We start from the raw sequence: 60,948 nt of genomic DNA on the forward strand, positions 1-60,948 counted from the left end.
CACAACAAAAACGTATACCCTCTTTTTTTATAATAAAAAATTATAAAAAAATTGGAACAACTCTAAACAACATTGAAAGATGATAAAATAGTGTGTAAGTTTACAATAGCAATTGTACTGTTTCACACGTGGAATATTTTAAATGCCAAGAATGCTGAAAGAGTTCAGGGTTCTGATTGGCTATATAATGAAATGATTTGTTCACATAATTGTTTCCACCAATCTGAAGACCTCCATAAATGCAAAGCATAATAAAGGCTGTCAAGCACAAGTTTCACAGGTGTAGCTTGGCTTCTGAGGTTTTATTTGTTCTGTTACATACTTTGTGGTCTGTTTGATCCATTTGAAACAAACTCATATACATACACACAAGTGTATTAATTGTAATGGAAAGCTGTTAATATTGTGCCAGTCAGAGCTGCCTTATCCTACAATCCTAAACACCCCACTTGCTCCATCTTTTATACTTCATCCTTTATTTTCTCCTGTGTGATTTTAAACATGGATTATGAATAATGGAACAAGAATTACACATAACTTGCATAATTCTACATCTACTGTTAAACTCAAACTATGGGACATTCTCGAGTGGAATGTTCTTCAACTCAGTACATTTTAAAATGACTGGAAATATTCTTTCTATTAGGAGTATATTAGACAACCAATTACTCATAGCCCCTGAGATATAAAACTGTCAATGCAAGACAATCTCTTTAAGTACAAACAATAGATCACATAACTAACTCACAGTTTCCATAGAATGGAATGCTTTCCAATTACAGAGAACTGTTTTACAGAATTACTGTACTGTTGAGTGCAGACTGACAGAAATTCAATTCACAAATCAGTCATGGAATTTAAAATTCACTAAACCAAAATCTCATTTCAGTCACTTCAGTCATTTCAGTAACTGTTTTCTTAGATTACAGCATTACATATACTCATATGCAACAGATGCAATGCTTTATTCTTCATCCGAAATAAATCCAATCATATAAAATAATAACACATTACACTTCTTGAAGCTTATTGCTGCATTTTATTGTTACAGACCTGGCTGAAATACTGTACTTTTTGAAAAAACAATTAGGGCCGTATCAACCGGAAATTCTTTAATTCATATAAATTATTCTGTGTTTTCACATTTTATGCGTGCTAATGCAATCATTACAAAATTAAAAACACAAACCAAACAATTTTTAAAACTTGAAACACCAGTCAAACTCTGCTGACGATGCTGTTGAAAAGCCTGTAACAAAAAAAACCTCCAGAGCCCTTGTTTAATTTCAGCCGCAAATTCAGCACCTTTTAGACATTCGTAAATGGAAAGCTTGGAGGTTTGGCTGAATAGCATATTTTTCTTGGAATAACTGAGCCCAAACCTCGTGATTATAAAGTCAGGTGTTCACTGTTTGATATTATAGTTATGTTTGATATTACTGTTTGATATTAAGAGTTATGACCATACCATGTTTGACTAATAAAGATTGCCTGGTTACTATTTTCTAGGGTGGTTTGTCAGGGAGAGAACATACTTAGAGAAAGATTTTGTGCTTCGACAATCAGCACACTGGTCCATAGAAAAAACAGTTTGTGAGAGATAATCCACATCCTGAAAGGCAGAGGGTCACCACACATGCCCAGGACTATGTCGCATTCATCTGAGCCTTATGAGTAATTGTTTTCTCACAGAACTGGCTACAGCACAAGAAATTCCAGAATTAACCTGCGAGTCAGCAATCAGAGAATGTTATGGAGTATCACACTGACAATTAAAGGCACAACAGCCATTTTCTGTGTGCCAGACAACATATGAGCAACACTATAAATTCCAGGAGGAGGTTACCTGTGCACCTTCACAATGAGTGGAGCTTGTCGTCTGTGTGTGTGAAAACAATCTGCACGCTCAGAGGCACTGCAGACGTAACTCTGACAGCCGAGAGCCAACATCGCCATCTTAAATGAGCAAAAATCGAGTGAGGTGGAAGCACAGATTGGTGGACGTTGAGTCACCAATGGATCCTGTTTCGCCTTTGATAGACTTGATGAAAAACAATAAATGTGAAGACTGTCATGATAAAACAGTTGCTGACTTGCACTGTTGAAGGTAACTGGTGGCATGATGGAAGCATAATGACGTGGGAAGGTATCCCTTAACAGATGAATGCCCCAAACTAAGGTCAACCTTACTGCTACTACTACCTTATATGGATGAAGTCCTTGGACCAACAACTGCTCTGTTCCTGCAAGCCAGTTTGCCAGCTGATTATCCAACAGGACAATGCAAGATCATACATTTCTAGGATTACAATGGAATAGCTTTAAAAGAACGGTGAGGTCAGTTTTGAGTCCAACGGAACATATATGGGACAAACTTGCCAATACCACCAAGGATACACAATCTCAGCTTGCTAACTTTCACAGACTGCCTATAGTTACACAGAAAGAGTGCTGGAAAATCTCACTACAGTCTATAAAGAGCCTGATTTGGCCTATGCATCAATGCTGTTAGGATTGTGTTAATTCTAAGGGACGTCATATTAATTTATAATATTTTCATATTGAGACTATCAAATTTGAAACACAAAACTTAATATTATTCATTGACCTATGCTTTCTTTACATCTGGTTTGATATCTCTGTTTATAATCTATATCTAACATTCCCTTTGTGCATCAGTTAGGCAGGTCATAGTCCTGCAATAGCTGAACTTTGGTTGGAACCAAAAGGTGGCCTAACTCTATTTTGGCCTGGAGCATTCTCATTTGAGAGAAAACAGCCCTGAATGGTCTTAATTGTCAATTAGCAGTTTACAAAAATACAAAAGAAACTTAATTTACTAATTATACCACAGTGTTGGACCATACATGGAATAGGGACAAATAGGGAATATTACATCACATACAGTTACATTTCTAAGTTTACAGATGCAAAGTTACCACATTTACAGTCAGACCCATTTAGCTGGAAGATGTCTGAAAACAGAAGCTACACTAGCTAAAGACCTTAGTGAAAATTAAAGCTTGGCATTTGAAAGAACTGGGAACTTTTTTTAAAGATAATAAAAAAAATAATAAGGGAAAGATAATAAACATGACTTTCCAAGAGAAAGCAATCCATTTTCTTTTTTGTCTTTGTTACATAATACTGCACCAAAACTCAAGAAACAAGATTTTTAGTGTACACAGAGGAATGGCTAAGGCAAAGATTGTTACTGAGCCTTAGGAGAATTTATTGAGGTCTAACAATGCAAAAAATTATCAAGGAAACAGTTATTTAGTCCCTAACTACAAATGCTCAGGATTAACTTTCCTTCAAATTAAATATTTAAGGAATTTTCTGCATCAGCCTAGAATGTCACATAGACTGCCCTTTGCTAACAGCCCTGACTGGAAGATTGGCCAGACCTACAACATGGGCAAGATATCAAAATCTTCTATTTCTCTGCTAAGTTGGCATAATTACATTACACTGTATAGCACAATCATTTTTCAATTCAGATGTGCAAGACATTTGAAGGTCTTATCGTCAAAAAACATTCTTAATTCCAACCCTGCTATTAGACTAGGAACAGTGGTGTTTTATCATCAGCTAATAAAAACACTTTTTAAAGAGGTTAATTTTAAAGGAAATCACATGTTTTACAAATTCCAGAAATTAAAAGTTTAAGAAGTCAGTAATTGTGAATGAGCTTTTTTGTTTATGGGCAAGCCCAACAGACACTTCAGTCTTATATTTTAATCCATTATAGTATATTTGCTTGATTCAAATCAGTATAAAGCAATGATTCTCCTAAGATCTGAAACCAGTAACACAGGCAGTTGTAATAACAAGGGAATTTTTAATTTAAAATAGTATTTAAAAAAATATTTACAAGGTTGCTCTGATGTAGTTAGTGCCATTTAAGTGACATAATTTGGTGAAAGTGAACATTAAATCTTAAACCCCCCAAAAACGACAGCTTTTCAGTTCTGTTCGTGAGGTAAATCTGAAAATCATACCAAAAATACAAATCCTTCAAAGCAGAAAATGTTAGTGTAGGCACCATAATCTCCACACAGGCTAGGTTGCATTCTTTTTCTTGTTACTTTGCTACATGGAAACAACCTCAAATTGTTCATTTGTAGCTCGCGAGCTAATACACCTCCCAGCTCGATAGTTATTACATTACTGTTATAATACCCCGAGTTCAGGTTTAAAATGTAATTTATAGTCACGGGCTGTTAAAAACCACGTTTACTCAACCGATTTTTACACTAGAATGAGCAACAGAATAATGCCTAAACCTTACACTATGTAAACGTGTCCAAATGACGTGTAAATGTGAACACGAGAAAGCTGAAGTCGTAAATACGTAAACGAGATATCAGGACCGAATTTCTCAACATTCGTTAACTATAATGTAAGAAAACATTAAGTGACAATATAGGGGGAGTGTAGCCATAGCACTTTCAAAACAGTTGTCGTGGCTATTCAACACAACAGAACTTCGCCCTATACCTCGCCCTTAAAGCTCAGCTGGTTAAATATTTGAATCTTAATCAAATGCGAACCAAACATTTCTTAGAGCTTAAGACCAGGGGGAAAACGTAAACTGCAGTCAAATGTATAATAGACGAACATATATATCCACTGTGCGTCCAACTGTTAATAATAACACCATGTGGTACTGTTGTATTAACACAGCAAATCCTGTGACTACCATACAATCAATGGAAACAAGCCAGCAAAGGAGTGACTTCCTCTTGCATTTCAAGTTTCGATTGAGAAATTAAGGTTTACTGCTCACAAGAGTATCGTTTCTGTACGCAGTTACGCATTGTCCTACTAATTACAGCATTATATTAAGGTATTTTCTGGTGCTTTGATTCGGTACTTTTGATTAAAGAGCTGAAAGGTTCCGGGCCTAAGGCAGAGTACAATACGTTAAAAGCATGCAACTAGCAATCACCACTGCGAAAAAGCCTGAACCCAGAACGGCTATATAGAAACTGAGCGAAGTCTATGGCCTCACCATGATCCTGGTTAAATCCAGCGTACAAAAGCCCGTTCCCATGTGGGTTGGACGGTAAAAGGTTCATGATGGTACCTCGATATCAGAATTATCGTGTTTTCAATTTCAGCTTAACGGAACCATCCCTCCTCTTTCGTCCGTCAAGACACAGAAAACAACACCAGCACCGTTTTTCCTCCCTTGCAAGGACGCAGAGTGGCACGCCGAGCCACCGAGCAGGGAGAAAATTGCTGCATCGACTGCGAGCAATCGAACCGACCGACTGCAATTTGGATTTTGATTGTTTTTTATCTGATGTTACAACACACACATTTCCATTAATTATACTCATGTTTAGGTTGCATGACAATGCATTGTTTTTGCTTTATAAGGATTGACTGATATGAGGCTTTTTTCTCTATGACTTCACTATCAAAACATGGGTAAAATTTGGAAAGACCATTTTCTGTTTTTACTACTGAAGATCTTTCTAGCTCGTGCATTTTGTGATTCTTGAATTATTCATTTTGCTCTAAACTGTCATTAAAAAAGTATTTTACACAACTGAAAAATACACTTGCATACTTGTCTAAGAGAAATCGGAGTTGTTTGCGTTGTCTATATTTTACTTCCATGTGCAGTTTGGATGGTGCGTTATTTTCACATGGCAACAGCGAAATTTTCGCTAAGGTTGTTGTTAAACATTACGGCATGGTGAAGCGGAAAAGTAGTCCCTAAGGGAAAATATGATACATTTGTGTGAAGCTTAATTTATTTAAAAGCCACATTCATTTATATATTTTCTCTTTCATAAGCTTCAGACACGCTTAAATTTTAAGCTCTTGACGTGAATATGACCTACTGCCTGCAGAAGTAGAACGATAAATCTGTTCTGAATTGACACTACAAAGCTTGTTTCTTCTCCTGGCAAGCTGGAATTTAGCAAGTAAACTGCTGCGAACAAATTCTATAATAGGTTTCTCGTCAGTGAAATTAAAATCCACTTTTACATAACATTCGAGTTTTAAGTCCCTCATATAAAATAATATTAAATGGAGTTGTGTTATTGTAGCTTATCAATTGGATAGAAAAGCTTTAGAAATTCCAAAAATACTCATATATTCCATTCATTTTCCAGTTGAGGGTTACAACGCACTATAGTATTATTACTAGAAATTATTATTATTATTATTATTATTATTATTATTATTATTATTATTATTAATTAGTGCTCTTATCTCAATTGTGAATAATGTGCCAGTTATCTCTAGAGCCACATCTTGAATGAGTCACACATTAGCTTAGATGTGAAACCTTGAGAGCATATACTGTACCTACTGTTAAACAAAATATCATAGTAGTCATATGCTACAGTTACAGTGCCTAATCAACTCCTGGATTGTGAATCAGTAAACAAGATTCTTTCTCTCACAGAACATTCCCAGTTGTAATGGCAGTGCTCAGAAAATCCCACTATTGGATTGATTCTTCCATTACAAAGCTGTTACTGCCAAATCACTTGCCTAGGGGACAGACTCTTGCTAAAGTGCACTGAGGCATGTGAAGCTGTGATGTCTGATACTGCCAAAATAAAATCAGTATCATCAATCCTGTTAGCCAGAAGAGCAAACTGATTTTTCCTGCCTGATAGTTACAGGTCGACTGTGTTTCTTCCTCCTGTTAGTGATCGGCCATGATAATTATGTAAGATTTAATCAGAAAAGGCAAAGTTGAAGGTCTCTGAAATATTCTTCAGAACGAATCTGTATTTCTGTGGCTTTATAACCCTCTATTTACTCTCTGTACAACTTACAAGAGCAATGAACCTCCTAATATAAAACAAAAATGAGGAACTTGCAGTTTAAAAATACTACACATAGCCCTTGAGTCATTCACTCTATGAAATCATATCAAACAGATGTGTTATCATCACATAGTTACTAATATATTTAATTTTATCCCAACATTACATATCTAGAGGCCATTTCATTCACCATTGAAGTGCAGCACCAACATGATCACTATTACGCACCATCAGCCAGATTACACAGTGTATCAACTACAGAAGCGTGAAACTGCTTCACTAATTCAATTATAGGGGAACTTTAGATAAGAAGATTTTGAAATCCTACAGTGTAATTTAGGACATGGGTTTAACACGTATGCTTCGATAGGATATTTAATGACCATATAGTGAGGACCTCTTAACACCTCCAGCAAATGAGAGTTCTCCATACCACCATGCTGGGGCACTGGACTGTTAGTTCTGATCCAGAGGAAGGAGTACCACCTACTGGTCCAATATCAATTGTTTTTTAAAGATCTGACAAAATCACTCCTGTAGAAAGCTTTTTATGTTCCTAAAATAATGAACTTGTATTAAATGAAACAAATGACCATATGTTTTATTTTTTACCACAAAATATTTAGCTTCCATGTTTCCATAACGCTTTACTTGAGTGTCTTATTTATAATTGGTGGGTTGGATGGATGGATGAATCCACAGATGGATGAAACCACCAAAAACAGAAGTAATTACGCTTGGAACAATATTGAATAATCAATATCTTGTAGTTTAAGAGTGGAAAATACATTCAGAAGTGTGAATGGAAACTGTTCGTGGGACAATTGGTAATAACACCATCCATAGAAGAGTCAAGCATCTTTCAGAAAACAAAGGATCAAGGTAAGTGTAATAAAAAAGCACTGGTTTTCCCACAATAAAATCAGAAAATTATTAAAAGTTGATGTACTGCAACAGGGAGAAACAAGAAAGATAACGTTTTTAGTGACAGCTTTTTAACCTTGAGATGTGTGGGAAATAAGATTGTTATTGTTATATTAATATTATATGTATGATATTTGTGAGTTCCTAAATTCACAAATATCATACAAGACCTTTGGCCTTAATTTATCTATTTGACACACTTTTGTGTCACTAAAATACACTATGTCATTAAATGCTATGCTATTTCTGTAATAAAATCTTACAGACTACATTTAATGACATGGTAAAATAAAAAAAAATGGTTAAACATTTCTTAAAACCTAAAGTGGTTTATATGGTTTCCCTGGCAATAATCCATTCATTCATTGCATTTTTCATTGCACCACACTCTAAAAAATATCTTGGTGTAAATGTGTTGTGTTTGGCAAGCTCTCGGATGAAGTACTACATAATTTTGCTTATAATAGAAATGTTTTCTGGGGAAGAAAATGCTAGAAAAGAAGAATTGTGGCTAACATCCTCTAGATGAAAATCCTAACAGCTTTGCAGCTTTCAACTTTCTCCAGCTCTCTTTTAGCTCACATTTAACTGCTTAGGAACACTTTTTTTACCTGTTTTACAAAAGCATGTTACTGCTGAGCTAAACCACAATTGAAGAAACAGCAGTATACTGTATTATCCCTAAATGGTTAATAATATTTATATTTTATCATAAATCAGATATGAATTGCTCATTTTGCTTTGACACAGTATACCTGATTTAATGCATTCAGTAGTGCTGCAGGTTTTTATGAGGTATGAGCATAGTTTCCACTTTCCAATATTAGCATACCTACATTTCCACAATAAAATAAGTAATCTGAAAACAAGTTACTGTACATGTTATATTGAACTCTTAACAACAACTACATGTATTAGACCAAATAGTATGAAGATCATTAATGAAATGACACTAAGACAAGAATCAAGTCCATTCATTAATGTCAAAGATGGTCCTATGTGGTCTTGGTAATGGATTACTACTATATACAGTACTACTCATTCAGTGTTAATTTCAAAATGGTTTAATGCACACAAGTTTTATCAGATTTAATAGATTATAGGTTTTAAAATAAGCAACTAATTTAAAATTTCAGATTTAATTTTAATAAATTATTATAACACTCATTGCATTTTTAAAATTGAGTCCAGGATTGTGCAATTAAAAGGAAAGCACAGCAAGGAGATATTTTCTTGTTCGAAACATTTATTGGAAATCTTAGTGTTCTTAGTTACAAAACATTGTGCAGGACATCTTCATTAATTCTTGCAGAGATACCTTCTAGACCCATCAAAAATGTCTTTGGCATCTTCCTGTGTTTTAACAACCCCCTGTCACTTTACACTGTTAAAAAAGGGAATTAATTTGTGATACAAACCAAACAATAAAACCACAATAGTATCAAACAACATAATTATATATATATATTAAATACACATTAAAAGAGCTGCCTGTTCAGTTATTAATTTTCAGAGCAGATCCTCTCTTCATTAGTGCTTAGAAGAATTGCAAGGCAATATGTTAAAGAAAATCCATATTATGGGCATCAGCAAGCTTTTGCATTTCCCACATCATGCAGCAATTTTGCAGATTCCGGATTGTATGGCATCAAAAAAATTCATGATGACAAACTTCCATGATACATCCCCTTACCTCGCTTGCAAAACTGAGCCAAAACTGATCACAATCTCACATTTTAAGTGTATATCTCAACAAACAAAAAAAACACTGGCTCAGACCCAATTTAAAATCCCTTGATTTTTATCTTATCCCCATCTTATCCTTACATCTGTACACTAAAGCAATTCTGTCTTTGGCAACACTGGTCCAGCAGTGACGCGGATGGCAATAAAACCCAAGAAGGCTGCTCCTATGCTCAGTCCACAGCTCCTAATGAAGGAGTCCACAGCACACAGCCTCTCCAGGATCATACGGAAACAACAAAACATGGCTTCAGATGAGTCAAAATCCCTGTAGTTGTTGTCAGAGAACCTCTGCTAGGAAATCTTACAGCTGTTCCTGGTGCAGCTCTGCGAGGGGCTCTGGGGGGGACGGATAATTTTGGTTTTCTTCAGGCTAGTCCTCTTGTTGCTGCTGTGGCTGGTGGTGAGGGAGTAGGAGCGTCCATGCATCATCCGGGCATTCAAACCGTTAGCCATGGAGAAGGACTTGAGGTGGCTCTTTAAGGCAACAGGGAGGGGGAGCTTGTCCACCAGGTGGACTGGAGTGCAGGAGACAATGGCACGGCAGCAAAGGTCTTGCAGGCTCAACACTGAAAGAGACAGAGAGGGCAAACAGGGTCAGGAAGAGGTATGAATTATTGCTTGCAGCTGTTGATCCACATTTCAAGACTTGCACATAGAACAGCATGAAGTGGCCACCCAATTTCAGCACAAACCTGGCTTATTTCAATAGCTCCTGTCTGGCAGATGCCCCTTGGAAGAAAATGTTGGGATTTATATGTTTTACATTATAGGCTATTTTTCAATAAATTTCTCATTATACCCGTTTTATCTGCCGATATCTTTGATGCCACTCTCTGCATTAAAAAATGAAAACGCATTAATAAAATTAAATGTAATGAACATTAAAAAGTGGTATGACTATAAGAGCAACATCAAACTTATATCCTAGGGTGTGCCAAACAAAAATACCCTAAGTTACAGAGTCAGTGTAGGCTTTGCAAGGCTAGAGTAATATCTGTTAATATTAAACTTTAAAAAAAGCACTACAAAACAGTTTGTCATAAGAATGAGACCCCATTAAACAACAATGCAAAAAATACTTATCAATTCTAATAACTGTATGTGAAAAGCTTATTCATCACAACTTAACATATAATCCTCTGTTGTTTCTATTTATTACAACTCTAGTGGATACTAGATGAAGTTTGTAACACACCACTATACAAATCAGACAACTATTACATATAAACTTGAACATTAAAGAATAGATAAAAGGACATGTACAATATTTGTGGAAAATATAACCCATATATAACTAATAACTTATGGTAAAAAAATACAATTGGTTATTTTATTACAAACAATACGGGTGGCTGCATGCTGGACACAAAATCTCTCATTTCAAATTTTCCACAAAAAAAAGAGTATTCTGCAGGCAGTCAAAGCAAAGCATAGTAAATTAAACCAATTGAAATAAAACAGTAAAATCAAAGGAATTATCCTAGTTACTTTATGCTGTTTTGTACTTAACCACTGGGTGGCAGCATTTGTATAACAGTGAAAGCCAGCACACTCCTCTTTGAATTTCTCCTTCCATGTGTCTATGTTATTGTTACTCCACTTTAAGAAGAATAGATAGTTCATACAGTCACACAGGTAGAAAATATGTAAAACAGAATCCCATAAAAAGCCACAAACATGCTTAAACATTTCAACTTGTGGGGCTTAGGAGGGTCATCAAAATGCTACAGGAAAATAACCATTTGGAAAATGTTTTAAATTTACTCTGTGGTGCATGCTGAACTGTACATCACTCAGAATGAAAGCCCCTGTGGGACAGTAAGAACATAAGAACAGTTACAAATGGGAAGTACAACTAATCTATTTGGATGTTAATAACCTATTGATCCAAGGATTTCATCCAGCTGTTTCTTGAAATAAGCCAGGGCACTGGCTTCAATGGTAGTTGTGGGTGGTTTGTTCCACACTCCCACAACCCTTTGGTTAAAGAAGTGCCTCCTGTTCTCTGTTTGAAATAAAACTCCACGTAATTTCTGCTTGTATCTTGTGCTTCATTTTTCACTGTTCATTCCATTGTCTAGAAATGTAAATTATGTCAGCATACATGTGAGTCTTTTTCACATTGTAAGTGCTCTAGCTTTATGTTTTCCATTTATAATTTGTTTTCGCTGTCTACATATAAAAACCTTGTACTTGTCTACATTAAATAAAACCTGTAGGATGTTTGCCAGTTTTGAATTTGTATCTATATCTTCTTGAATATTGTGCTGCTTTTGTATTGAATTTCAGCAGCTACTGCTGTTAACTAATCAGCCAAATTTAGTAAAATCTGCAAATTTGGCTAGTTTACTAACTATACTAGAATCTAGGTCATTGACATAAATTCAAATTCAAGGAGCAGTGGGCATAGTACAGATGGTACTTGGTGGTACTCTACTAATTACATCACCCCACTTTGATTCCTACCATCTATTATTTCTGAATTAAGCTATCAAAGCCTTCTGAAAGTCTAAATAGATCTATGATGTATTATGTGTGCATCCACTAGTACTGTTGCTTGTTTAAAGAACTCTAACAAGTAGATTAGGCAAGTCTTTCCTTGTCTTAATCTATATTAACTATTCCCTAGTATCTGATTTCTATACTGCTGGTCTCTAATTTAATTCTAATAACAGTTTTCATAACCTTACATATAATAAAAGTCCAACTTGTAATCAGTCTGTAATTACCTGGTTCAGTTTTGTCACCCTTCTAATGGATGGGCACTATATTAGCAATTCTCCAGTGCACAGGTGCTAACTCTGTCTTGAGCAACTGTTTGAAGAGTTGCAGAAATGGCTTCTGAATAAAATCTGTTGTTCAACTGAGTACAGTTTGTGAAATACCATCTAAAGGTAATAACCTGGGGGTTATCAATATTTAGTGTTTTTAGTACCTGAATCATTTCTGCCTCGTCTATGCTAATAATCTAAAATACAGAACTCTGTCCTTCCTCTGCCTGAGGCGTGACTTCTTCATTAGTGAATAACCCACGTGAAAAACTCATCTAGTAAATCAGCCATTCATCTGTCATTGTACATACGTTTCCCAGTATTGTTCCAGATGCATTTAACTTTTTTCTTTAAATTTCCCTCTTGGCCTTTCTAATTTATATATATTTACCGGTGCATGGAATTCACTATACTTCTTTTAACTGGATTGTACTGTTTTTTGTTTTTTTTTAAATCATTTTATAAAATGCCTCTTTTTCCCTTATATTTTCCTACCTGATTTGTTGATCCATTTCAGATACCCTTTTTAACCTCTGACTTGCTCACTCTTAGGACAAAATAGTGTGCCCATATGACATGTAAACTCATTACCTTTGTTTGGCTTCCAGAGGCGCTCCATGCCATGCCTCATGAGCACAATCCGTGCAAGCTCAGTGAAGGACTCGGTGATGTTGAAGTTACACAGAGGACTGACTTCGAAGAAAGTGATACCCAAGCGCTCTGCGTACACCTGGGCCTGCTCCGTCGTCACCTGTCTCTTGTAGGCCAGGTGGAGCCTATTTCCCACTAGGATCTTGGGCACGCCTGGGGCATGCTGGGAAAAAATGTAAAGAAAATGTCAAAGCCAAGCAAGGCCTGATGATCATGACAAAACAGATAAAGATTGCTTGGAACAGGGCTGTGTAAACCTTAATTGCTACTATGATCTTTAAAAAGTCCAAAGCCAGGGCTTATATCATTCTGTATATGAAAATCGTAATTACATGTTTAAAAGCAAAAATATAACGTACAAAGTATGCTGGATCAAATCAGGAAAAAATACTTTAGCCACGGGCTTTTGTTAAAAACAATAAAGAAAATCTAACCTCATACAGCCAAAACAACAATCAGGTAGAGCCTTAAAGACAGTGAATGCTGGATTAGTTTCTACATCAAAGTTAAAAAATATCATCCTTCAAATTTCAGTTAATGCATTTAAATGACTATCAAATCTGAGAGATATCCAATGGTGGTTAACAAGGGACAGTACTTCTCAAATGCCTCAATCAATCAACACAGTCATCCAAGCAGTGAAAGAAGATGGCAGATGGGAGTTCTGAAATGGAACAGCTATGATACTGAAGTGCCTGAAGAGCATGAAGTGAGGAGGGTGCATTGACTTATTGATACACAAGGTCAGTCAAAAATGCAATGATGCAGCAAATCAGTATTTTATATGAAACGTGATTGTGAAGCCTACCACAATGTGCTGTTGTTGTGGGGGGAGTGTATTTAGCACATACAATGTCATTTACAAAGAGTCATTTAAAAAAACTGTTTTTTAAAAATTTACAAAGATTTTACTTTAAATTAACAGTTATAAAATTGTTTAATAATCGGAATAATGGGATATAAAAGCTATTTGACATTTCATGTCTATATTGGTGCATTTGGGTAAGACCTTACCTGTAATAATCAGCTTTCTGGCAAAAGAAACTTACTTAGCTGTTTAGGAACTCTTTTTAACAATATCTTAACATTACTACGTTTTTCACTTAGTTTAGAATTTCTTACACTTTGCAAAATGTGAGGTTAGGAAAAGTATTATCATAGCACAGGACTTGTTAGCTAGTTAGTTTCATAACTAATTAAAAAACATAAACTGGTAGAAAATAGATGTTTTATCATGCTATCAGAAAAGGGCTGAAATTACTTAGTGCTGAATCAAACTGAATCTACATAACTGCTGTAGCTGGACATACTACACAGAAGCACATTATCACCACACAGTCTGCAGCGCAGTTATACAGCCTCTTCATTTTAACCTGATCATCCAAACTATAGTCTTACCATAAAGAAATAAAAGAGCACATGTGCTGATTTGAGAACACAGTAGTCTAAGAGCATTCAACCAAATCAATGAAAATGGAAGTAAGTATGCATTCAGATCCAGTTTCATGGATACAACCCAAACACAGATGATTGTCTGGTATCAGATGAATGTATTACTTGATAATTATTCTTACTCTCTCATATGAAACATGAATATAGTCCTGTACATATAATATATATTTCTTCCCCTATTTTACCAGGTAAATCAATTAAGAGCAAGTTCTCTTTTACAACGATGACCACTGCCCCACATTTGAGCAATCTGACCTTGCTCAAGAGCACAGCAGGAGCACAGCAGCTGTGATTTGAGCCCATGACCCTCCACATCCTATAATAATGCATTATGAAGGCTAAATCAAGATGCAACGATTCAATTTGTAGCTTTGATAAATACAGGACAGAATATCATCAATAGGAACAACACTGAAGCAATTATGAGTTACTGTATAATTTGTAAAGCAGTACATTCATCTTAACATTTTTAGAAAACCTACTGTGTATTTACATGATTTTACTTACGTGATTTAAATAAGCATCAGAAATAGGTAGAATTATGCTTGAAATGTCTTCATAAAAATACATTTTCCTCTTCTATCGCATGTTGTGATGTTGCTGACAGACTCATAAAATACTTTAATGTTGTACAGAATTCAAATAGTTTAGATGTGAATTCTATAATTCTGATCTTATTTTAAAACATACAGTTCCCTTTTGGGATATATAATCTCAAATTACTGTAAAACAAGACTCTGAACTCCTTTTCAGATCTCAAACAAAATAAACACAAAAAGTAAAATCAGGATGCTTTAATTCACCAACTTTGTTTGATCTAAACTACCTCTAAATTTAATGGTAATTGAAACCAAATCACCAATGTCTTATTCCAGACGTCCATGAGCTTTTGTGTAAAAGAGGTGTCTCTTGCTCTCAGTTTTGAAGGCAAGCACTTCTCCATAGTTAGTCTGCATTAAATGTTATCTTCCAGTTGACAGTTTTCACAACCTTAAATTCTAAATCTTTTTTTAATTCCCTTTGAAGTTGCTGCAGTGTTTGCTCATCTGGCTACTTTTGGTATCTACAAACTTAAGGTCAGTTCAGTTTAGTAAATTTCTCCATTAATTTTTGAATATGTAATATATTTTATATAGTCTTTATTAATACTCCTGAAAAAACAGGAGAGCCATGCTTTATTTCATCTGTAGTCTTTTAGCTCACTGAAGGTTTTTAGAGTCTATGGATGCTTTTGTCTTTCTGTACATGGCAATATCTACAGAAAATAAATGGTTTAATTTTCTTAAAGGCACTGCTGAGACAAATACTGTTCTGAATTTTTTCACGATTTGCTAAGACACAGGTCAGGCCTGTTTTTCCAGCACTACCAAGAGCAGTTGACAAGCTAAATAGTAAAGTGGTATTTGAAAAAGCCAGCACTCATCATGTTATAGTCATTAAAAAGCTACAGATAACTGCAGGTCAGGCAAAAAAAGTACTACATGTCTGATGTTAAAGTTATATGATCCCAGGAAGATGCACAGCACAGTGCTTGTATTTTTTTTTCCCTGTGATTTGCCATTGTTAGAATATGCATACCTCATCAATTTCTTTGATCCACCTGTCAATTCCATCAAAGGACCAGCGATTGGTGATGTCATATACAAGGATTACCCCCTGTGAAAACACAGACATGGTCTGTTTTTAAACAGTAAAGGAGCAGTGATACTTGAAAAGCTGAGGCAAATGCAGGTTATTTAAAAAAATAAGGAGCTGACTTATATCATAAAAACATTCCATGGAAGAACCTGCTATCAAATGTACATGAAATGTGTAATTCCTTCGTTACTGAGAAGAACTTTCAGCTATTCCACATCAACAAAACCATATCCAAACATGTCCAATATAACAGCATACATTGTTTTAGAAAACACTAATAAGCATATTCAGTATACAATGCCTTGCAAAAGTATTCAGACACTTCTTGTACTGTCCCATTTTGTAAAGTTACAAAATGATAAATACACATTTTTAAACCGAATGTTTTATTCAAAGCCTGAATGGTCAAACTAAAGATTCCGAAGGGTAAGTTAGGTTACAGTAAATATCACCAGAAACTAAAGAGAAAAGCCTGAAATATGTTGACTTGCATATGTAATCAAACAAACAATTATAAAATGTTTTAAAACCGTTAAATAGAATACTACAAATCTACAAACAACCTGATTTTAAAGAAAAGTGGCCATGTTAAGAAACCTGATATAAGCCATTAGAGTTCTTAAGATTTAATATTATACAGCAGTCTGGCACTTTGCAGTGGTTCAATATTTGCTGCTAAAGGGAAAGGGATTATTGAGCTGTCTTAGAATTCTGCCAGAAGTAACCAATACCATTAAATGCTAATACAGTTTACATTTTGCTACTGAGGATGTAAAATCAAATGTGTTTGTACTTCAGAAACATGGACACAGTAAAAGCACTGAAATTCAGTGGAAAACAACTCCAAGCATTTGTCTACATTTACAGAAGATAAATCATGGAATATTGCAATGCTGCTCTGCAAAGAAAATTCCACTGTTCATCATTCATTCTTGTTGAATTGCACTAAATTTAACAGTGATAGTTCCCAAACTGACAGCTATGGAAACTTAAATCTTTCAGCTAGCTATCAACCAGGAACGAGCCAAAAAAAATAGGTTTTTGTAGTAACACAGCAGTGTTGTGGAGGGCCATTCAGTTTTTCCAAATGAAAAAATGAGAAGACAGTTGTCTCTCTTCATATATTTCTGAAATGTAAAGGCCAATTCTCAAAGCTTCAGCCTTTATTCGTTGGTAATTTGAAACAGTAAAAGTTAGGTCCCTAGAATGTAAAAAATTTAGGTTTAGGTCATCACCCTTTCCTCAAGTCACTACTGCCTGAGTGCAGAGCTCGACTTTAAATAGCAGGAAGAATTTGGGGGGGGGGGGGGGGGGGGTTGGTTTGCACTGTAAAATAAATGCAACTATTGCAATTCAGCTGTTCAGAACTTCCTGGTCTCTTATCTTCTCTGCATGATGGCATAACGGAAAATGATGAGCACACATTTATTGACCCCGACAAATTTCACTCCTGTCTCTCTCCAGTTCAGTTGCTTCTAAAAAAGCAAACAAACCAATTTAAGATAAAGTACACAGCCACAGTGAGAAATAAACACAAACGAAAAAAAACATCCCGCACAACAATAAAAATGCATTAAGAGTGGTGAATAAATTGAAATTTATTTGAGACTTTTCAGTCAGTAATGATGCTGTGTTAAAGAAACAAGCCTGCCAAGAAAAACAAGACTTTTAATGATGTCAGGTTGCTTTTACCCAGAGATTAAGGTAACAAAAAAATATTTTGTTCATAGCTTATCAGATATTCAAAATGTTGTATTTTGTAGGAGTTTATAAATAAAAAAGGAAAACAAAACGGTAATGGTGTTAATCTTGCCAATTTTTTTCATGACATACAGACATTATTAATAGCCCCTTTCCATTGTGTTACCTGCTCATTTACACTTTCCTGTTTGATTAAACAGGCAGAAATCATTAGCACACCCACTGACACGTTTTTTCCACAACAGACAAAGAGGGTGTGCTGGTGCTCAGAGGACAGATTGAATACCAGAGCTAACACGTAAAACACAGCCACGGTTACCAGAAATCCCTCACACCCTGTACTAGGAGAAATTCAACGAAATTGAATATGTTAATTGGATTGAAACTTACTGTTTTATTTCAACCTTTTCATTCATCATCATCATATACTGTACCTAGACTGAAAGTTTGTACAGGATTCTAACTGTGTGTTTAATTGCATCACACATATAGTAGTTAAATGGGAAAATAAACACATACTCCTGCTTATCTCCTATTTTATCTTTAACACTCACATTTAACATTATTGCATTATTGAGGTTTAATGCTTAATACAACCTGTCACAGGTAAACAGACAATTTGTCTATTATTTTTGCAGCATTAGCTAATCATAGTACTGCGTTTACTCAGCTACCAAGTATTTTATCAGAAGGAACCTTCACATTGACAACTGGGATTTCAGTGTAGCCCAAAACACTGTGAGAAGATCAATCTATTAGCAACTAATGATACATGGCACTGTACAATTAAATGCACATATTTATCATCTTAGAGAAATGAATGTATATACTATAATGGAGGAGTTCTGGATATATTAAAGGTAAAGGAGATATTGTATCTGTGACTTTTCACACTGTTTATCCTTTGAATACTGCAAGGACAGCAAGGAGTTCCATAGTGTAATTTCCATGGTAACTGCTGGCCTACTAAACAGACTTCTGCCATATAAGAAGGAACTGTTAAGAAGGAGAAGGTACAGTATCATTTTTTCCAGTTGGATTAAAATCTCTCCATAGCTCAGGGCCTATCAATCTTCAGTATGTCTTCTGCTTTCTTTTGCACCTGTCATTCTGTGTCTCCGGATAATGATGAATGATGATTCTGGGCTCTTACTGTTCCCTGTACTCACACTAACAAAGCTACTTCTCACGGGCTCCTCTCCAATTGACACCTAACTCAACTGTGTCATAACATGATACGACAACTTGTCCTCCCTCCCACAGCAAAGACACATACTACATGAGTCTTCCCTTTGCCAAACAGCACATATAAACACATCTTCAATTAAACAGAACTGACATCCTCATTAACACCCCTCCCTCACTGAGTGATGCATTCATTTGTAAAACCAGTTTCAGTCACCATGTGCAATATATGATGCTTTGAGATGTGATCCTATAGGATCATTTTCAGTCAGCTCACAAAGTTGAAATGGTGAGATGACAAACCTCACATATATCAAACAATTTCCTGCCCCTATATAAATGTGAGACATAATCCTTCCTTTGGATTATTTTACTTCTAAGCATCTTACCAGGGAAAACATTGACTAAACTGTCAATACTGTTTCTTTACATTTTTTAGTGATTGTTGACTACTGTAGCTCAGAACAAAGAATAAATATTGGTGGAAACCCTAATTCTAGAATATTAATTCTTGTAGAACGCACTAAAAATATGATTCATTTTCTTAATAATATAATTCCAGATCCAAATGCTCCAAAATGGCTGTTATGGTTCTACTGCAGATGTCATATTTAAGAGAAGTTAACATGCTTTCCAGGTCTGTACTTTTTGACCTACAGGTTTGTGGCTCTCCAGGATCAGGGTAACATACACCCACCAAGTCCAAAAAGTATTACAACGATGATTAAAACCATAATTGACACAGTATTATTCAGATGAGTATCGGTTTTCACCAAACTGTGATCCCTAAGGTCACATGATAGATAACCATCTGGTCTTCTAGTTGTTGGAACAATCTAAGACAGACAACCATTTTTTAATGCTCGAAGAGTAAAATATATAAGCATGTCTATTAAACTTAACACCTTAGTTGAATTCAGTAGTCTTGCTTGCATAGGACAGGGCCTGATAATGCAAGAAAGAAAAAAATTGAAATATTTTAATTAGCATAATTCATTTAATTATCCAAGTTAACGTTGTTTGTCTTTTGCTAATTGATAATTGATCACCCTAATTTTCACTGACAGCCAGGTCAAATCAGTTAACATCAGATCCATTGAGTTACAGGAACAGCTAATAGCTAAACCAGTTTGACTCATAGCTATGCACAGTAAAGAAACATCAACAGGTCAAGTTGAAAATGTGTGACATTTAACTGACATATTCATTTTTTTTAATTTCAGGGCAGGTTTGAAGCCTGTTCTGTCTGAAATTGCTTACAGCAAAGCACAGTGGTAAACCAAACTTTCAGTTGTATTCCAGCATCTAAAGAATGAATTGGGACTTAAATCCCACTAAAGAATATTAGAATATATAATTGACTAGGTCATACTGCAGTGGAGAATACATAAGAAACAAACACATTATAAAAGTAACAGCTGAGATAATTAAATGATAATACAACAGACAAACAATAAAACAAAAAAAAATAAACAGAAGAGATGTAATTTTAGTGTAATTTAAACAACAAAAAATTATTTGCTTTGCAGTTTCAAGCTGGATTTGCGTGGTGCTTGAAGATACTGTGAGCAATAAAAATATGCGGCTTTTGTTATAATTCATGCCATTATTGTATTATCTAGAAATTGTGCATTTTTTTTCTATTCTGTATGTTTAAGTCATAGGAAAAAGTTCCTTATAAATAATGCTTACTGAACCTTGCAATATGGAACATTAATTACAGGCTTTTAGTTGACAGAAATGTAGCTGCTGTTTTATGCTGTTCACTCTTTTTCCTCAGTGTGAAAGACCAGTATTCAAAAACTATTCTTTACATCTTGAATGGTAGTGTAACAATGGGGGTGTAACAATAAAGTTGGGTCAAATGCTCGGAACGTGCACAGAAACAGCAAGAAATTCACAAAGCAGAATAGAGAAACCATCAACCACATAAACCCTCTTTCTGTTAAATAATGCACATTATATTTCTACCAGAAAAACTGACGTAATGTTGCTGCTTTTAAAACTGGTAATTCTGGTATGTATATAATATACTGTACTGTCATTTTAAAATTATCTTGAAATGTCTTGAAACACTTTTACTAGCTGATTCAGGCATACAACCAATGTCAAAATTCAAAATCAATTTTCATTTAAATATCAAATAGTCTTCTAAACATAATGCTTCTGTGTTTACATTACAAACAGTGCTTTCAAAATATTATGCTGTAAAGACCCAGAATAAAATCCAGGACAGTACCAGCCATTTGAAATGGTTTAAATATTATATGATTATAAAAAATCTTGCAAAACAACTAGGGATCATTGAGCTAGATATCGGCTTTGTTCACGTTCTGGGCCTGACCACACTTCCTACCTGGGCTCCTCTGGAGTACGAGCGAAATATGGTGCAGAATCGCCCCTGGCCAGATGTGTCCCTGAAAGACAACAGAACAGAAGGTCAGTTTTACAGGTTAACGATACACAGATTTGGCGCAGTGGTTAGCACTGTACTGTCACAGCCCTGAGTAAAATTCCGGACCTGGGGTGCACTCTGTGTTCAGTTTGTGTGTTCTCCCTTTGTTCATTTTGGTTTCCTCCCGCAGTCCAAAAACATACTGGTAGGTAAATTGGCATTTGGGAAAATTATTCCTGTATGTGTGTGTACGTCTGTATCGTTATGTGCCCTACAACGGACTGGCATTCAGGGCGTAGCCCACCTCGCGCCCGTTGCTAGCCAGGACAGGCTGCGGCTTCCCTGTAACCCTGAAGTGGATAAAGCGTTTAGATAATGGATGGATGGACTTATCCTCTGGATGTAGCTAATGAAAGAAGCCACATGTATTACCAATTAATTTACACACTGTAACTGGCTACTTAAAACATACAGAACTAGATGTCAGGACATACTGTATTAAAAATAAATCTTAAATTCTAGGTGACATCAGTGCTCTCAAGATATGTTACCTACAAAAATGCTTATATACTATCAAGATGTCATTACCAACAAAAATATCATTCAGTGAAGAGGTGCCATGTCTGCCTTACTTAGTCCACCATGAAAAGTGTCTCAGAGGAGGAGAAAACGATTCAGATTCTAAGTAACTGAAATCGGTTTCTGTGGGTTGGTCCACTTAAAACAAAACTCACTACCATGTAAGCTTGGAAATTAAATTTCAAAGTTTTTTGTCACTAGTATTTGGTCATAGTTTTTTTTTAAGTGTGTGTTTGGTCCTAGTCAGGGAAAAATACTAGAAGAAATAGATTTAGTGTTACTGTACAGTATGTGCCTAAACCAACAACACTTCAGTTCAAATGCTTTTTATTTCAGTTCAAATGTGGATTGCTTTCAATTTTACTCATTCGGCAACATTAATGGAGGAAATGAACATGGATGCTCAGGACATTTTGAAGCTCAGAAAAACAGCTATCTTCAATTACAGGGCAAGGGGAAGCAGGGGAGTCCGTCACATATACTGTATAATATCCATGCTTTCTGGAATGTCCACATGTTCTGTTATCATAGTGTAAAGTAATCAAGATGAACAGAGAGAAGCAGCTGTATATACAAATACAATAATCAACTTTAATAAACTATGCTCTTAGAAAACAGGATTAAAATTTAAATGATAGAGCTTTTCAAGTATATACCTGTATACTGAACAGCCAAATAAAAAAAGACTTTTTTTCAAAAGATTTCAAAAGTACAGAAACCTGTACACATAGAAACGAAAACTGAAAAAAGCTTGTTCTCAGAAGTTCTAAAAAAACTTTATCTCCCCTGAATCTTTAATGCAAGCAATCTTTATTTTAAGGGACCTTCTGAAACTATGTCTGCTTGCAACAGATATTTATTATGAGACTTGCGTTAGAATGACAAGCATAAAAATGAATAGGAAGACATAAGAACTTAAGATGCTGCCAGGATGCAGCCTTGAATATGGTCCATTTAAAACCATTGGGTCACGGATGAGTTCTGTTTATTTGGGATGGAAATAAAAGTTGCTCTTGTGCATGCTTGAAGGGCTCAGATTATTAAACCACAAAAGGAAATCACATGCTAGGTTACATTATCTATTGATCCTGAGCTTGTAGCTGTGCTATAGAAAGATACCACATCAGTGTTGTTCTGCATTCCGTCTGTCAGACAGTGATACAGCTGGTAAGCAATATTGTATGTCTACGCTTATCAGGACTTCAATGAGTTATGTATCATAAAATACTTTATACAATAACACTTCATTTTCTTCTAAAATTATTTCAAAATTCCCCCGTTACCATAAAGATTCAGAATGGTGTTGCAGGAAACAAACTGATAATTGACACGGATGTTCTTTCAATATTCTCATGTAAAGGGAGTGAACCACAGCTTGCAGGACAGCTCTCCTCCTAACAACTTTTTTCCAAAGTGATGTTAAAGGTCTGAGCTAGTTTAATTTGGATGGCTTTGAAAAAGCTTTGTCCAGCTCAGTTTTTGGATATTTTTGACGGAATAATAAAACAGCTGCTTGCATAAACATTTGGTGGCAAGGGAACTAATTTTCCTTGTTTTTGTATTGGCTTTGTTTTTCATTATCTGTTTCTTGTACAGTATGTAACACATTTGGCTCATCAGTTTCCATTATATAAAATTCCTGACTAGCAAAACAACTCACCCTCTGACGGATGTTCATACTTCACATATAGAGTGCTGTTTCTTTAACATTAAAACATACATCTCTCAGTTGGGAAGAGGGAGGGTCCTATTTAATTAATAAAAACAAGTGTGCTTCTCAATGATTTTTGAAGCATTTAAGAAGCAACTCATGTTTTATACTTCTGTTGGAAGAACCATAGTTATACTATGGAATAAGAAGAGTCTGCTGAGATTTATCATCAAATGAGTATTGATTAAAAATGATATAATTCAGGCTTTGCTGCACTTATTCTTAAGTGTGTTTTGCAATCTTTCCACAGTTTGATCTGAGAGCCTGAGATGCAATATAGAATGGCTAAGAAATTAACCGAGGCTTCAGTTTCAGTTTTTGTAATTACAAATCAAGGAACGGAAGTTCTCATAATGTTGCGTGGTTTTATGTACAGTATGTCTCTAGAACAAAACTGGTAATATAATTCAACGGAAAGATGATACCACATTAAGACATTAACCAAAAGTGATCTGTCATTTTTATGTTATGACAAAATTATCCTCTAAGAAAACCTGTGGACTTCCAAAGTCTTGTCACTTTCAGTCTTTGTACTTTGATACAGACTAAGAAAAACCTAAAAAGCATTAATTTCAGAAGATGATGATGATTATTGACTCTCATGATTGATAGTCTTAACTTTTATGGTAATACTGAAGAGCCACTATACTGGGTCATTATTTGACACTGTCTCCAAGAATTGTAATGTTGTTTTTTATGCCATTTTCTTTGTCAATGTTATGTCATATTTTATGTCATTTGTGATGTGAGGAAAGCACTCAAAAACGCATTTCATTGTACTTAGGTACATATGACAATAAACTTAAACTTGAAATATTAAGGGTAGGTGACATGAAACATTGACGTTTTGTTTCAGTCTTGTTGCTCCACAAGACGTTTTGTACACAACACAAGTCAATCGCCCAGGTTTCTGCATTCCAGAAAATCTGAACACAGAGCTGACTCAGACGTGGCCTGGGCTTCATGCCAGAGAGCAAAAAGCCTCCACAATACGGAGAGCTCAGGAGTCTAGTACGGTCAATTGTACTGTTGTTACAGGCTCCAGCAAAAGGGGCACGGGCGTCTGAGAAAACTAGAGAGGAAACGGAAAGGACAGAGGTGTCTTTATCTGGGAAGACTGAAAACAATTCCCCTTCTCTGTAAACATTTCACTCATCATTGCCTTTGACAGTTAAAACTCCACCGTCAAAAAACAACTAGCTTCTCTCTAAATTCAGAATGCCCACTTAAAATTACATAAAAAAGGTACATTTGAGCATTTCACTATGTTAATTTGGTCAGATCTTTTGGCAATTCCTATTTTTAATATGGTTTATACACATTTATTTCAGAGCACTTTGGAATACTACAAAGAATACCACTACAACAAATTAGATTATTATAGTTGCACCAGGTTGTTCTTTTTATAAATAAAGACATATTTGCTCCAGTTGCAAAACACTATGTATGATAAGATCACCAAACATGCTCTCTATGGAGTTTTTCCATAACACAAATCTTAATCGTTATTTGATCAATTGAAGTCACAATCTTAAAAGGCGACTTCAGTAAAAACTGAAGCACTGATGCACACTGAGCTGAAGATGTCTCTTGGAAGGCAGGAACATTTTAACAATTGCTTGTGTTTCTATGCAAGATAACATCAGTTACCTTGACTGTATAGATATGTGGTATCGATTTTCCTGGAAAATTACGTGAAAAAGCGCAGGCAGCTTTGGAAACTGCTGTCAGGCTTATGAGTTTGTAGTCACACCTGTGTGGCAAAGGTCACATTCTCAGCCACAAACACAGACCTCTTATGGCCTTTAAAAACCTGTTCCAATGGCATCAGGACATGCATGACAACGATTAAAAGGCCTGTTTTGGGAAAGATGTGAATAGTGTGAAACGTGAATAATGAATGTACATAACCTTGGTTTAACACATTTCAAAGTAATAGAAAGTATTTAGTAAAAAATGTGGTACTAATAACAGTACCTTACTTTTATACTTATCTGAACAAGGTGGAAGCTCAGCCATGAGCTTTCTAACCTTTGTTCTTAACTCCATTAACAGTACCTGTCACGTGTTCAGTTTCTTGAAGCACCTTCAGCATTTTTCCCTCAGCTACAGCTGTATACATGACAGTCAACCAAATAATAGCAGATATCTCCTCTTGCCCCTTCTGTTATGTGGTTGCCAGATGGGTGTGATTCAGATGGAGTCTCTAGCTGATGTCTTTCAGTAATGTACAAGGTACATCGTCTGAAAAGAGACAGTGCTCCCCATTTTGATGAGTATATCCTGTTGGAAACTAAATGTGATCTGGTCTTAGAAAATGGCTTTCACTAACCACCTAAGAACAAAAAATATTTTTAAATATCCTTTGGTGATGAGGCCAAGAGGTACTCGGCCTTGATCCTGACTCCTGATTGGCACCTGGAGTGCAGCTTTTCAGTGGTTTGAGAGGATAGATCACTTGAAAGCTCATACGCGTCCAACATGCATCTTGTCAGATGGAGGCTTTTACAGCATTGTGAACAATGCATTTCCTAATAGTACATCTGACTTAAAAGACTACAAGAAAATGCTGAATAACGGCACATTTCTACAAATGACCACTGACTTTCATTAAACAGTTTGAGACTTGTCCACACCAAATATTTACCACAAAGTCATTTGTTAATTTGGAATTTCTGATTCATTTAATACAACCACCCTTTTCTTAGTTTAGTAACACCAATGAGATTTTTTGTAACAGACAAAATTACACTATTAACTATAATAATACTTCTGTATTTCTGAGCTTTGACTTGTACAACAACTTTTTTGCCTTCTTTTCTTTCCACAGCACCTAAATGAAGAAAAAGGACAGTTTAACAAGTTTTATTTTTTGATAAAATGACCATTTATCTCTTACTCTTTGCTGTTGTGGTTACACTTTAGGTCTGCTAAAAGCTGAAGTCTTGAGTTCAGTTCAAGTTTTCTTTCTAGTTAAAATGACCTGGACAGAACTTCAAATCTAGAAGTACATTGCAAACTTGTTTCTCTGGCAAAAACTGGCAAGAAATTTGATCACAGAGTACTGGAATAACTTAATTGTCTAAAAGTTAAGCAGCATTAAATCATGACCCTGACTGAAATACATATATGTGGTGGAGATGAGGTGCTTATTTTTTATTTTGCCACGTGTTTTTACTATATAGATAGCAATGTTGAGTACTATTAAATAATTCAAAGAAATGGGATGTAAAAGTAATGTATAAGTTGGATACTGGAAAATTGGAAACACCATTTGAAACAGCTGTATATCCCAAGAGAAATCTTACAAAGTTTCAACATTTATAATTCAATATTTACTTCAGTGTGGTTCAAAATTTCAAGTTTATTCATAGATTTTAAACAACAGTTAAAACATTTTTTTTAGAAAAATGTGGAAAGCAGCACTGCTTGAGCAGCTGTGAATGAAAAGACCACATTGCAAATCTTGGAGATGCTTTTGGTATGCAAAGATATCATTATGTTCTAAAAAAATAAGAGTCCACATGGTTTGTATTTTGCTTCTGATCAGAACATTACAATACAGTGTTCTCTCTAAATGAAATTCAGATTAGATCACGGAGAAAACTGTGGCGTTTGAGAATTTAGCATTCTTTTCATGTTGTACATTAAATCAAACTAGCTGGTCAAAAAAGTCTAAAATACTGTGTCTGCAGACATTTTAAGTGTTTTAGCTTACAATATGTTTTAGCTTCCCTTCAATTAATTTACTTTTAGACATTACTAACTTAAAATTTCCAATTGCTTATCAGCTAGCCTGCTGCTAAAAACTCTATAATGTTCCGCAAAAGGAGAAGGTAGACATGTGCAAGTATTCATCTGACATGCTGAAGTTCCAGAGCCATTTGCCATTCAACTTGTGAAGTTCTGCCTTATTGGAGAGTGCATTTAATTTAGAGGAGTGATCTCTCTTACTGACAACACTTGACAGTACGCTGCGCTTTGACGGTGACTCTGGCCTACCCCATTCTGGTAAACTTAGCATCATATTCCAGGTTTGATACAGTAGTGTCTGCTCTACAGGGCTCATTGTTAACTCTGAGCAACTACCTTTACTGTTTGAGCCATTTTGGAGGATTTCTTCACAATAACAATTTCACAATTTTGAAAACAAATTTTAGAGAGATGGGATGCGATGGAAGAGGCTAGTGGGCGAGGCAATGGACTGGCTTCCTTTTGAGACGCCACTTCAGTAAGTTAGTAAGAAAACAAATTCAGGACAAAAACAGCAAACAAAGAAATGAAGATCTGGATTTCCAAAAAAGACTGGATTTTCTTTTAGAAACTTACCAGAGCTGTAGTTTAACCCTTCGTCCATCTAACAAGATAGTTGTTGTCTTGTAATCAATTCCTGTCAAAGATGAGAAGAAAATATTAGAGTTATCTGAATTCGGGTGAAAAAAATGCAGCATGCACACATAACACGTAACACCCACTGATATGAGAGAAAGGATTGTATTGTGTCTCTGTACGAGAAACAAATGGGAAGTCAGCAGTGTCACCTATGATAACAGATCAAAGGCAATGGAGAATAAAATTCACTTGCTTCATTCAGAATGTCTCCTTTTTCAGTTGATAGGAAAAAAATCAGGCATTTCTCATTTGTTTTATAAAACCAAAATCTTGCTTTGATATTTTTTGAGAACTCAAGAACTGATTATCTCTTTAAACAGCCATTTATTCAATTACATGGTGAACAATTCAAAAACTACCAGCACATCCTTCAGTGATCATTCAGTTGTTCATTCAGAATAATTCAGTGGCAAATTCTACATGAAATTCACAGCCCCATTTGCATCCTGCAATCTGTTGGTCAGGCAGATTGAGCATTGTAGTCCAGGCATTACAGGTTCTAGTGTGGGCTATGTTATTAATAATAATTAATAATAATTGCTTACACTTATATAGCGCTTTTCTGGACACTCCACTCAAAGCGCTTTACAGGTAATGGGGACTCCCCTCCACCACCACCAATGTGCAGCATCCACCTGGATGATGCGACGGCAGCCATAGTGCGCCAGAACGCTCACCACACATCAGCTATCAGTGGGGAGGAGAGCAGAGTAATGTAGCCAATTCATAGAGGGGGATTATTAGGAGGCCATGATTAGTAAGGGCCAATTGGAAATTTGGCCAGGACACCGGGGTACACCCCTACTCTTTTCGAGAAGCGCCCTGGGATTTTTTTAATGACCACAGAGAGTCAGGACCTCGGTTTTACGTCTCATCCGAAGGACGGCGCCTGTTTACAGTATAGTGTCCCCATCACTATACTGGGGCATTAGGACCCACATGGACCACAGGGTGAGCGCCCCCTGCTGGCCCCACTAACACCTCTTCCAGCAGCAACCTTAGTCTTTCCCAGGAGGTCTCCCATCCAGGTACTGACCAGGCTGACCTGCATTATTAGGCAAATGCAGCCAGACTTCCCAAAGAAAAAAATCTAGATTTTCCATTTGCCACCTTCGCTGTCTGTGTTTGTAACTGAGCAATGTATACTTGCACATCAGTGACCTCTGTCTAAGCACTAGAAAGCGTCCCACCATTCCTTCAGAATTTCTCACTCTGAGGCCCTAACTCCAGCTTTGGTGTTTTAGGCGAAATACCAATCATGAAAATTACTTAAAATACCCTCCTGCCAGCTATACCTTTCCATATCTATCCAAGGTTATCACCACAATACAGTACTTTTCAGAGAGAGCACCACTTCACACTTTAAAAGGAACATGCTAGCATGTACCATGTCATTTGGAAACACTGTACCAGCAATCAGTTTTTGCCTAAAGATCTTTAATGGACTGAAGGTTTACAGAACACTTCAGCCGAGCAATGATGCAATACAATGCAATTCTCTTTGATGCACAAAAACCAAAAAGTTGGTAGACATGTACTGTAGCATTTAATATTGTATCTGCTAAAGAACCCTCTTGTTTTCCTCACGAATGGAGGCTGTTGTGTCAGGTTCATATGAGTAGCTGACAAAGCCTTCTACATTCACTGTAATTTTCTGAGATTCTTTTTGTTACACTGGTGCTTAGGGATAGAAAGGCCTCAGTTAAAAGCAAAAGTCTTTCTTGAAATTTTACATAATATTGGTCTTATAACAAGCATGTGTTTATACCTTTCAAAGTCACTTAAGAGGTTAAACCCTCTAGGTGCATCTTTGAAACTTAAAACTTCATGCAATCTGACTAAACCTGTAAATAAAACTGCTGATAAAGCTTTGCAAGATCCAAAGACCTTCAGATTTGCTATATTAATTACAGGGTTGAAATATTATTACAATAATAATGAAAGAAATGGCATGGAAATTACTAGAATTTCATAGACCTACAGTACATGATCTCCTTAAAATGGAATTCAGTGGGTGGCAAAGGTAAAATTATACTGTTGAATTTTAGAAAAGTATTCCATAGCCCTTTCAGATAATTAATTTTAAGATGAATTAATTCACAATAAATCTACAACATTCTGTAGCTTTGTCAGGTGCTGATAACAGGAGGCATACAAATAAATCAAAACGTAACCAAAGAAAAATGCAGTTTTCAAAATATAAAAAAATAAGTTAAAACACATTTTCCAAAGCTCAAAACTATGATGAACAAAATGATTTAACATGAAATTTCATCTCCGTCCGAGGCTCAGTATTGGACCCACACAGGAATGAGTTTCAGTGGAGGCAACCATTAACCAAAAATCACCTTTTCCTGAAAAGCAGGTGAAAATGTAACCTATACCACCTTCCAAGGTGTACTGTGTACACAGAACCTTAAAGTACAGTATATTCAACCGCTGAGCTTAGGAGCAGGGGGTAATGATGTTTAACTAATAACAACGCAAGCCCTGGTCCACTTTCAAAGCAATCTATTTAAGTGGTATTTCTATACACATTATTATATATAGTGTAGTGAATAGAGCAGGTCCCTGAGCTGTCACCCCCTTTAAAATAACATAGCTCTACAGACTTTCACACACTGCCTCAGCGAACAGTCAGAAATTACATAGCAAGGGGACCAGGATAGGTCATTATAATCTGTGTAAGTCATGTTGGAAAAGAAACAGTAGACAAATCAATATTATGAGGCACTGGTGATTCAGTGGTTGAACGCTTGCCTTGGGTGCCAAAGACTCAGGTTTGATAGCTAGCCAATGCATCACAGCTGTTCTTTACTAGGTGTAGGCAAATTGACAGACATAATAGTTTCTTCCAAAGCTGTACATGTAATGGACATTCAACTACACCAAAACAAAAAGGAATTCAAATGGATTGAGACCCTTTGATTTCCAAGGCCTTTGCGTAATTCAGATACTGAATTGGCCATGACAACCAGCAGTGGCATGGGGGTCATTGCTACTGACTTGCTCCAAGGTTCAAGGTACTTGGACAGCAAATGCAATGTGGAGTCTGCATGTTCTACTCAGGTCTAAAAGGGGTTTTTCTCTGTGCTCCTATCTCATTCATCCTCTCACAGACTCGACAGGCTTTTACAATTGATTGGCTACTCCAGACTGTCCCATTGTCCAGGTGGGGTTTCATACTTGGGGGGTATGTTATCAGTACAACCAATTCTGAATATGTAGCTATGGAGAAAAATATGGCCTCCTGTCTTTTGTGGCTTTTCTGATGCTCTGAGCTTTTTATGAAATTCAATACTATAAAAAGCTTCCAGCGAAAGCTGCTGATTTATTATACCCAAAGGTCTTTTCTTTTTCTTTCTTTTGATTTTCTCTCTGTTTCCCAGAACCATTAAAAATGACTTCATGATATTTTTCTGATTTACTAAACTATATTTCATGTTGTAATGCTATGTGTTAGGGATTATTCCTTTGGAAGGCATGCAGTATACAATATAATTACACTGTGCTACTAATCTTATTACTAGGAGAAACAAATATAAAGAATCTTGGTGTAAGAAAAACAAAACCGAGCCACATCAACCTATTTTACAAACTGGTTTAGTGTGAGCCAAGCCAGATGTGTTGGCAATTAAGTAAAGTTTCAAAAGACAGTCACTGTCTGTAGTAATATGTAACAGCTTAACATGTGTGAGGTAATGAAAATAAGGGACACATTTCAGCATTTGAGTAAAACATTAATTTGAAAATTCTTTAAATTTAAGAAATTTTAGATATCTAAGATTCAAAATGCACGTCTTTTGAATGACAAAAGGCTGGTAATTGTATTGTGGCAGAATCCTAGCTCAGCAGCTGTGTGGAGGAGTGGTTAGGGCTCCAGATTTGCAATTTGCTTGCATGTGGGGTTTTGTACACTGAACAAGGAACTTCACTCAGATTGCTTCAGTAGAATGTCCACTGCAATATATGACTACAAATGTAAGTCATCATTTTGGATAAAAGCAACAGGCAAACAAATTAAATTATAATAGTTAATGATTAGTAACAGATTATGTCAGACAGATGGATTTTGACCTAAGGAAACTAATCTCAACTCAAGACTGCAGTATCATTCAATTAACTGTAACAAAGAGACAGAAGGTGAAATTGCACGTTAGTCCAGAAATAAAATGTTCTTTACCTCAAACTACAAATGATCTTAAAGACATGAGGTACTGCAATGTAAACTAATATGTGAGAGGACCTCTATGTGTATGAGCAAAAACAGTCTGTGGAAATTCACCAAACACAAATGTTAACCATGGAAACAAAAGAAGTAAAGATGATACACTGCTACCAAAACAGTGTGAGAAAGATAAAATTCAACAAAAACAAATCTGACACAGGCAGAAAGAAATGGAAGCTAACTGCAGAAGAGGTTTTGAATCACAAAATCACAAAAGAGCTGTGCTGCTACAAGCAATGAGCTGTGATGTTCTGACGAGTGACAGTGAAAGAAAGATAAAACTGGAAAAATCCAAATATTCCAACAGTTCAGATCATTTCAGACATTCAACATCCCACATCACAGAATTAGAGTGCTTCACAATGACATTAAAAATGCCCAGAAACGATGGTGAAGACGATGCTACAGATCACTCTGTGAAGTCTGCCTGCAAGACAAGCCTTTTCATGTTGTGTTTAACTATACAAAAATAGACATCAATGTATAAAAATCTCATCTAGTGGAAACATGGTTGTGACTGTATTGTATATTTTTTTATTTCATTCTGATAAGAATGATTTGTATCAATAATCACAGTGACAAAGACTTTGAAACCTGGAGTACAGGACTTTCATTCTTCTTGGAACTGTAAATTTATACATCTCAACATAATGCACCACAAAAACAATTTCCCTTTGATGGCTAAAAGGACAAAACAAAGATTCTTCTTGTTTTAAAGAAAAAAAAATAATCCTGTTTAAAGTTGTGTTGAAATCTAAACTCTAATTTGTCTCAGAAATAGTATTGAAAGTATATAACAAGCAAAGAAATTCTGTGATGATTTATTATCAAGAAACAGATCAAAGCAAGTGGGATTATGAGGAAGAGAAAGCACACTCCCTCTAAAAACAGTGTAGCACGTAAAGTTGGTAGCTCTTCTCCCCATCACTTCATCAAATCTGTTTGATTTGAGGGCAGAGGTTTCTGAAGCCACAAGAAAACAATTTAAACCTTTAAACATGACAGGAATTACTGCCTGCAATACCATACAAATTAACGCACTCATTTCAAATAAAGAAGTAATATGTCCCCATACAGAAATTAATTCTAGGAAATGGGACTAGATGTGAGTATCTGCCATTTTCAACCTTATTTTTTTAAATATTGAAAAGGCAGACTGCATGTTAATCTCCTAGCACCCACTGCAAACACCTAACCTTGGGGCCTGATGTTTTGCTCAGTCTAGAGAAATGCAAATGGATAGCTGACAAAGCCCAGTGAAAATCAAATTCTGGCTAATAATAAAATCTTTACAATTATACGTACAATGCCTGCTGGACTGCTGATCCCAGATTGTGCATTACACAGACTGTACATTTCATATCAATACCCATACTTACTCTTACTCTTAAATCATCCACAAAAAATATCATACCTCTGTTCTAATTTTTTAATGAATTATGAAAGAAAGTGGACAGCATTTTCATCACTTAAAAAGTAGCTCAGTTTAAACCAAAAGATGCACCTTTGAATAGGAAACAAAGGCCCACTGGACACGTCCTATCCCTTTTCACATGCACAGACACATGTCTGCACCCACAGGAGTTTTCTCTCAGTGTATCTTTTTATTTTTTTCCTGAAGGGCAGATAGGGAACAACAGAAGGTGGGTTTGGAAATGAACAAATAAGAACACAGCACAGTTAACCACAGTGGCATCTGCTATTGTGTGTTCTTTATTTTTGCTTCAATAAATAAAAATAGAGGAAGCTGTTTCTTAGTGTTTGCCTGCAGTACACTCTGGCTTTGAAAAGAAGGTTCTTTATAATCAACGAATGTCAAAAAATTGCTTATTCCTGACAGCATTGTTCTGAATCAAAGGCTGCTAATAACAGACCTCTTCCAGGTTATGTAAGGGAGCACTCACTTGAGCTGACACTATTTCTTCAGCTCTTGAGATGGAGAATCAAAGAGCTGCCGAACTCTAGTGGTTCTTGGGTCTTTGTGAATGATTCATGTTTTAAACAAATGTATGTATTAAATGAGAACAGTGTTGCTTTATCTGCTTCTGACAGCATAATATTAACCATGCACACACGCCACAGGCACAGAGGAGAGGAAGATTTATTTTATTTCAATGCACCAGACTGACAATGTCCAGGAGGTATCACACGGGTATCTGATTTTCTTCATATTTACTTGATTTGAGGTACCTCTCTTTGAAAATTAAAATTAGTAAACATACATCTATATTCAAGGAATTTCAATCATGCATGTGATAAGCTGGAAAAAGATGCAGGAATGCATCTAACACTTATATAAAATTGCTGAGGAGACAGAGCTCTCACAATATGGTCAATATGTGCACTTGATCCAAAAAAGCCATTCTAGGCAACTTAAAAGGAGCCATCTACACCCAGGAGACATAGTTGACTGCTTGCAAATCAGTGAGAAAGGTATCTAGGAGATACTGCAAAGAAAGCATCAGATGCACCAACAGCTAATTCAGGTTTTTAGGTTTTTATAGAACAAAGAATAAAATACTATCTTTATTAATGATAGTGTATGATGTGTAGAATCAGATCTCAATGGGACAAAATAGCACAATGAAGAATACAAAAAGGCACCTTAATCAAATTGTCTAGAAGCAGTAAACAGCTATGAAGCAAGAGCACATAAATCTAGAGTTCTTTCACACTCTGAACACCAGCTGAAAGTTAAAACATCAATATTTAAAATACTATCTCTAAGTGTTAAAAAATAAACTTTTTATTTTCAAGTGTAAATGGGGTAGCTTTAGAGAACAGCACATTTTCTCACAGTTTCATGAATATTAATTTACCTCAACAGGCAGTCTTTCTTTTTTACCTAGTCTGCCTTATCCACAACACGGAATAGAGCACAAAAATCAATTCTGTGCTAGCACTGCATGTACAGTACATTTCACATCTCATTATAATGACACTGCTGAGAAGTCTCCTATTTAACTATTACTTTAGAACAAATGGAAATGCCTATAACACACACACTCAGTATACCTTGTGACTATGTTTTTCTTCCCTCATAACAACACAGAAGAGGATATACAACACAATGCTCATGCTACATTCAAACCATGCTTGGCGACCAACAACAATTTTTGTTTTTTTAGGATTTTAAGTACGACTGCTATTCCAGAATGAAATTATTTGATGATTTTTGTATTTCCTGGCTACAGTTATTATAACATAAATTACTGAATAATTACAACAGGTCAATCCAATCTACAGCACGGAAAACATTCCCTAACAGAACATGTTCAACAGATTGCATTCTAATAAAATAAATACAGCAGACGTCACACTGTATATTTGCTGTAGGACACGAGAATGACAAGCATAAAGCCAAAAAACAAAACTTTCTCGTTAGTTCATTAGCTTGCTGAAGGAGGTAAATCTGGAGGTGTGAGCAATTTTTAAAGACCCAAAGAAAACTGAGATTGTAAATCCTGAGATTTTGAGGACATGGAAAACTCTTTAGCTTATTTGGTAACTAATGTATTTTCTTCAGAACTTATTAAAGTGAGTGGGATTCATCTTGAAGCTAGGTTTGTAGAACATGCAAAGTGAACCTTTTTGACTTACAGTAATAACCTGCTAATGTTCACAGTAAAGTAACAAGAAGATTTTGAATGTACTGGGTAACAATGTATAAAGAACATTTTGAGAAAAGCACAGGGAACACAGGGAACTGAGACAAACACCTATTGTACTTATATTAATTACCCCTTGCCAAGATGAGAGACAAAGCTTAATTAATAGTCTTCTAATTCTGCTTTTTACATTATTTCAGAATCACAGAATATACATTCTATACACCTGTGTCCAAGATGTCCCTCTGTCAGGTAGTGACATAGTAGCATAGAATCAACAAATCATAGTAGCACAGAATCAAAAAGTGCCAATGCAGCTCACCACCCAATGAACACTGTCCATGTGGGAAAATGGATGGAGAAGGAACTGGCAGAACACTGACACCAAAAGACCTACAATTTGGACCAAATTTCACGTTTCATAAATTAAAGCAGAAAGTCACAGCTACATTATAATACAGCTGTGGCCTTGTGCTTGAGTTTATAAAAAAATGAAATTTGGTCCCAGTTTAGTTCTTGTAACTTTAGATAAAATATAGTAAATATCCTGGGAAGGCCTAGAAGAGATAACTACAAACAGAAAACTTCAGGAACTGCAGAGCTCACAACTGAAAGTAAAGACACTTAACAAATGTCCTTCTGTACCTGTATTCTAGCTGCCAAACCACATTATGTGTTGGTCATCTGTAATCCCATGCTGATACAAGTGCTCAACCCAGGTCTGAGCTCAGCGGGATTATGTAAGAGATTGTAACTATAATCATAATCTCCTATGACATGCATCACAAATCCTTATGCTCACCGGAAAATAGAAATGTTCTGTGAAATGCAAGTTAAATAAGCACAAAAGAAATACTGTGAAAAATTTCTACACCATTCCAGTTTTTCATTTGCCCATCATCTACAAGTGATAACCCCTGAATTTGATATCCACAAACATGGGTATTACATTATAACAACTGAGGCTTTTTCCTTACCCATCTCAATGTGTGACTTGCCATCAAGTGCAGTGGGTATAATCACAGCAGCTGCATGGCTTAATGGGACACACCAGCTTCTACAGTTTAAAACACTGCCATTATAGATTTGATTTCAAATCAAAGAAGAACTTCAATGAAAAAGAGACTGTATGTAACTTACATGTCATTTATTACTCGACCATTTGGAGAAACAGAATAACAAATCCAAAACATATTAATGTGTAGTGGGAAAATGCATCAATATGACTATACATTGTAAACACTGTGCATCTTTATATTACACCTTCAATTATTCCACTGTCACTGCCTGACGAGGATGAATAACGTCTGTAAACTCAAACAATGACTTCATTAACTGCAGACAGTAAACCTTGGGAAATGTATTGCAAAAATGAGGACGTTGACAAGACATTTGTTCTTACTGACTGTAATTTGCTGTAATAATTCAGTCACAGTATTACAGTTTAATAACCCACTCATTAGAAATCAGTAGTCTGCACACTGCACCGGGTTTGATACTTGCTTTTAAAAGCTTATAGTATGAACAGTATGAATCCTAACTGTGTACATAAATCATGCTAACAGACTATTACAATATCTGGTATGACAGGAATGTCTTTTAGTTTAATCTCTGGTCAATTAAGAAAACATTAACCCACTCGCCTGATATCTATTGACCTTTGCTTCTCATTAAATAGTTTGACCCTTGTCTTGTTGTACAGCATGAACACTGTGACATAACAGGGTATTTCTGCTTTGAGGTTTTAGTTAAAAACATATTAAAAATATACAGAAGACAAGAATTTAGTCTGTCTAGTATTTTTTATTTCCTAGCAGTACACAGATCTGAGGACCTCATCCTTTCCATGACAAAATAATGTTACAATGCCTACCGAAAAAAGCAATCCATACTTATTTTAGTGACTTATTTTATAGATTTACTAGTTTCACTAGTTTTATCTATGCATTCATTTCCTTGGGATTTAAATTTCACAATATAAAAAGAGCAGTATACTGCTCACAGACAACTAGACGGTGATATAGTTTTGTTCTCATGCTTTTGAGCATGAAGAATTATGGAACAGTGAACATCATCATTTAGCATATATTTTCCCCATTAGTGGTAAAATAATCATACAAGTTGTTGAATATGATACTCAAACTGGCTTCTTTTAAAAAATGGCTGGACAAGATCCTTGGATCAATTAGCTAATAGCAATCAAACACATTTAAACACATTTAATATGATTCTCTGTCTCAACTTAGAATAAAGTATGTGACATTAAAGATGTTATATGCAAAATGCTGTACCATGCAGCTATTTCTGGATATGAACATGTTCTTTAAAATATGTTGAATATTATATTGGTTTGATGTGGTTCATTTGATTAAACACCTGCTTTCGTAAGACATAAGAAATTCCTAGCTGACCCTGAAGACCTTAACTAGGTTACACTGCGAATGGACATTTCAGACAAAAGACACAGCATAAAACAGACTAGAGAATAAAATACATAAAACTTATACCCTGAACATCCCAACACAATTTCATAGTAGAAGCAGCAGTGAAGAGTACCGTTGAAGTGAAGTAACATAATTAATCAGCTAAACCAATAAAATGTAATAGGAGCTAATAGTTAATTTTACAAGTTCAATTCATATCACCTACACTCAAAAAATAAATCTATCTTTTTACAATGTACAAAAAAACCTCTTTAAAATGAATAAACACCTGAGTCTACTGCAGAGTAAAGGTTAATACCCTTCTGAGACTTCATTCCAAGTAGAGATTATTATAATTAAGAACACATCCAGAGATACTGTTGAAAAATACTGGGGGTGTTTACTTGCTGAAAGTTCACTTGAATTACACTATGCAAAAAAACATGACTAATAGCACTTAAAACTTCCTGGATGAAAGGGAGGAGGTTAGTGTTGAACACCTACAGTTGGTGTGGCAAATGAAAATAAAGAACAGACACAGCCAACTGAAATACAATTCTTTTCCCCTTAAAGTGAAATAGACACATATTTATTCACGCTTGCTGTTATAGTATTTGTGGAATTGGTCAGGTATGCTATTAACTTGCCTGCTGTCACCAAACCCATTCATTACACTAATGATGAAAAATGTCAGTGGCTGCACCCTACACAAAATCTCTGTGTACCTACTGTATGTGTTAGCTAGCAGTAGGAAGTACGCACAGTGTTTAGGCTCATTTCTCATTCTTTGAATAGTTAGCACAATAGCTTCCTAGAGGCATTCTGTGCTTCTGCTTGCTATTAATCCACCAAAATTAAGAGTCTGGCTGACAGAACTGCAGTGCACAACAAAATGTTTAGTGAGCAGAAAAATCTTTAAGAAAGACAGGTATGATTTCCCATACCGTATGTTTCAGAGTAGTTTCTTCACTTAATGCTCTTTCCTGAGAATGGTGTGCTTTTCAAGAGATATTACTCTCTGCTTGTGATGTGACTGGTTTCTCAGTTGCAAAAGACGGCTTAAATCTTGCATCTTCATTTACGACTGGCATGACGTATGCCATATAGACACATACAACTATTTTTTAATCAAGTATACCCTTAAAATGAACAAATGAAATCCAAGTAGGCTTATCTGTGGAGTTGAGAATTGGGAAACAATGCACTTTTAATTTACAGTATTACAGTATGAAGCCATATTCATTGTCTTCCAAAATAAATTACATTCCAACACATCAAATCTTCTGCATCTCATGCTGGGTTGACTTTAACTATTCCCCCTACTGTCATTTGTCAAAACTAACAGATTTCCTCAGTAATGTAGGCTTATATTGTTCCATACTAACTCTAGAGTACACTTTCAATACATTATGGGAATAAGGCATTATATGAGGCACAAATTAACACAATTTTCATTTTATACCAGATTCATACATGTATGTTAATGACAACATTATTTTATTGTCACTTAAAGGGCAAATGAATTACATACTTTTAGTTATTTCTAATTGCTTTCATTGCCCTGTTTCTTTTATTATTAAGCTTCAAACAGCAGTTTTGAAGTCTAAGTGACAAAGAATCATCCTGAGCTGTTCTAATCCTTCAAACACCAAAACGCACTTGAGCTCTACAGACACAGAGATGACCAGAAAAGACTTGCTCCCCATTGAGCAGCCCTCCACTCCTCTGCTGCTGAGAGCAGTGGGATGTGTAATATACTCATCCCAGGTCGCTCCTTGGTCTTATGATTCATTTACACGACAGCATCTCGAAAATAACAACTGCTTACATACTGTATCTTGTGACTGGCATCACACACATACACACCCACAATTCTACTTGTGCCACAAACCACTTTATGTTCTGCTACTTGAAACACTTGGCTTACAAAAGACAGGCATGGCATAGGTAGTAAAAGCTTCCACTTTGCAACTGCAAAATTCCTATATCTATAGATATCATCAGTGAATAGTGGGACATAATTGACCATTTATTGCTGAGGAGTGTGGTTGACTCAGGGAATCTATGGCTTAGGTATACAAAAAAGCATGTGAACATATTGAAAACAGACCTCCCTACATACCATAAGGTTTTATGAAATGTTATGCGATATAATCTGCACTGGACAAGTAATACAAGAAAGTCAAGTGTGCAGACCATGGTACAGATTCATCACGCCCTGTTCATCTTTACTTTATCACATTAAGAAAATGATCATCACGAAGAAACACAAACTCACAACAATCTGTCAGTAGAATAAGAAAAGTAAAATAATTGAGCGGTATAATATTAGAAAATATTTCACGCAGCTCAATAAAACAGGCTATTTTTGGCATGACTGAGGAATGACTGTCATACTGTATCTTTTCAATTAAACATGTTTGTGACCACACCCCAGATACCTGTGACAGAAATGAAGAGGTCAGTGCACTGATATATTTAATTCCTTGGGAGAACATATTAAATATTGTTGCAAAAATACACATTCAAGTACTGAAAACTAGTTAGGAGCTACACTATTATGTATTTTAATTAACATTTTACTTTCTACTCATCAGCCCAAGCCACCTCAACTGGCTCCTCTGGAGGAGCAGTGACTCTACTCCAACACCCTTCCACACTGCCGAACTCCTCACCCTCTCACGGCGAGTAAGTCCATCAACCCTTCAGAGGCGCCTCATTTCCGCCACTTGTACTCACAATCACTTTCTTTCAGTCACCACCCAAAGCTTGTGACCATAGGTATGGATAGGGACGTAGATCAACCAGAAAACCAAGAAGCTCAGCTTGTGCTTCACCACCATGGTTTGGCACAAAATCCATGTTACTGCAGCGACTGCACCAATCCACTGGTCAATCTCACTTCCCTCTATCCTGACTCGTCAACCAGACTCTTAGGTAAACTCCACTACTTGGGGTAGCTGTTCCTCCCTCACGTGGTGAGAAAAATCCATTCCTCAGATTTGAAGGTGCTGACCCTCACCCTGAATGCAGCACACTCAGCTGTGAATTTCTCCAGTATGTGCCAAAGATTACAGTCAGATGAGACAAAGGGGCAATACCATCCACAAATAACAAAGATACAATTCTCAGGCTGTATATACTCAAAACCTAAATGTGTAGAAGTTAACCTTAATCTTTTAATTAACAGGGGCTTAATAAACATGCACACATCTTAGAAAAGGGCTATGTTAGATAAGTCAAATACTTTTTACTAAACCACCACATAATAAGGATAAAGCTGATATATAAACTAATAATGGACAGCTGAAGATGTTGGTCTCCACCTTTAGGAATAAAGATCTGAAATAGGATGGACTCTGTGTGAATCTTACAGCAAAAAACAAAGCCTGAAACAGTTCACACCAACAAAGAGGTTAAAGTGATGTTTTAACATACTGTATATTACTGCACTTGGCCCTTTCCCATGACTTTGAATTCATTAAGTTGCAACACACGAAAGCTGTTTTCTCTTAGACAGACAAACCAATTATTTTGAATTTTCTCAAGATATTTTCCCTTCTCAATGCATATTTTTCAAGTAGCACTTGCAAAGTCATTCTTTTTTGGAAATTCCATGTTGTCCTTTCCTTAGTAACAATGCAGAAAATATGTTTGAAGTGACAAAAATATGTTTCTGTAGCCCACCAGCCTTCAGTGTTCGGTATTCACAGTTATGGCAAGTCTCCAAAGTATGTTTTTCATAAACATTGCCATCTAGCCGTTCAGGATTTCATTGTAAACCTTACAGAAATAATCAACTTCTGATTAAACTTTATAATCCCTACTATAGCCTCAGATAAGAAACAATGTATGCAACTGCTTTGCCGTTGTCTTGTCCAATCATTTTTATGGAACATTTAAAAAGTATAAAAAAACACCATTTATTACTGTTGGGAGCAAGATATTAGGAGAGTAATGTACTATTAAAATTATTTGGATACCAAAACCAAAGCCATAATGCAAACCTTCATTATAAACACACCCTGCTCATGCCAGATAGTGCTTGATGTTTCTCAGCTGTTGCCAAATATTTTTACCGTATTGGGATGGGTTTCAAATAAGACATGACATGCAAATGATATGTCATACAGTGCTTTATGTGCAAGCTTGGAGGATGCACAATGTGCTAACTTAGCAGCAAATCAAATTTAAATTAATAACTTCCTTATTAAGAACCTTCATGAAAGAATTACCATACAGTCTCATATTCCCCAAAGGAATATAAGTGCATAAGGAAAGTTAAAGACAAGAGGAGGCCATTTGTCTGGTAGTAGCAACTTAATCCAAGGATATCACAAAATAAAAGATATTCATCAGGACTGCAAGATTGATTCCCATGCATGAACAATCAGTTGGCCTACTAAATAAGAAAACAATAAGAATTTAGAACCTCAATAACTAATGACATTCAGATATACCTCGGGCTGAAACAAATGAGTACATTAGAGGCTCGTCTGCTATCTTCCAAGGGATTCCTACTTCCATTATTTGGTATGACAGTTTTCTTGGTTATGGTCTCATACTTAAAAGCTCAAATACAGACTGGGCTCCGTATCTATTAAATTCAAATCTAATGTTTATTTCAGCATCCTATTCAATTTCTACAAGGTCTCCAAAAACCCTGCAATCTACCTTATTGTGACAAACAACATGCCTATAGTCTTGAATAGATGTCCTTCTTCTCCTTGTCTCAATTCCACTTGTTAAAGAAGAGATTTTGACAGAGAATGAAGATGGTATTTAAAACTTAATTATAAACTGCACGGCTTCTTTACTACTTGACCTAGGCATTTACAAGTTATGGAAATACCACATGGGCATAGGACCAGGCAGAAAGGAACATAAATGACAAGTATGTCTTCTGTAAATCCTTTGCATTAAAAACCTATTATGTGTTATACAGCAATATTCCATTATTACATCTGAGATTTACAAAAAATGTGTTAAGTATTTATTTATGTAGAATGAGATGGAAACCTAAAGAAGTAGTGACTATAGAACCTGTATTCTGAAAGGAAAGAAAAAGTAATTTCCATTATAAAACATGCAAATTATATGTGAAAATGCCACTAAAGGTCTTGTACATACAATATCTCTGTTAATTATCACTTTTTTAAATAAAAATAATTTACCAGAAATTGTTAATGGAAAATGTCCTTGAAAATTCTCACTGTTCCGTTTGCCAAACTGCACAGATGACATGTGCAGGATTTAGAATTTTTCTAGCTAGCCTGGGTGTAAAATTCAACCCACCAGGTGCTTCAGCTGTAGTGTACTACTTGTGAGCCAAGAGCACAGCCTCCGCTGAGTCAGTGACACTGAACTGTCCAGTTGACCTGACAGAGCAATGAATAAACTTGTTAGCCATCTGCAAAGGGACAGAAAGTGTATAGGAAAGGGTACGGACCACCATCTTTGAACACATGCAATGAAAGAATGTTCAAATCAAGTTGCTATGCTGTAATGTACTGTATGTTTAAACAATGAATTCTGAAACCTCTGAAAGTCTCTCATGTTCAAGAAATCCAAAAATGAATAGATCTTTTCTGTCTGTATTCATCCAAACAGTTAATTTGGAAATGAAAAGTTACCCTGTAAAGTACATGTGGTCTCAGTTAGAATATATCTGTTGGATTATGTGTGGAAATAGTGGCACCAACTAGTCTAATATCTGCGGTTCATGGCCACATTGCTATTGATACATGAGCTTTAGTATTTTTATGTGTGAAGTCAGCTTTGGTCTTAACACTGAAAAATGTAAACTGTTTTCATAAAGGCACTTTCGTCCATTCAAAACCTGAACCACATCAATGCTCTGATCAGTGCCTTTAAGTATATTTTCATAACCCACTGTAGACACAGATACAAGCACTGAGAACAAATACTGTAATTGGACACTGGGCCTCAAGAGAAACCACTCTCTGGCAAAAGAAGACTACCCTACAACCCAAGTAGTTCAAGGAAAATCTCTGTAATAATTTGTATGTAATCTCTAAGAGATGTAGGAAACTATTAGGGATAATAAATATGTACTGCCAAAACTAGCCACTAACTACACTTTCAGTTGATTTAAGACTGGCAATTTGCTCCTACTGGTCCTGTATTTCAGCTGACTTTACCCTTTCTGACATCAGGCAATTTATAAAAGCAGGCCTCTCACTGCTTTTATAAAACAGAGGGGTCAAGGTCACCCAGGAACCTGCAGGTTTATAAAGGTAGTTCGCAGAAGCCAGATGGATGAGAATAGCTGAAGACAAATTTTTGTGCAAGAGCCATGGGGAGTCCTTCATCAGCTTATTGGACAGAAAAAAAACTGGATAAACGCTGAAGACTATGGTGGTGGTTAAAAAAAGAACAATTCCTTTACAGAACTGCATGCAACTGATGAGCAAGGAAAAACAAACAACAGCTACAGCAGCAGGGAGGGGACCTCGGGGATCTGGTTTCATTCTTTCTAGCCATGATGATGCAATACGAAGAGCTGTTTATATCCTAGCAGGGCCATAAACCTGGAGCACCAAGGGAAAAGGAAGCTGCCAGCTACCCGTAAGTAGCATATCAGTGGAATCGGGTATATTTCCATATCTTTAACATGGCCCCTCATTAACCGTTCATTTCCAGGCAAGCTGCTGTTCACAAATGAATCCACTGACACAGAGGTTGGAAAGTAGCACTCAAGTTATGCATAAACTGTTTTAGACTGAAAAAAAACATGCAAAATGTGTAAAACAGTGAACACACATAGCAAGCAAAATTGCCTTATTTAGCTGCTATCCTTAGCTGCACTGTGCTTTCCAGGAATTCACAAAAGATAATAGATTAAACAGATAAAAGATAAAATTCCATGTGTTTCAGCAGCCTCTTGTTTTGAGACTGTTTCAAACACTTTAATAATTGTCTGAAACTTATTGGTTATTGTCTGAAATTTATGGGTTACAAAATACAACTTCTGTCAAAGTCAGTTTAAGCACATTATACTGTATTTAGTGTTAACATTACAGAAGAGTATTACTTCTGTGATCATACTGTAACCTCGACATGTTCATTAAAACCCATTTCACAAGCCCATTTTTCAATTTCCACTTTAGTGCTCCAGATTTCCTAAGAGTGAACATTAACATTTTTTTTTTCCAGAAGATTAACATCTTTACACATAAACCCAATTGGACCATCACGGAAGTAAATTAATCATTCTTTTCTGTCTTACAATAAATCCCTAATTACACATCTCTCACGAAAGAAATAGTAAAAAATCTGGTCAATTTAACTAATACATTTTTTAAATCCCTATTCAAGAAATGGGAAATTATAAAAGCCTTCGGCACTGAAAGCATAAAGATGAAATAACTAAAATCCTAAAGTTATACTATATACACTTCACAAACACATTGCTATTTTTTGTCACAAAATATAACTGTTGCACGTATATACCAAATGTATGATTTAAATAAACACATGTGCATGCATTCAATAAACCTACACAGTTTTTGAGGCCTTCACTGCCTGCCACTAAATTATTAAAGTATGGTATGATTTATTAAAACTGTACAGCCATCTTCCCATAAAGGCCTTTGGTGTCCATTGAAGCAGACAGAGCAAAGTCATGTCTCCAGCAGAGAGTATTTTTTTGCCAGAAGAGTCCAACTGTTTACATCTGTGGGACTGCAAAAAAAAAAGTCTGGACCCACACCAGAGAGTTCACATTTTGCGAATGAGCATGTGACTCCGCAAACAAGCAACTGCTGCATCATGATGTACACATGGGGCTCAATCTCATGTCTAAACCCATGATACTCAATCAGCTCTGGCCAAAGCTTGAGTGTAGAACTGGTTTAAAGAGCTCAGGTAAAATGGCACAATTAATCTCGCACTGCGTTCACAATCTGACCCTGTACTCCCTAGGCTCTCTCCTGTTGGTCCAAGACCAATAAGACAAATTTCAAATTGGGAGCAGGGAAGAAAACAAATGTGCTGCGAGACTTTGGCAAAATGAAAATTGTGTCAAACTTCAATAGTGCAGATCAATTACAGTACATGAAACCAACTAAACCCTTTTCATTTTGACACACAGCAGAAAGGCCAAGGCACTATATGAATGCTGCGTTTTCCCCTTTTTGTCCAGGAGGAATTCAGCATACACTCAACAGATGAGCCCTTCACGGGACAAACAAAAGAAAAACAAGCAGTACATGCCAAGGACAATATTGGAAAAAAACATTGGAAAAGAACAAGAAAAGTTATCAGGAAAAAATACTGCAGAGTACTACCATCAGCTGAAACAAAATAACAATATCAAAGTACGGTCTTGCACATACAACCACTGCTGCTGTTAGTACTTGTAATAAGCTTGTTTTCTAACTGCAAAAAAGATTACAATCTGTTATGTAAATGTATTTGTACTTAAATCTGCTTATATGAAAATCTGTGTTTCAATAACATTAACAATAACAAAATAATGAGTGATATAATTTGGCAAGATGTGTAAAAAAAAGGAAAGGAGGCCATAAAATTGCAGAAGGATTATATTTAAGAATTACAGAAAATTAAAAGGAATATTTAGTTAAGCAGTCTTAAATAGTTAGTAGAATAACAGTATCTGGTTAATACCCTTAATAACCTCATACTGATCCATTCATTTTCTATCCACTTCTTCCGATTCAGAGCCTATCCTAGCAAGAAACAGCGCAAGGCTGGGCACACCCTGGACAGGATACCAGTCCAGGACAGACACACGCACACATTCACACCGGGGTCAGCTTCCCAGGAGCCAATTAATCTACAGTATGTTTTTGGACTGTGGGAGGAGACTCAGGCAAACATACAAACTCCATGCAGACAGTACCCCAGCTCCGGAACTGAACCCAGGGTCCCAGTGTTGTGAGGCAGCAATGATAACCACTGCTCCACCGTGCTGCATTAATAGGTAAAGCACAGAGAGTTAAACACAGTACACTGCAAAGCACTACAAAACCAGAGGAAAACTGTAATATTGTGGACATTTACTAAAGAGAACTTTCTATAAGGGCATCTGGTACATTTCTTCAAAGAGCTATAAAGTTACGTGGTATAACCAATGAACACAAATAACTTCATCACCTGCAATAGATCAACAATACAGTATCAAGCAAATTTACTTTGATAGAGGCTATGTTAAAAAGTGTATTGAGTGTATTGCAGCCAAATATTTGAAATGCACTTCTAACTATAAAAATGCTTATCATGGTTAAAACATGGCATTTAAAAGTCAAGACAATTACAACAAACACTATGCAAAACAGCAGTATCAGCTTAATTCATATCTGATTAGAAAAGAAAAACAGAGTTTACATCAGAAAAAATTAAATCATTTGGTTTCTATTACAGTATGCTGGACATTGTAACTATCACACAATTCTACTAAATATGAAATTAAAAAAACAACCACACACTTATTCATGCTCATGTAGTGATCATGCCTACAATACAGTAAATATATACGCTTATGACCGTTATTTTTAAAATAGCATCAGCTCTTATCCAGGGATTTCTCATTTCTCTTTGAGGTGCATCTGTACCCAGGCTGTCTAATATGGAAAGATCTCTCCCAACACGTAAGTAATGCAAACGTTTAAAATTAGAAGCAACATCAGCTTTCTTCCGGACACTTCCAGGTTAGAAATAACACTCAGTTACCGAAGAAGGAGCTATTTATAAACACTTCCATATCCGTTCTGCTTGAAAAGGACATGTGACTTTAGTCTATCCTGGGCAACCTGCTTCCCTGATTTTCAATACACCAGCAGCTGTTGCAGCTCAAAAATACCTCATGACTTCACAGAAAGAACAAGTCACCAAATATGCCTGGCTTTCTAGGTCTCCAAACGTAACAGTGTCACCTAATGACCTCTGTAATTAATTCAAGGTCTACCACATAAAGGAATATTTTTTCCAAATCCAGTGCAGAGCGGAATTGTTCCCTAACTTTAAGCCAATTCTTCTCATCAGAGCAAGGCCTACGAGCACAGAGTCTCTGAAGTTGCTGAATGTGAGCAAGAGTTTGCAAATTACACTCAAGGTGATCTGTCACTGGGTCATTTCAGGGCTGTGACTTTTTGTTTGTAAATGTGAAGTAAACATAGCAGAGTAGTTATAATTTACTTATCCTTAATTACTTTAGCCAAACTTTAAACCTGAATCAAGGGAATACTGGAAACATGTCCATGAACTTAAAATGACTAACTCATTTTGGACACTGTATTGTATATGTAGCCTAGGTATTACAATTATTACACACTAACACACTGCAAATATTCAGCCCCTATACTGTGAAAATACAGTGTTCTATACAGTGAAGAAAGGCAAGGTAAATTACTTTCTGAATAAACAGCAGTAAGTAACTTGTGATCAGCTCACTATACCAATACAGGCTGAATCAAAATGAAAAAAATGGAATAACCCAGTGGTCTTTACCAGGACCACAGCCCTGTACCAGCAGGCAAAGGAAAGGGAAACTCCATGGAAACAAGAATTCCATCTGTAAGAAACAAATCTCCTCTTCACTGGCTAAAAATGAGCGAGCTCCTGAGAATAAGAGCTATTAACTAGCCTGGGATACCCAACTATTGTAATTATTCATCTTAAAATTGCAAGCACATTCATAGAATAGGGGATACTGAAACTATAACCTTCAATTGGTATTTTTTATCCAGTAGTCTGGTTCAGTCTTTCTAGGCTTCTTTCTAAAATATGTTTCTAAAAAACATACTTAAAACCTTTGTTGAATAATTCTCTATAGGTACTGTGGACTCATCTACTTTATTTCATTGTTGAGATGTTTGGAATTTTTTAATTGGTCTGTGATTCTACACAATTGTAATTTTTGGAATTGTTAATACATAATTCTAGTCTTGTCGCTTACATGAATTCTTGCATTGATTTAAAAGCAATATGATTACTGAATCCAATGCTAACAAGTGTGCAATATGTAGGTGTTTTAACCCATCATAGCTATACGATTGGCTTTAATGAGGTGACATTCAAATTGCACATTGCAGTTTTCTGAAATGTTGGCTAGTTATGAAGAATAGTTTAATATTAGTATAATCACCACACTTATTTCACCAATGAAGATTGGAAAACCTGGGTATAACCTTACGTTATTCAATTTCATGATACTTCAATTCCCTAGATATTTACAATGATTTAGCGACTCTACCTTCAGATGGATTTTGTTCCAGTATTTGCTTGTTAATTGGAACTAATTCTTTCTTTTCCTCTTTAATAAACTTCAAACCTCTTAAAGAAAAAATGAAGAGTTAAAAGCTTAATGTTCAGACAGAGCAAACAATATATGAGTTTCTTTCATCAGTTTAGCCCTGAAAGCCACATTACGGTCTACTGTTCAAACATGCACTGTATCTGTTGTATCAGGTTTTAGAGAATCACATTATAATGTCAATATATCTTGTGGATTAAAAAGGACAATGATGTGGTTTTTCTTCTAAAGGGTTTTTTTCTATCTACTGTGAATAATAAGAGATTGTAGTAACATTTTATAAAACCCAATGGCTGAACTCCTAAAGAGTAGACAGATCCCTCCAGGTTTTTAAAGCACTTGCTGCTATGTGTTTCTCATCAACACAGAAATAAATGCAATCCTACTGCACTTTAGACAACTTAGGTGTTCCAGCTGTGCTGCAGGAAAATTATGCTCAGTTGCTGGAGGGCATAGTTTCAGATAGGCATAATGTATCTTAATATTCATTTTACATTGATACTATAAAATCAAAGTAGTAGTAGGCATGCCCTACATACAAGCAAAAGGATTCAGGCTTTGAAAGCATTATTTTTTCTAATTATACAAATACATATAAAGCAATAAGGGATCAATCACAAAGTAAGAAGGAGGAACATTGTGGTCTTCAGGTTTTATGCAGATTTTATGTAGTTCTAAGTATTTGTGTATCCCTAGCAGGCCTTCATTTTTATGGATGAAATTACACAGCAATCACATGTGAACCAATGTCTTATCTTTAACGTAATTGCTAAAATTGGGCTACATAGTTCTTCAAAAGAAATTCTTCAATTCAAAGAGAATGCAGACATTTTTACCTGTACAAGAATTGTCTGTTAGCAGGATTCACCAGCAACATTGAGTTGACTACATGGCAAATGTGCTCTTCACAGCAATTCAGTTTTCCTCTTGTTATATATGAAAAATATCTAGAGGTACACCAACGCTGCTGTCAACTATAAGATGAAAGTTGGCAAAAATTGAATTTATATCACTTAATAAATTTGTACTGTAACTAAGCATAAACAAGGAAAAATGCCAATGCAGACAAAATGCATGACTTTCAGAGTTTGCATGAAGTTTAATGAAGACTACCAAATAATGTACTTATGAATGAGCTCAAACAACTGTTACACATCTAGAACAGTTTAAATGCTGCTTGCGCCTACTGTATCAGTCTTACGTGGATCAGCCAGCAGCCATATCACCCTGCAACTCACAACTGACAACCCACTGAAGCTAAGCAGGTGTGAGCCTGGTCAGTACCTGGATGGGAGACCTCCTGGAAAAAACTAAGGTTGCTGCTGGAAGTGGTGTTAGTAGGGCCAGCAGGGGGCGCTCACCCTGCGGTCTATGTGGGTCCTAGTGCCCCAGTGTAGTGACGGGAACACTATACTGCAAACAGACGCCGTCCTTCGGATGAGATCTCGAAAAGAGTAGGGGTGTAACCCTGGCATCCTTGACGAATTTCCCATTGGCCCTCCTAATAATCCCCCTCTATGAATTGGCTACGTTACTCTGCTCTCCTCCCCACTAATAGTTGATGTGTGGTGAGCGTTCTGGCGCACTATGGCTGCCGTCACATCATCCAGGTGGGGCTGCACATTGGTGGTGGTGGAGGGGAGCCCATCAGTCCCCATTACCTGTAAAGGGCTTTGAGTGGAGTGTCCAGAAAAGTGCTATATAAGAGCATAATTATTATTTGTCACAATCTGTTTAACTTTTATCATGAACTTGTATGTTGTATCAGTGTTAGTATTTCAGATTTGTACTGGTAGCATCCATTGAAAGGTTCAACACCAGGTGTGTCAACTTTAACACAATATTTCTAAATATTTTAATACATTATATGTCTTATAACTACAGTTGTTACAAACCATGCATTTATGAACCCTTTACACACAATGAGCGCATTTCATTGAACTGTGCCAAATCCTATTTACATACAAAGCAATGTAGTTAAAAAGTCAACTGTTGAAACAGAAAACAGCACATTTATTGTAAAAGGTAGGTACAGTAGATGTATAAGAAGCATGGTGAGGGATTGGACATTTTGGCCACTATCAGAACGTAGCACACCTAGGTTAGTTGATACAAAGAAAATGTATCAAAATGTTACAGCAAAGAGATTTTCAGTGAGCAGCCACCAATGAATTATAAGCTTAAGTGTTTTTACAAAAAGATTGTTTTTATATTATTAAACCATGAAGAACGGTAAGGTTTTGCGGCATGATGATAAACATCATCCACAGCAACAATTTCTTGAGAACTTATTGAAAGACTCGTCTGTTACAACTGCCCTAACAATGAGGACAGTCTCTTTGAAATAAAATGTTTGACTGGAAGCTAGGATTTTGAAACAGCTCAAAGCAAAATTATTTTTTCTTTTTATATTTCTGACCTCACATAATGCCAGCCTTGTCTTTGCAATGGTTTTGTGCATAGTTGTCTCTCTATAATGCCTTCTTTATAGCACCAGCCCAGCTTACTGCCAAAGTACACTGGTCTGTAACTTCTAAAACTGTATCACCCACCATTGCAGACTTATAATGAATAATGACTATTTTAATGTCATATTACCTTCCAGCTTGCCATCTGTAGAATCAAAAGGAGTTTTTTAAAATTATTTTAGTTGTGTTACATAGATTTTAGAGTTACATTTGTTACATTAAATGCTTTTTAAAACCAATAAATCACTGAAGTCAGGTCTGACACATTTGATGCACTTTTGTTCAAACCTTCTTTGAAATATATGTTGCTTTTTGATCATTCTCTTCTCCCGGTCAGAAAAAAAGTGGTGCAAGATGGAAGATACTGCACAATCAATTTCAGTTCCAATGGATTCCAATTTCTATGCTAAATTTCTATGCTAAAATCCTAACTAAAAAAAAAACAGATAAGAGACAAACTAACAAGCAAGTCAAAGATTTCTGAATGCAGAAAAAATAAACAATGAACAGCAAACTTACATTATGTCATTTGCTTTAATGTTTTGGTTCCCCGAGGAGGAGTTACTCATTTGACTAAATGTGAACTGAGTCAAATGTGAGAACTCACAAATGTCCTGAAGGTTAATCAGTGGGAGGGAGAAATCACAGGTGGCCAGATTTTCAATTAAAAGTTCATTGCTTTTGTGCAGATTTTCAATATTGGCGCACTTGGAGAAGGAGATGTCTTGGCAGCAATTTCAAATTTTAAGCTGCAAATAAACACCTGGAACAGACAACGTACCCAGAGTAAAGCATGCATAGTTCTAACAGCACTGACAAACAGATGAATATATGTGGAAACAAGAAATAGCTCCTTGAATAGACAACCTGGATTCACACTTACACGACATTCTAGGTGTTTTTAAGACAAACACTTTGCACAATAAAAGGACTTAGCAAGCACCATAATAAACTAGGAATCAAGGACACATAGAAAACCTCAAGTCAACATGTAAGCCACACTAACAGGTTTTGCTTAACAGCAGCAGTACATGTCTACAGTTGGGAAGCATGAGTAAAAGACGTAAATATATTTTTACTGACACTGCCATGTCTGCCATGTCAGGAAATCAATATCTGAGCCAGATTTTCTCACGACTCCAACAAGTTTGAGCCCGTCACACAAATGCAATACTTTTGGTCGTTTCATAATTCTTCATCAACACATCATTCGTGAGTAACTATGTTTTTGAGTAAAAAGAAAAGAGCATCCTGTCATAAATTCTAATTTATATCTTCTGTTGCGATCTAAATTTTACAGGTTACTTGTTTTTTTAGATTATATTTCATGTGACAGAACAGTGAACTAGAAAATACTGCACCATGAAATATATACATACCCTAAATACTCTTGCTACTTTTGCCCATTTACAAACAAGCTCTTTTAATACCTATTCTTTTTTCATGAAAACAATGCCAACTAAATTATCCCTGGATCAATATTTTTTAAGTTTCAATAGCCTACTCAATCATGCTTTAGCAGAATAATAAGCACTGTTTTTTTTACTATGAACCTTATAAAACATATTAGAGTGCATAAGTCATTATAAACAACTCACACTCTTCTTCAGAAATACTGATTTTCTGGAACACTCCTTGGCTTTAACCAATTTCAGGCTTGAACAAAATCGTTTTTATGTTTGTTTTTTATAATAAACTATGGTCTCAAGAATGAAAGATTTAAGAGCCAGTTGCACCATACTCCACAGCTTTAATTAAAGAAAAGAAGCAATTCATAGAAAGGCATTATGAATGATGCAGGATTTATAAAAGAAAACAGATTACAACTGCAAAACAAAAATCAGAAAGATTTACAAAATTGAAAATCCTTTTAATGGAGCTTCTGAGCAGGATGCCCCCTGCTTAAAAGCAGATTTTAGCTTTGGGAACTTGGCACACTTTTTCCAACACAGAAACAACATGTTTACAATTTCACTCCGTTTTGGATCTGTTACAATATTGAGTAAGTCTTTATCCCTCAAGTGCTGAACATGGAAGCCTTCTGTGGGTTTCAGAAATACATCCTTTCCAAATTTACAGTTCCTGGCATCTAAGCAAAATCATGCACTGTGGTGTCTGAAATAGAAACTCTTAAAGAACCAGTAATATTTTAAAAATAAATATAAAAAATAAAATAATAATATGGTTCTTTTAATAATCCAACATAATCATTCTCAATTTTAAGACTGTTGTAATGAGACTGCTCATCTAAAGACTGTTTAAAATGTTTGAAGCTACTAACTTTATTCTCTGAAGGATGTTGAGCCGCGGTCTCACCCTGCTTCTCATCTTCTTTAAATGGAATGCTTTTGTGTCTACTTTTAGTTCAGCCATCACACATTCAACATAAAGAATGCATTCAATGCTCTCTGTACGTTAAATTAAATTCACCTATACACCTTTGACATATACCTAGAGAAACCATATAGTTTTTAAACTTTGTTTTACACAATAATCAAGGCTACAACACCCTCAGCTTAGTTAACAGCCAAGTCCTACAGGCTTTGCAATTACTTTTCACTTATTAAAATTATTAAGACCTAAGTCATTTGACTTCTCAGCCAACTAATTAGTTAAACTGAGTAATTAGTAATGTGTGACACCAATTGAAACTGCGGAGATTTTAGAGTTCAGGCGTTTTTTTTCTGAAATGCAAGAGTTTGCACTAAAATTCATGGTGACTACTCAAGGGACTTCTGCCATTCCAATACTTCGCTCCTCCAAAACCCTGTCATTTAAAAAAGGAGCAGTATGCATGCTTTTGTGTGCTTTTTTATTTAATTTCTCAGGTGAAAATATTTGCTATACGTGTTGCACACTTTCCAATTTCTTCTTCTTGTTTTTTCCCCCCATGTGAGCTAAAACACAGAAAAAACATTTTCAAAAGACTGCTCACAGGTTCCCAGAGGAAAAAAAATGGTTTCAGCCTCTATAAACAGTGTACGATATGATACAAAAGTACACAAGACCTCCAAACTGTTTACAGGCCTATTTGTTTCACAAGCAACACAATGCATCACACAGAGATTGTATTAGTAAATAGCCCAACCAGTGCATAAAGACGATAGCCAGAAATGTGCGCGTGTTCCCAGATGCCCCCACATGGTATTGCTAAAAAACTCCTGGAGAAGAAAGCAGGGCTAAAGGAAACTTGCTTTAAAGTGTTAAATGAAACTAACATTATTCGGCAAGTGCCATGATAAAGACAATTCTTGCAGCCACATCTGTTGTAATGCTAGAGTGCACAACAATTCCATTTTGGCACAGTTTTCTGCTCATTTCTGAACTACCTCAGTCAATGTCATGACTCCACTGCATAAGCATCAATGGACGGCCTCAGTGTAAGACAATGTGAAATGTCAATCATTGAAGCTACTTCTTCTCCAGAAAATAACAGCTATAGTCTTCTTTCTAGATTAGAAATTCGGACTGTTCTGAACTGAAAGAATCTCAGTGGTATGCTTTGTGAGGGATTTTCCATCCATCCATTTTCTAACTGCTTTATCCAATTCAGAGTTGTGGGGGAGTCAGATCAGGTAGATTAAGTTTAATGTTATTAGCTTAACTGATAACAGGTAAACAAGTTTGTTTTGCATGCAAGTACTAAAAACAAACTATAAATACAAATTATTAAACACTGAGCTAAAAGAAGCTACCAACGAAAAAGATGTACTGTAGCTGTTTATGTTGACACATGACTTACATCTATTAAAGAACAAACAGAAGCAATAAAAAGGCAAATAAAGTAGTGGATATATAGCAAGAAGTGCAGAACTTAAAGCAAGGGATGTTATGTTAAAATTGTGTAATACACTAGTAAGGCCTCATTTAACATATTGTGGACAACTGTCGTCACTTCATTACAGAAGAGGCATTGTAATTCCGGTATCCGTTAAGAAAAGAGCAACCAGATACATTCTGAGACTAAAGGGAATGCCCTAATCTAACAGGCTGATGGAACTGGACCTTTAGGTCTGGAAAAGAAAAAAAGAGAAGAGAAGGAAAAAGAGAAGGCTATAAGGGAACCTTATACAAGTATTGATAATCCAAGCTATTGTCAATCCAGTGGCCTTCTTCAAAATAAACATCTATCCATCCATTGACCACACAGGTCAAAAAGAAAGCAGACAAGACAATCTTCCTAAGAACATTCATTTCTGGCACATTATAATAAAAAATTAAAGAAATATTGAAATACTATTTCTACTATTTAATTAATACTATTCATCCAAATATAAGATTTCTGACTTCAAAGGGACCATTGCACACCACATAGCGTACTAAGTATAGGCCTATCCAGCTTCTCTCTTTTATCCTGGCAAGAATACTTTGGTTGACACAGAGTCAAAGGTTGACAGTCTTTTACCAGAAAGGGTTCCATATACTTATTTGGCAATATGAGCAAGGAGGCATTTTTAAAATTGCGACTGAATCTGCTGGACTTGCTCAAAGGCAGACCAGCTTTAATCACACTGCAACAATATTAGGGCTTAGGAAAAGATCATAGTCATGTGTTTTGGAAAATTTGCAGCCAGAAATGCTGCAAGTGAGCTGATGTGCATGACTGCAGTTTGATTTATTGATGACAAAGTCCTGGATACTCGCAAAGGGTTGAGTTTTTTTACGTTTTCCAGTGACATCATTTGACAACACTTGAGCACAAGTATTGGTTAGTAGCACAAGAAGGATCACAAAGGAATGTGTAAATGGAAGACTTTATTTTGGTGGAGGTATCATAGTAGAGTGATGGGCAATTTATTCTACATTTAGAAGTTGGTAATCTCACTTCCTAGCATTAGGCTGACCAAATGTTCATACTTTGTTGTGAAAAACATCAATGTCAATGTAATGCCCTGATATTTCAATAAAATAGTGCTAGTTCCACATAAAGTTCCACATAGAACTACCCATGTCCCTCTGTGATGAATGTTATACATTTGCCTGCTGTGCTCTATCTAATCTCGCTTCTCTAGGAGAAAGTTTAAGTGTGAAGCATATCATATGCAAAGAAATAACATCACTAATCATATACTGTACAGTTGTGCTGTATGGAATGCCAAAAATGCACACTTTTCATCATAATCTGGTTACCAGCAGCATACTCCAACAAATCTTTCATAAATCATAAATACTTGTGATTCCTTTCAAACTGTTGATCACAACATCTTAAATGTGTTAAAAAATTGAATTTGCAATACTGAGACTGTTCTCTCTCCATCTAAATCTTATTTGCACAATACAACACAGTTTGTATCACTTAGTCATTGTACTTTTGGAACAAAAGCTCTTGGTACTGGTGTGTCCCAGAGTCTATATTAGGTCCTCTCTTGTTTACCACCCATGTTGCTCTGAGGTCAAATACTTCAGAAACATAGCATTGTACATCATATCTATGCTGACCCACTCAGATTTACTTAATGAGCTAAATAAATTGTGCTTAAAAAAGCTGCTCAAGTCCTGACAAAATTTAAATCAGGATCTCAATTCACTACTCTGTTGCAATCCCTTTACTGGTTACAGAGCAGCTTTAAAGATCTTACATTTTTTTAAACATACAAAGCTTTACATAACCTTGGTCCACTGTATTTGAGAAACCTTCTGCAACCATATATTTCCTATTTTGTGCCCTGTGTCCACGAGGTGCAGGTATATTGTTTGTGTCACAAACAGGCTTGAAAATTACGGGTGACTCAGCTTTTGTTGTCTGAATTCTTTGTCCGTATCCGACACAAACTCTTGAGTCTGTAAATAGTCCTACAGCTCTTCTGAAGTCTTACTGTTATGCACGCCGAAGTATTTTCCATCCTAAAATACTGTTCACTCTTTCGATATTTTCTGGTGATGTCTGCATGATTACTCTATAAAAAATGTTGTTTAAGGTAAAATGAGTATTATTTTATAACTCGGCTGCCACACCTGTAATCCATGACATACATCAATGTACAGTACGTGTGCGTTATCGGTAGGGGGGCTGAAATACAAAAAATGTACCAGGCAAATACTTTAGGCGCTTTCAAGCTGTTTACGTCTGTTCAATCACCTACAATTTTTGCATTCGAAACATCACAACCTACAGAAAGTGTCACAATGTAACCAGCAACAAACTACGCGTCGGCGTACAGCCTAACTTCAAGATTTTGTTGTGTTCACTGTACTTTCATTCCGTAATGTGCGCTGATTCAATTTAAAAAAAAAACATCATACAATAATTTCGGCATAATATTTTATTTAAGAAAGTGAATATAACCCAAAAAGATTACATTAAGCCCCGGAGCCCTTGATTTCCAAGTTCAGTCACACTTACCCATGTTGTATCCATAAGGAGACTCGCTGGCTCCGTCCTGTAAACTCGCCAAGATTTCTCCTTTTCCGACGTCGCTGTCTCCGACCAGCAGAAACTTGAGCAGAAAGTCGTAAGCCCTTGCGGGACTACCCTTGTTGGTCATCCTCCTGGCATATCACCTCCAATGTCCCATAATGGAACAAACGCAACCTGCTGGTTCACTTCGCTTCGCTGTGAATTTTTCCCCACGGACGTTGTGTGGCAAAGATGTCACTGAACAAGTTTTCACACGCGCGTCAGTGTCATTGTTCCAGAAACTTTTTTTTCCAGATCCCTAACGAATACCACTTTCTCACACCTTATTAATTTTTTCCCCGAAACAAAAGACCTCCTTCACCGCATTACACCTAGAAAATACTTCATGCTACTTATTGAAAACAAGGCAATTCCGACGTCTCCTTCTGGAGTAGCTTAGCTCTCATTCACAGTGACGCTGATATAGTCCGTTTAATCACCCTAGCAGTAGAAGTATGGCAATACCACCCAAAATTAAAATGCCATTTAGAAAAATTGGGAAAACAGCATCAACGTCAAATTTAATGCAATAAATTAAACTCGGTGATAACTCAGTCGAACACATAAAATATGCAAAGTCCTTATTACGAGAACATCCAGACCGTCAATGATTAACTGTATTTGCAATTATATTTTAATTATGTCAGCTGAAACCTTAGCCAGCAAAAGTCAATGTCCGTTGTCTCACAGTCCTATGCTTTAATAACTGCATCGCAAGTTACCTGAGAATTTAAAACTTCACCATGACCGAGTTCTCTGTTATCGCGAGCGAAAGGGTATAACAATGTCATTTCGAAAAACATCTTTTCTCGGATTGCAAACGACACTGCTCTTGGTTCATGCGTTGCTTCTGTCTGGATCCACCACTAGTATACTTCACTAGCCTGTCTGTAGTCCTGCCCATGTACTCTCTAATTCGTTCTTCTGCTGAGTTGCTAGGGTATCTCCTCTACATCATTGGATAAGATACACGTTTGTCAAATTCAGCAATGCCCGCAGGACATCCTTGTAGGGCGGAGCTCAAGTGGCAGAGTTTGCAAAGGGGGCGGGGTGCTATTTGTTATTGTTTACCACTATTTGACAGACGCACGCGTAGCCAGAGAAGCATTTAATGTAATTATCCTGATTTGCAATGCTAATAAAGTAACATATGTAATACATTCACAGAGACTGTAAAAATACGTATTCACAAAATGGCCAGGAGTTTAAAATAACTACTAGACCCTATTACAAATCTGTTCACGCTAATACCTGCTAATATAGTATTAACTACTAATAACAATACTGAGAGGACTGTCCATGTGAAGTATTGTTAGAAATTGTCACCGGCCTTTCATTGATACTGTGCTGGATGAAGGCGTCCTCAAGATTTTACAATCTGTTGTCTTCAACTGTTCGCATCCAAACATACTATATAGAATACGCAAGAAAGCAGGTTTGGTGCTGTGTACACCACTGTACTTGTATACGTGATAGCTTATACAGTACGTATTGGCCGATATAAAAGGCACAGGTAAGAAACTGAAGGATTAAGCAGCATCACTAAAGACCTGTGGAGAAGTACAGATGGATGTTAAGCCGCTACTGTAATATTAGAGACTAACCGTTCGATTCGCTGGATGATATTTGGACGGTGGATGGCAGTTATGTAAGGGAAAGCAGTTGTCTCATCCACTGTATATTGTGTAATTCCAAGATCCTGTTACATGCAAACAAGGCAGAGTAGCGGAGATAACGCAGATACAACAGAGCAGGAATGTGAATGCCTTTCAACTTTGTTTATATTTTATATGTATTATATATTATTTTTTTCAAATATTTAATGGAAAGATTAATTTTAAAGAAACTCGTTTTAAACATATGCATCTGACAACTGAACCACATAAAAAACGTTTGCAGCAAGAGCTGTCCATTTGACCTATCTAGTTTTTTGGCTGATATTAGCGTATCAGCAGCCATATCACCCTGCAGCTCACAACTGGCAACCCACTGAAGCTAAGCAGGTGTGAGTCTGGTCAGTACCTGGATGGGAGACCTGGGAAAATCTAAGGTTGCTGCTGGAAGAGGTGTTGGTGGTGCCAGCAGGGGGCGCCCTGCTGGCGCAGGGGGCGCTCACCCTGCTGTCCATGTGGGTCCTAATGCCTCAGTATAGTGACAGGGACACTATACTGTAAACAGGTGCTGTCCTTTGGATGAGATGTGAAACTCTGAGAGTTTAACCCTGGTGTCCTGGCCAAATTTCCCATTGGTCCTTATATGGCCTCCTAATAATCCCCCTCTATGAATTAGCTACGTTACTCTGCTCTCCTCTAATAGCTAATGGTGAGCTGTTGCATCATCCAGGTGGATTGGTGGTGGAAGGGAGTCCCCATTACCTCTGGACACTTTGAGGGGAGTGTCCAGAAAAGCACTATACTGTATAAGTGTAAGCAATTATTATTAATGAAACCATGAGGTTTCTTGAAGCATCCCATGGGGTCAGCTTTAACAACACAACTGAGTAGTTTGTTCCAGATTTCTACAAATGAAAAGAAATACTGTCTACCAAATGGCAGGACTGCTATTTGAGTGAGACTAAATTTCACT

At 36.2% G+C, this 60,948-nt stretch overlaps 2 protein-coding genes across 3 annotated transcripts in view; both read right to left on the reverse strand.

The window, feature by feature from the left end:
* Positions 1 to 5,216, reverse strand: part of wdr45b (WD repeat domain 45B) — a 19,903-nt gene extending 14,687 nt beyond the window's left edge. Inside the window, exon 1 of one of the 2 annotated variants that reach the window (XM_069194500.1) lies at positions 5,090 to 5,216. Coding sequence is in view for 1 of the 2 variants with exons in the window: in XM_069194499.1 (XP_069050600.1) it covers positions 5,015 to 5,081 (67 nt within the window). In the remaining variant the exon portion in view is untranslated. Of the gene's footprint in view, positions 1 to 5,014 lie in introns of both variants that reach the window. The other variant, XM_069194499.1, reaches the window with a different exon arrangement.
* Positions 5,217 to 8,949: 3,733 nt separating this feature from the next.
* On the reverse strand, positions 8,950 to 59,240 carry rab40b (RAB40B, member RAS oncogene family). Its single transcript, XM_015356679.2, has 7 exons — positions 59,085 to 59,240; positions 58,309 to 58,560; positions 27,880 to 27,940; positions 21,222 to 21,282; positions 15,920 to 15,997; positions 12,830 to 13,052; positions 8,950 to 10,033 (listed from the first exon to the last, which is right to left on the reverse strand). Exons 2-7 carry the CDS (start codon positions 58,448 to 58,450, stop codon positions 9,759 to 9,761), a joined length of 840 nt encoding a protein of 279 aa, XP_015212165.1. The 5' UTR covers positions 58,451 to 58,560; positions 59,085 to 59,240; the 3' UTR covers positions 8,950 to 9,758.
* Positions 59,241 to 60,948: the final 1,708 nt, after the last annotated feature.

Source organism: Lepisosteus oculatus, chromosome 9, assembly GCF_040954835.1.
Source record: "Lepisosteus oculatus isolate fLepOcu1 chromosome 9, fLepOcu1.hap2, whole genome shotgun sequence".
NCBI classification, from domain to species: domain Eukaryota; kingdom Metazoa; phylum Chordata; class Actinopteri; order Semionotiformes; family Lepisosteidae; genus Lepisosteus; species Lepisosteus oculatus.

Excerpts from the sequence above, each read along its gene's own strand:
- rab40b (XM_015356679.2), bottom strand. The coding sequence starts at position 58,450 with ATGACCAACAAGGGTAGTCCCGCAAGGGCTTACGACTTTCTGCTCAAG. Across the intron at positions 27,941-58,308 it reads TCCTTATGGATACAACATGG|GAATTGATTACAAGACAACA; the intron begins GTAAGTGTGACT and ends CATCTTTGACAG. Across the intron at positions 15,998-21,221 it reads CGTACTCCAGAGGAGCCCAG|GGGGTAATCCTTGTATATGA; the intron begins GTAGGAAGTGTG and ends GTGTTTTCACAG.